This window comes from Triticum urartu, chromosome 6A (genome assembly GCF_056163025.1).
Source record: "Triticum urartu cultivar PI428250 chromosome 6A, HENAU_Tu73, whole genome shotgun sequence".
In the NCBI taxonomy this organism is placed as follows: Eukaryota; Viridiplantae; Streptophyta; class Magnoliopsida; order Poales; family Poaceae; genus Triticum; species Triticum urartu.
In genome coordinates, this window is record NC_141878.1 from 363,166,699 (window position 1) to 363,238,787 (window position 72,089).

The 72,089-nt window shown below is 47.8% G+C and overlaps 1 protein-coding gene and 1 pseudogene across 2 annotated transcripts; one reads left to right on the plus strand and one right to left on the minus strand.

The window, feature by feature from the left end:
• Positions 1-21,360: 21,360 nt before the first annotated feature.
• On the minus strand, positions 21,361-26,311 carry LOC147965266 (protein FAR1-RELATED SEQUENCE 5-like; annotated as a pseudogene). The gene is made up of 3 exons (XR_015608243.1): positions 26,118-26,311; positions 24,065-24,903; positions 21,361-23,535 (listed from the first exon to the last, which is right to left on the minus strand). The product of XR_015608243.1 is annotated as a protein FAR1-RELATED SEQUENCE 5-like (transcript).
• Positions 26,312-26,501: 190 nt separating this feature from the next.
• LOC125515966 (FCS-Like Zinc finger 16) lies at positions 26,502-27,801 on the plus strand. Its single transcript, XM_048681441.2, has 2 exons — positions 26,502-26,889; positions 27,011-27,801. Exons 1-2 carry the CDS (start codon positions 26,681-26,683, stop codon positions 27,168-27,170), a joined length of 369 nt encoding a protein of 122 aa, XP_048537398.1. The 5' UTR covers positions 26,502-26,680; the 3' UTR covers positions 27,171-27,801.
• Positions 27,802-72,089: the final 44,288 nt, after the last annotated feature.

Genomic DNA, 72,089 nt, shown 5'->3' on the forward strand with positions numbered 1-72,089 from the left:
GGTGGGTAAGCGAATTACTGTTGGGCAATTGATAGAACTTCAAATAATCACGACGATATCTAGGCAATGATCATTATATAGGCATCATGTCCAAGATTAGTAGACCGACTCCTGCCTGCATCTTCTACTATTACTCCACACATCAACCGCTATCCAGCATGCATCTAGTGTATTAAGTTCATGGAGAAACATAATGCAATAAGAACGATGACATGATGTAGACAAGATCTATTTATGTAGAAATAGACTCCATCTTTTTATCCTTAATGGCAACGATACATACATGTCGGTTCCCCTTTTGTCACTAGGATGAAGCACCGTAAGAATGAACCCATCACAAAGCACCTCTTCCCATTGCAAGATAAATAGATAAAGTTGGCCAAACAAAAACCAAATATCAGAGAAGAAATACGAGGCTATAAGCAAGCATGCATATAAGAGATCAAAAGACTCAAATAACTTTCATGGATAAAAAGAGATAGATCTGATCATAAACTCAAAGTTCATCGGATCCCAACAAACACACCGCAAAAAGAGTTACATCATATGGATCTTCAAGAGACCATTAAACGAGAGAGAGGAATCCATCTAACTACTAATTAAGGGCCCGAAGGTCTACAATGAACTACTCATGCATCATCGGAGAGGCACCAATGGACATGATGAACCCCTCCGAGATGGTGTCTAGATTGGATCTGGTGTTTCTGGAACTTGCGGCGGCTGGAATTGATTTTCGTCGACTCCCCTAGGGTTTCTGGAATATTGGGGTATTTATAGAGCAAAGAGGCGGTTCGGGAGGCCACTGAGGTGGGCACAACCCACCTGGGTGCACCTGGGGGCCCAGGCATGCCCTGGTGGGTTGTGCCCCCCTCGGGGCACCCCCCAGGTGCTTCTCTGGCCCATTGGGTGTCTTCTGGTCCATCAAAAATCCACAAAAAGCTTCGTTGCGTTTGGACTCTGTTTGGTATTGATTTCTTGCGATGTAAAAACATGCAAAAAACAACAACTGGCACTTGGCACTATGTCAATGGGTTAGTATGAAAAATGATATAAAATGACTATAAAATGATTATAAAACATCCAAGAATGATAGTATAACAACATGGAACAATGAAAAATTATATATACATTGGAGGCGTATCAATTAACTTAAGCCATCGGCTTTCCCTCATGTTTATTTTCTTCTAAGTGAAGATGTACTTTAGGCTCTTATGGTCCGTGTAGATTTCAGAACAATGACCAATAAGGAAATGTCACCATGTCTTAAGGGCATGTACTATGGCTGCTAGTTCCATATCATGAGTAGGGTAGTTCTGCATATGAGGTCACATCTACCTTGCCAAGGAAGTCATGGCCCTTCCTTCCTGCATCAATACCAAACTTAGTCCTTGCTTAGATGCATCGCGATAGACTATGAACTCCTTGTGAATATCCGGGGTGGCTAACACTGGGGTGATGATTAACCTCTCTTCAACTCTGGGAAACTTTTCTTCACTCTTGGATGTGCAATCAAACTTTTCATCCTTCTACAGAAGTTAGATCATTGGCTTTGCGATGCTAGAGAATCCTTCAATGAACTTGTGATAATATCTAGCGAGTTCGAGAAGCTTCTGACTTCAGTGACGTTGGTTGGTGATTCCCATCTCGTTATGGCTTCTATCTTCTTGGGATCGACTGCTAACAGTTAGGGCATGTCCCAAAAATGCAACTTCCTTTAGACAAAATTCATACTTGTTGAACTTGGTTTAAAGGTGACGCGCTCGAAGTTTTCCCAAAACCATCATCAGATGATGCTCAGGCTCTTCTTCTGTCTTGGAGTAGATAAGTATATCATTGATGAAGATCATAACAAACTTATCTAGAGATTCCATGAAAACCTTGTTCATTAGATACATGAAGTAGGTTGGGTGTCGGTGTCAAAACCAGCGGATCTCGGGTAGGGGGTCCCGAATTGTGCGTCTAAGGTCGATGGTAACAGGAGACGGGGGACACAATGTTTTACCCAGGTTTGGGCCCTCTCTATGGAGGTAATACCCTACGTCCTGCTTGATTGATCTTGATGAATATGAGTATTACAAGAGTTGATCTACCACGAGATCGTATTGGCTAAACCCTAAAGGCAGCTTGTATGGCTATGATAATGTATATCCTCCTCTCCAGACTAAGTCCTCCGGTTTATATAGACACCGAGAGGATCTAGGGTTACACAGGGTTGGTTACAAAGAAAGGAATCTACATATTTGATCGCCAAGCTTGCCTTCCACGCCAAGGTGAGTCCTATCCGGACACAGGTGCAGTCTTCGGTCTTCGTATATCCACAGCCCATCAGTCCGGCCCATGGCTAACAGGCCGGACGCTCGAGGACCCCTTAGTCCAGGACTCCCTCAGTAGCCCCTAAACCTGGCTTCAATGACAAGGTATCCGGCGCATAGATCTGTCTTCGGCATTGCAAGGCGGGTTCCTCCTTCCGAACTCCAAGAGAGTATTCGGACGTATTGAATGTGTCCGGACGTGTAACACACGCACCACACACAACCGCAGAGGGAATATAATATTCCACGAGTCCCATCTGCTAACAACTTTCTACAACATGACATCACATCTGCCCGGTCACTATATCAAACTGATTTGTCTGCCGTCCGGTGCTTCGATATGCGGTTTCCATTGGCATGTCTTGTCAAAGTAGAGATTGTGTCCCCTTATTGCGGGATCCTCATCAATACGGGCGTGGGTAACCCAACCGTGCCGTTTACACAGCCCTTGGGAGTAGGCGAATTTCAAGGTGAGTGGGGAGGCCTTCAATATTCACTGCCTTTATAAGGAGATAAGAATTCCCCCTTCTTCTCCCAGGCCTTCTCTCTTCCTCTGCCTTCCCACTCTTGAGCTCCAGCGCCCAAGTTCTCATCTGTTTCCCACTCGAGCAAACACTCAACCATGTCCGGATCCGGCGGTCAAGGCAAGTGGATGACCTCCTCCGTCAAGGAGTAGGATATTGCTGAGCTTCGGGCGGCTGGGTACTTGGCGAAGGGAATCGCCCACCGCCTTCTAGCCCAGGGGCAAATCGTCCCCACACTGAAGCCCAGCGAGAGGGTAGTATTCCTCCCTCATTTCCTCCGCGGGCTAGGGTTTCTACTCACCCTTTCGTCCGCGGGCTGATGTTCTACTACGGGATAGACTTCCACGATCTATCCCCGAACTCCTTCCTCAATATCTCGGCGTTCATCATCATGTGTGAAGCCTTCCTCCGCATCCAAACCCACTTCGGGCTGTGGCTCAAAATATTCAATGTGAAGCCAAAGGTGGTGGATGGCCAGCACGCAGAGTGCGGAGGCGCCATGGTGAGCAAGCTGGCCAATGTCTCCTGGCCAAAAGGCACTTTCATGGAGTCTGTCAAGGAATGGCAGAAATAATGGTTCTATATCACAGAGCCTCGCGATGCCACCTGGACCACAATTGCCGAATTCAACTCCGGAGCTCCCATGCGACTCACCTACTGGGTTGAGAAGAGCCCGAACTAGTGCTCGTCAGACGAGCTGATAGCGCTGCAAACATGCATTCAAAGCACGGTGGAAAAAGATGTCAAACTTGTCGATGTAATTCAGGTGATGCTAGTTCGCTGAATTCTCCCCTGCCAAAGCCGAAGTCACTATCTGTGGGAGTTTAATCCGAAGAAGCACCAAACCATGGAGAGGCTCTTCGAAACAACCCACGAAGATGCCTAGAAGTTGCTCTTCAAGGGCAACGAGACACCGCCGGCCACAACCTCGGATCGCGGGTACATCATCAGTCGCCCCGCCAGCAAGGTAAATCTTTACCACATCCTTTACTTGCTTGTTTCAAGGATGATATCTAAGCCTTTATTATCATGGCTTCTTCAGTAATGGATGGAAAAGGCGAAGCGGGTCCAATGTCCGGCTCTGCTGCCTAAAGAACCAGTCATCCCGCGTTTAGCGAAGATGCTGGTGCCGGTGCCCTATAAGGTGCTGGAGAAGAAGGCCACAGGGAAGGCCAAGGGGGTCCAGAGTGGCCCCCGCCACAAGGGCACTCCTCCGCCACCGAAGACGACGACGATGAGGAGAAGGAGGAGAACAACCCTCCCCCTGATGAGGGGTGGAAGAAAAGGGCGGCTTCCACGAATCTGGAGGCGGAGACGTCCAAGAAAGGGAAGGGCTCTCTTGCGGATAACTCCGCATGGGACGTCGACAGCAGTCCGAAGAGACGCCCCCGCACTAAGCCTCGGGCTGCATCGTAAGTGCTAGAACTCATACATGCCCATAAATCTGGCCTCTCCTCTTTGTTGTATTGATGCGATTGGTTGTACTTATTGCAGTCCGGCCCACAACAGCTCCCAGCGATCCTCTTCGGGAGGTTCGTTGGATTCCAAGGTGATGGCCAGCGAGTCGCTGCCGGCCGCTCACTCTCCCAAGGCCAAGGACGACGCAGAGGTGCTGTCCCGAAGGACCTTCCCAGGCCGGGGAGAGGCTCAGGAGGTGCCAGAAGGCAATGCCTCCATCACGGGACACCAGGGGGAGCCAATCCTCACGGGGACTGGTGGTGAGGAGGGTCGTGTTCAGTTCAGCCCTCAGCCAGACTCGATTCTGGAGACCGATGCGGCTCCGGAATCCGGCACGCAACTTCCTTCAAAAGAAGGGGGTATGCCTATTCCGGCGGTGACCCCTGCCCAACCAGGGGCACCGGATAATCTGCTGGAAGCATTGCGAGGCGCTTCCATTGTGGATGAGCACCGTGTCCTTATGGGCACGGTAATTGAAAGGGTTTAGTCTGCCAAGAGCAGACTAACCGAAGTCTGCAATAGCCTGTTAACAGGTTTTGAGGTAAGCGACGCAAAAAGGAGAAAATCCCAATATAGACAGTAGCCCCTGAGACGCTGTCCGGTGTTCGGAAAGAAAAAGCCGGACAGAGGATCAATCTCCTATTGCAGGAAACTAACTAAATTTGTGTAAAATCAATATGCAGGCGTCGCTGTTGGCCGCAGCCTCGCATACTGCCGAAGTCTCCGGACTAAAGCGGAAACTGGCGGAGGCCGAGCAGGAGCTGGGCCAGTTGAAGAGGCAGCTCCAGGAAAAAAAGGTAAGTAAGAACATGTTATGTATTCGAAAAAAGGTAAAATGATATGCATTGACCGAAATGCCATGATTTGTACAGAAGCGATTACCGAGGTCGAGGCCCTGAGAAAGGCCCTGGCCGAAGGTGAGGGGAAGGCTGTCAAGGAGCAGTCTGCCCGTAAGAAGCTCAAGGCCTGAGCCAACGAGGTCCAACAGGAGCTCGAGGACGCGGTGAAGAAGTGTGAGACCTTGGAGCGCGATGCGTTGATTCAAGAGACCGAACTCGCCAAGGCTCATCAGAGTGCGGAGACAGCCCGGATTGAGGCCCAGGGCACCCTCCAGGAGATCCAGGAGGCCAGGAAGATCGCGGCGGGTAAGGCATTCAGTATGTAAAGCAAAAATGTGAAGAGAAAATATCTTTTACTAACCCAGATTCGGAGTTCTCCAGGGGCTTTTGCTGATCTGCCACGCAGTGTCACCGACGCCGCGGAGTTCTTCCGAGCCGAAGAAGGGAGCTCCACGGAGAAGCTGTTCTGGTCGTAACATCTCGCGCCAGAACATCCGGTGCCCTTTGGCGATCAGCTAAAACAGCTGGTCGAACTTCAAAGGGTGGCCGAACTGGCCATGAAGGATATGATAATACGGATGTGGCCAGCCGAAGCTATACCCAGCAGCTACTTCAGCCTCATGAAGAAGTTGGTGGATGCCTATCCTCGGCTGGACATCATCAAGAGGTCTGTCTGCATCGAGGGCGCGCGTCTGGCCTTCTCCTATTGCACGGTCTGGTGGGCGAAGCTGGACGCTGTCAAGTTAGCGACCGAGGGGCCGTCGGAGGGCAAGGAGCACCGCACACCCGAGCGATACTTCGACGATGTCTTGGAGGGGTCCCGCATTATTGCGGATCATTGTGCGAAAGACACTATCTTTGAATGAATGTATTCGAGTTCCCTCTACCTTGTATGATAAAACAAAGTGATTTTGCAATATAATGCTTGTTATGTTTTTAAATTTTACTTCCTGTGCGGCCGTGTTGTATGAAATCTGAGGGTTAACCAGTCGTCGGCTTCTGGCCCCATGTAGGTAGTACGAGGGTGTTCGGGATGGAATCTAAACAATTTTGATCCAATTAGATGGTCCTTGAAGGAGTTGTTTAGCGCAACGAACCACGCAACCAGACTATGCGGCTGTAACGCCCTCACTTAGCCATAGGAGTTCGACAATAAAAACATAGGCGCAACCCCTAGTATCCGAACTAGAGTGCTATAAGCGTCTGCTCGGGAAGTACCAATCCTTTGCGTAATGCGGAAGAAATCTCCAACGATTTGCAACCTCCGAACAGCTGACCGGCTCTCGCCGCATCATGACAGTCAGTTTTCGGCTTTCTCTTCTGAGGTGCTCCTTTGGATAAACCAAGGCACAATCGCAGTAGTTCTCCCTTTACTACCTTAGACGATATAGCGGAACGTAAGGTAGCAAGCAAAGGGGCCGGGCAACCCAACTATTGACCAAAGACATGATTCAGAGCCAGTGCATATAATGCTAAATTCAGGGTGCCGAACTATGCTATGAAAAGTGTTCGGACTTTTGTTGCCGTAGTGCGGGGTGCTATGAAGCCCCTGGCAAACATCAAGCGTACCAAAGTGTATGGGTGCTACCTGATAGGGTTACCCATAGAAGGGAAAGAAAGAAAAGAGAAAAAAAAGGAGAAGAAGGGATAATAGACAAGGTGCAAAGATAATAAGCGAGGGCCCTAAGGCTCCAACCGCAAACTGTTTTCATTATAATTTAATTAGTATGTCAAGGCGCATTGATACAAGTAGTGCGATGAGTGGCATGCTATTTAACATGCCAAAAACCAAGGGAAAGCCGCATGTGGGTCCTGAAAAACAGGTAGAGTGGCTGTTAGCGAAACCACCTTGAAAATTCCCCATACATCTGCGTTTCTCGCCGTCTTGGTATGTTTATCCTTCGAGAGGACCAAGCACCAGGCGACCAGATGGGGCCTGTGGGATGGAGACCTGAAAAGGAAACAAGTAAAAGTGAAAGTATGTGTGTATCCGGTGTTAGTTGAGTCGTACTGTGGATCGCAAGCTAGCTATGCCTCCGTCGATGCCCATGGAATTTTAAGTGTGTATTTATGTACGCGTGGCACGAATGCCACCATTTGATCGGGACTGAGACGCATGTCGGATTTCTAGTCGAGCTCCTGACGAGCCAAGCCGTCCTGCTGCAGAGTAGTTCGGACCCTCTTAACGGTGTCCGTGGGCTCGGCAGCCGAATTAAGGTTCTACTTGAGAAGGCCGCTCTGTACTTCTGCTGCTAAGGCAGCTGTGTGCTCTTCTATACGGAGGGGGCGTTCCGTATTTCCATTGACCGTTATGACGCCGCATGGACCGGGCATCTTGAGCTTGAGATAAGCATAGTGTGGTACTGCATTGAATCGAGCAAATGCAGTTCGTCCGAGCAGTGCGTGATAGCTGCTGCGGAAGGGGACGATATCGAAGATTAACTCCTCACTTTGAAAGTTGTCCGGAGATCCGAAGACAACCTCTAGCGTGATTGAGCCCATACAGCTGGCTTCTACACCTGGTATGACTCCTTTGAAGGTAGTCCTGGTGGGCTTGATCCGTGATGGGTTAATGCCCATTTTTCATGTTGTATCCTGATAGAGCAGATTGAGGCTGCTACCTCCGTCCATAAGGACGCGAGTCAGGTGGAACCCATCAACTATTGGTTCCAGGACTAGTGCGGCCAAACCACCGTGACAGATACTGGTCGAATGCTCCCGGCGATCAAAAGTGATCGGGCATGACGACCATGGATTAAATTTTGGGGCAACTGGCTCTATCACGTAGACGTCCCTAAGCGCGCACTTGTGCTCCTTCTTGGGGATGTGGGTAGCATATATCATGTTCACCATTTTGACCTGAGGGGGAAACTTCTTCTGTCCCCCTGTGTTCGGTTGCCGGGGCTCCTCGTCATCGTGCTCGCTTTGCGATCCCTTCTCCCTGTTCTCGGTGTGTTAATTTGCCACCCTGTTTAAAAACTCAGCAATCTCTATTTGTATGATTGGGTGGTTTGTCTGGGGTGCCATGAATCTAGCACGGACGATCAAGTATGCAGTCCAAGCTGGATGGGCCTGAATTGTTCTTTTGGAACGGCTTCTTCCGCTGACCAGACTTAGAGCCACTGAATCCGGCATTGAACACCGTATCCTCGGTGTTGTCATTGTTGTTTCGATGCTTGTATCTGTTGCATCGAGACTTGTCTTTGTTATTTTTAACTTCAGGGGTGCCGGCGTCGCTTGCATTGTTTTTGCTACGGGCTAGCCAACTGTCCTCGCCCACACAAAAGCGGATCATGAGTGCCGTGAGGGCCGCCATGGATTTTAGCTTTTCTTGGCCGAGGTGGCGAGCAAGCCATTCGTCACAGATGCTATGTTTGAAGGCCGCTAGGGCTTCGGCATCCGGAGAGTCGACGATCTGGTTCTTTTTGGTTAGGAACCTAGTCCAAAATTTCCTGGCTGACTCTCCAGGTTGTTGAACTATGTGGCTTAAGTCATCGGCGTCTGGTGGATGGACATATGTACCCTGGAAGTTGTCAAGGAAGGCTTCTTCCAAGTCCTCCCAGCTGCCGATAGAACTTTCAGGCAGGCTGTGTAACCAGTGCCGAGCTGGTCCTTTAAGCTTCAGGGGAGGTATTTAATGGCATGAAGGTCGTCGCCGCGGGCCATATGTATATGGAGAATGAAGTCCTCAATCCACACCGCAGGGTCCGTGGTTCCATCCTATGATTCTATATTCACGGGTTTGAACCCTTCTGGGAATTCATGATCCATGACTTCATCGGTGAAGCAATGAGGGTGTGCGGCGCCTCTATATCGGGTCGTATCGCGACGTAGCTCTGATGGAGTCTGTCTGCGGCTTTCAGCCCGCGCATGACTAGGTTTGTCACGTCCGAAGATGTGGCCATTGTCGCGTGTTGAAGCACGTCCGCGCGATCCGTAGATTGATCTGGTATGTCCCGCTTTATTGTTCAGGTCCTGCCGCAGGTCATATGTATGGCCGTGGGCTGATTTACCTCTACCTTTGCGATGAGGTGGGGCGGGCTGGTGTTCAGCTTGAGTTGCCATTTTGTCCCGACCATGTGGTGGCCGGTCAGTAGCATTGTACGATGGTGGTATGTATTCCAGCGCCTCCTCGTCGAACTAAGGTAGCAATTTGCGCTTTGGGTAGCTTTTGGTTGGGCGCTTGAGGCCGTATTCTTCGGCAGCTAGGACATCGGTCCATTTATCATTGAGCATATCTTGGTCAGCTTGAAGCTGGTGCTGCTTCCTTTTCAGGCTCCTTGCGGTGGCTATTAGCTGGCACTTGAAGCACTCCTGCTTGAGAGGTTCCTAAGGCACGGTGAAATCGTCAGTGCCGAGGCTCACCTCATCCTCGGAGAGCGAAAGATAATTATCGTCCTCCGAGTCTTCGTGCGTGGCCTGTTTACCAGGGCTAACCTGCCCATCTTCTCGTTCATCCTGTTCTGTAGCTGCGTCAACAGGGTCTTCGTTGTCTTCGGCACCTTCCGGAGTGTTATCTTCTCCCGTGCCGGTATTGCTGTCTTTACTGCAGCGTGATTTAGAGCGGCGCCGCTGATGCTGGCGCTTTGATTGTATTTCGGAAGGTTTATCCTCAGCTGGGTCTTCCTTGTCATCGCCGCTTTTCTCCCCTGGTGCATCCACCATGTATACATCATGTGAGGAAGTGGCCGTCCAGCACCCGGTGAACGGCGGGTTCGGGGCCTCCTCTTCTCCGGTATCGTCATCCATACCATCGATGTCTTCGGAGTCATAATCAAGCACGTCGGTTAAATCCTCGACTGTGGCTATGAAGTGGGTGGCGGGTGGGAAGCAAAATTCTCCATCGTCAGCCCCTAGTTCAAACTAGATATAGTTTGACTGTGAGTCCTCCGCCAAGGACGGGCTTTTTAATGAGTTTAACATGTCTCCTAAAGGGGAGTGCTGGAAGATGTTTGCGGCGCTGAATTCAAAGATCGATAAACGATCAAGTTCGGCGTCTGCGAGCTCACATGGTTCGGAGCTTATGACCGGCGGCGAGTCCGAAGTTCCGGTGGCACCGGTATCGTGTGAGGTCAAGTCTATGTGCGGCTCCAACGCCGGGGAATCTGTGGCCTCCGTGGCGGGGTCGAGCTTCCTGTCCTTGGATGGCGCAATCCGCTCCGGATCTAACACCAGAGCGGTTACAGGAGTTGTCTCCTGGATGCAGTCCAATGACGGATATAGGTCACGTCCCTCGGGGTGACCAGGAGTGGTAGCCGCGGTCTCGAATCCGGCAAAGACCAAGTCTCCACGGATGTCCGCAACGTAGTTCAAGCTCCCAAATCTGACCAGATGGCCAGTGACGTAGTTTTCGATCAGCTCCAGATGGCCAAGCGAGTTGGCCCGCAGAGCGAAGCCGCCGAACACGAAGATTTGTCCGGGGAGGAAAACTCCCCTTGGGCAGCATCGTTGTAGATGATTGAAGGAGCCATCGAGCCTCCTGACGACAGCACAGTGGAACTCTCAATGAAAGCACCAATGTCGGTGTCAAAACCGGTGGATCTCGGGTAGGGGGTCCCGAACTGTCCGTCTAAGGTCGATGGTAACAGGAGACAGGGGACACGATGTTTTACCCAGGTTCGGGCCCTCTCTATGGAGGTAATACCCTACGTCATGCTTGATTGATCTTGATGAATATGAGTATTACAAGAGTTGATCTACCACGAGATCGTATTGGCTAAACCCTAAAGGCCTAGCTCGTATGGCTATGATAATGTATATCCTCCTCTCCGGACTAAGTCCTCCGGTTTATATAGACACCGAGAGGATCTAGGGTTACACAGGGTTGGTTACAAAGAAAGGAATCTACATATTTGATCGCCAAACTTGCCTTCCACGCCAAGGTGAGTCCTATCCGGACACAGGTGCAATCTTCAGTCTTCGTATCTTCATAGCCCATCAGTCCGGCCCATGGCTAACAGGCCGGACGCCCGAGGACCCCTTAGTCCAGGACTCCCTCATTGGAGGCATTGGTAAATCCAAATGACATGACCGTATAGTCATACATGAAGTAGGCCGAGGTATGGGAGGATCCTGGCCAATGTCGCGTCTGACTTTGTGAACGTCACCCGGCACACCGCATTGCGCCGATCTCTCCATGCTGCCTCTATGGTAATCTTCTCCTCCGCTGAAACGATGCTCTACAATGAGGATTCGCCGCTACCACCCCACCGAGGCAGTGGAGGAGGCGCCCACACACCTTCGAGATTGCGGGGGGGACACCTCCTCCTTGACGGCCTTGTCGTGCCACACCTGGTGCTGCAGCGACGCTGGCTCATCCTTCACGCAATATCCAATTTGGAAGCCACGGTTATGCGAGGGGCACCGGCTTTGCCTGACGCGATAGCGACGCCGATTCTGTCTTGACGCGGTGGTGAGGTGGAGACGCCGAATCCTCCTTGACGCGGCTCGCGGTGGTGAAGGCGGCGCCGGATTGTGGTACTAGAGCGATCACTTGATCATGAACTCCATCTACGGAGGCACGTCTGATGCTGCTCCTCGTCGCCGGACAAGATGACGAACCCCCTCCTTCTCGGAGGAGCCGACCCTTAATCGTGGAGGTCGATGGCCCTGAGAGCGATGGCTATGACACCAAGGTCCAGAGCCGCCACCTGCCGGCGCGAAGAACTACGACTTCGGCATCGTCAACATCTATGAGCGAAGACCGAGAGGAGTAGCCATAATGTGAGCGGAGAGGAGAGGTGGTGTGGTGTAGACGGCATTGGAACCGTGCTTAAATAGACGCGACCGGACAAACGGACGGGAAGCTGGCTTCAATATGGCACACCAGCTGGAGTAGGCTTCTCGATAGCCCCGTCGACATTAAAGCGGCCTCGCCCGCCCGTCCGGTCTTCTCGCTCTGACTGACATCAATGTCGTGCAGGAATCACGTCCGCACTGGAACAGGCTGACCGGCATGAATGCATGACAATTGCTTCGCGCAGAGAGGGTTTTAGGGTGGGACCTGGTGGTCAGGCGTGTACGTGTCGGTGGTCCCAACGCCATCAAAGCTCCCCCTAATTTGTGTCTTGCTTGCAGAATTTCGAAAAACCAAACACGTCCATAGACCGATGTGGTATCCTGTCGGATGACTTGCAGCGTCCGGACATGTTGGTCCGAACGATTCGCGGACATTTTGAGGGTACATGTTATAGAAGGGAGGCCGTTGAAAGATCGCACGGGTAGACACGTCAGGGAAGGTCCCCGTGTAGATTTTCCCAAAAAATCAACCTGAATGCTAAAAAGTGCACATGCACTTTTTTGCTCTCGCTGGCACACCCTCGCTCCACCGTTGGATCTGGATCGATCGCGCAGCCGCGCGACCAGGCTAGTTTGGTGGGGCCCGCGCATTTATGTCTGTCTTCTCTCATCCCGCAACGGCAACTAGCACACATTCGGCGGTTTCCTTCTCCATCTCTCGACGAAATCGCCCCCAAATCCGCCTCGCCTCATTTCGCCTCGCCGGCGCCGCTGAAGAAATCCCGCCTCGCCGCAAATCCAATTGGTGCTCTCGGGAGGGGTTCGGCGTCGCGAGGGGTCTGCGCGTCGAATTGCTCAAGCGCGGCACGGTGGCCGCGGGGAGTGGCTCGCGACGCGAGCTCCTCGCCCGTGTAGAGCAGCAGTTTTAGGGGAGGAGGCGAAGTGCGGTGGGCCTCGTTTGGGGCGGCGGGAAGGAAGTAGGCGGCTCATCATCGCGAACCAAGGTAACCCCCCGTCGAATCTCTTCGTTGCTCGCGGTGTGTAGCTCCTCGCGGTGTTCCCGTGCCGACAAGGGGGTGGGGAGGGGCGCGGATACGCAGCGGGCTAGCGGTGATCCTCCTCCTTGTAGTGATTTTTGACAGGGCGGTGGTGCTTATGTTAGGTAATGGGACGAACAAATGCATGAACAGTATGGCGGGGGTGTCTAGATCTACATGAACAAATGCATGTTTTCGTTCCCGTGTCGGATTTTTTTGCATGATTTCTCATGGTCGAACTAGTGGTGGAGGGGTTTTTCGTGGTCATTTTTTCGCAACATGCAAGCTTATGCTCACCAGCAGGCAAGTTTATGGTCGGTCGTTCAAGTGTTGGGCAAGCGATCTAGATTCAGAAGAGACCCGTGGTGCTGGGGGGCTGTAGTGTCTTTTTTGGAACGAAGGCAAGTGCATGCAAAAGGTCAGGCAAGTTTGTGTTGTATATCGGACAACTTTATGGCGTGTTTTGTTTTTGTGATCAGACCGTCCTACTGGGGGTTAGGCAAGTCTATGCTAATGGTGAGGCAAGTTTTATTTTGTCTGAAACTGACTCTCGTGCGAAACTTTTTGTGTCGTGAATGCCTAATGCTAATGGTCAGGCGAGTTCACGTTAACTGTCAGGCAAGTTCATGCTGTAGATCAGACAACTTTTGGCATGTGTTTCAACAACATCAAGTTGCCTGACCGTTAGCATGACACTGCTAAAAACCGTCCTGCTAGTTTTTAGCAGTGTTTGTTAGGTCACGTGCAAAGGTCATGTTCAGTATAGGCAAGGTCCTGGGCATGATTTGTTGTAGTATAGGCAAGTTAAATTGAATTAACAGACACGAGCATTTTTTTCCATACTTTTTTTGTGTTGTGTGTAACTGTTTTTTCAGGTAAAGGGATGACTGAACCAAGCAAAAAGCATGATCAATTGCAGTCAGCAGTGTCGCAGCTTGACGGGGGCCCCCTGCCACTTCCGAAGCTACACTGGAGGTTTGCTTCACACATCACGTTTTGTTCATGTTTTTTTACTTTTCTTAACACCTGTTTCTTTTCTTTTTTCGTTAAAAACATGGTGACATGAGCCTATATCACATGTTAAAAGCATGTTTTTCGTTGTAGGAACCTATATCACAGCACCAAGGTGTTTCAACAACAGTTGTTTACAAGCGCCAGCGCCGGAAGATGATGGCGAACCGGGGGAAGCGGCCTATGGATATTGATAGTAACGAAGATGGACCGGAAGGAGATGACAATGAAGCAGATGTTACACAAGATGAACAACCAAAGAAAAAGCGCCGAAAAGTGACTGAGAATGAGGTATCCCTCCCCCACCCGTATAAATCACAGTCCAACTAGAGATAACACTGCTATGAAAGCAATTTTTGAGAGGCAACTCATTAATTTTCACACATAAGTTTTTGGTACTAACTAGAGAAGAACAACCTCATGAAAGCAAAAACATGAGAGGCAACTCCTGTAATACTTCCACACATAAATTGCCTCCTTTTCCAATATGAAAGAAAAAAATGTGACATGAACCAGTCAACTCCTGCACACACAACTTGTCTCAGGAGCTTCTTATTAGAAGAATACTTCCAAAGACCATTTTTCTTCAGAAGGCAACTGATGTCATACTTGCAAAGTCTAACTTTTTGTTTCTCTAATTTACAGGGTCCTAGAAATAGGTCATCACCTGCAAGGCTTTTCAAGTTGAACAAGGATCTCATCACAGACCAGAAAAACGTGATCAGAGACATAGAGTTTGGTGGCTTGTTGGATATCACAGCTACAAGCATGCCCGGGGATCTGAGCCAGTGGATCATGAAACACTATGATCCAGAAAAGTCTCAAATCGTTATACCAGAGAGAGGAAAGATACCAGTGGACGCAGACAGTGTGCGGAGGATATGGGGTTTGCCCAATCGAGGCAGGAAAGTATGCTTTGAAATGAATCCAGATGTTATAAGGGAATTCAATAGTATTTTCAAGATCGAGGGTAAAAACGCACCTACTTTGACTTCATGGTGCAAAAGGATTGAAAAGATGAATGGGGCACATGATGACGATTTCCTCCGTGCTTGGTTGGCTGTTGCATTCTCATGCTTCCTTGCTCCAACAACAAGCTTGAGCATCTCACCAAGGTGCTATACTGCCATCATGCACACAAGTGCTATAAAGGACACCAACATATGCGACTTTGTTGTTGACCAACTAAGGTTGGCATTCATGGGATTTGGTGAGAAGAAGAAAGCAGTTTGTTGCTGCGTCTTCCACCTAGTTGTAAGTACACAATTTTTTTCTGAAGAAACTCATGCTTTACCCTGTTATCTTCCCATGATTGTTTTGCAATTCAAAACATTTTATTTTACAGATTTTGTATCTTGACTCGTTGGATGTCGATGAGCCAATACCTGCTACACTTCCAAGGGCACCAATTTGGAATGATGATTTAATAGCAAAAGTCATGAAGAAAGACAAGAAAGGACCAGGAGTGTACGGCAAGCTACGAGTGAGTAATTTTGCAAGTTGCTTTTTTGTTCAAGAATTACTTAATGTAGAAAACTCACATTAATATAAGGGCAACAAGTTATGCTAGAAACAGTAACATGTTATCCTTTTTCCTATCCTTTTTTGTATACTTTTTTTTCACTGTCCTTTTCTCTTAATGCATTCTTTGCCAAACACATTTTTACAAGTCTTTTGGCAAGTTGTATTACAAGGACTAACATAACTTGCCCGTGGGGGGAAGCATCTGACTATGTTGGGGTAGTGGGGTATTTTTTGTGGAGGGCCAAGTGTTTCTTACCACACAAAGAAGAAGGCAGTTATATTACAAGTTCTTTGTCATGGAAATCATGACAACAAAATCCATAGAAAAAACACTAGCAATTTACACTATAAGGACCAGCATAACTTGCCTGTTTTATCAAGTGTTCATATTCATGCAAGATATTCACACTGGCCTTTTAGTTTTAATGATTGGGATCATGCCGAAATCCATAGTAAAATGTTTGCAACCAAATCACGCAGTCCCCTTTGAAATCATACTACTTTACGTTTTTTTTCCATGGACGGTGTTCATTCATGTTGTTTTTCTTTGTCTTTTTTGATGAAAAACAGCTCAAAACTGAATTCTCACGCTGCGCAAACGACAGTTTGTTTGGAAGTTTGGATCATGTATCAAAATTTGTTGCTGCTAGGTTGCCCGAAAGCTACGAAAGCTATGTAAGTGAAAATGGAGAGAAAATCCCTTCTGTTTCTTTTTCCTCTCCTTTTTTCTGTATTTTTTATTCTGATCTCAATGTTTATCTGATGCCCATTTTTCTCCTTTTCTTGTTTTGTCGTTCACAGAAGCAAAACCGGATAACAGGACTGGTCCATGAGATGTGCACTGAAATGTCACATGCTGTTGGGAAGTTTGTTATCGGCTTAGGTAAACTCGACGAGGAGGAACCTGGCACTAGCCGGAACATGGATAATCCACCACGCGCAACTGAACAACACAGCAGTCGGAGGAAGCGAGCAACGCCAAAAGTGACTCACCACAACTCAAGTGAGGACGAGGAGTCATTCAAGTCAGATGAAGAGAGTGAAGATGAGGACGAGAGCGAAGATAAGGAATCAGAATCAAGTAGTGACAACTCAGGGGATGGAAGCGAGGATGGTGGCCCAGGTGACGATGACGATGATGATGATGATAGTCATCAAGGAGGCAATGTCAGTCACAGTTCTGCGGAGGAGGTTGACGAGGATACTGAGGAGACACATAAATCAACAGAAAATAAGGACGACAATGATGACACCATGTATGGAGGGAATGACAGTGGCACCCAATGTGATGAGGGACATAAACACCAGGTTGACGCACAGCGTAACCGCGAAGCCGATGATGATGAAACAGAGGAAGATGATGAAGCTGAGGACGGCCAGGAACATGTTGAGGAGGGAAGTGCCAAGAGAAATGATGATGGAAACAGAGATGACGAGGACCACTATGGAGGTGGCAATGTAGGAGGGTACAATAGGAACAACACTTCTGATGGAGATGAAGGTGGAGGAAGCTCAAGCAGCAACAAGGATGATGACAGTGCATCAAATTTTTGCATCAAGTTGAGTGATGGCAAACAACAAGGAGGTGCTTCAGAAGCATTTTCACTTCGAGATATGGTCAGGATGGAATTCAAGAAGAAGTGGGACCCTTTCCGAAATCAACTTGAGACACCTAAAGTTTGGGATGGGCGAAATATTCAGTCATATACCAAGTTGTTATTCCAGCAGATGTTGTTAAACAATGAAGAAAAAGAAGTAGGCATCAATTTTGATCATGAGGAGATATGCCCTCCCAAAGCACGGAAAGAACTCATGCAAGAAATTTGCGGAATAAAACAGTCAGAACCAAATTCAAGAGATTGTTCACACAAAGTTCTATCCCCAATGCAACCAAGGAAGCAAAAGAGAGTGTCATTCAACCTGGTCTCGAAACCTGCTGTCCCTGTAGAAAACAGGCAAGTCCCCAAGGCACTGATATCAGCACTCAAACCTAAGGGGCAAACTCAAAAAGTTCAAGAGGCAACTGAGGTGACAAAGACAGCAAGTCTAGCAAAAGGTGAGGCAACTTGCATGGTTATGCAGGCAAGTCAAAATTCAAAAAAATCAGGGACTGCACACTTATCTTCTGCGCATCCAGGAACACATGAAGTAAAAAAAGATCATTTCGACAAGATTCCAAAATTATCTGAGCCAATGACATTGGGAGAGAAGAGCAAGCAAGCAAGTCCAATGGAAAACTTGCCCACCACAGCAATTAAGTCGCTTTGTAGTAACCCACAACATGACACCTTACCAGGCTCTGGTGGAAATCAAGCAAGCAAAGTGGAGGTGTTGCCTACAAGGAGTACTCATGTCGTTTTGCAAAGGGTTGATGGAAAACAAACAGTACCAGACGAGAACTTGCCAAGGTCTCCTGCTGATTTGCCTACAATGACAACTGAACTTGCCAGGGAACCTAATATTGGTGCAAACAAGGAGAAGTGCCCATCGGTGCCACACCACGAGCAAAATGTTGATACAGTTAAGATAAATGAAATCTTAGCAAAGTGTGCTATTCCAACAGATGCACACATCCACATTGCAGGACGGAGAATAGTTGAAGAGTCAACCAAGGAGCTTCAGAGCACAAGGGTGTCAGGGACGTGGGATGAGTACTGTCCAGCACCCAGTTTTGGGCTGATTTTGGAGGAGCTGGAACCAGGTCTTGAGGAAAGAAACAAGGAAAGCATACATTTGCAGGGTGTTCTTGATGCGCAAGCAGGGGAAGTCGCAACAACAAGCACAACAGAAACAATAAACCTCGAGGATGATGAATGGGATGCAGAGCAAATAGAGGCAGTGTGTGTTGAAGCAGAGAGAAGGTCGAAAGAATTTGTTGGGCAATGTGCTGATGGTACCTTGTCACCAACTAACTTCAATACGCCAGAAAGAGTCCCCACCAAGACTGATGATGGATCAGGTGGCAATTTTTCAAGCAGCAGTAGTTCAGGGGAGTTAATTACCAATCAATATGAGAGGAGGCTGATAAGGCCATCTGCACCTTTGAGGTCACCTTTCTTGGACCTTGACACCAAAAAGGAATTCTATTGCAAACCCGAAGTCAACCGTTTGTATGCGTCTGTTATTTTGCATGCAAGGATCTGTGTAGAACAATCACCCGACAATGACATCGGGTATGTACTCAAGTTTCATCATTGTTTTTCTCAAGCAACTTCAATGCTCATGTCTCAAGCAACTACAATGCTTTTGTCTTGAATGATGCAGCCCAAATGTCATCGATTTCAATGGGTACTTTGTAACTGTGAGGGAGCTTGCAGAGTCAATGAAGTGTGAGGGTTTTGTCCTTTCGCATGTCTTCGAAGTTGGCTTACAGTCTATGATACATAACTTGCCACCAGACTCAAGGAAAGTTATCATGCCAGTTAGATTCTCGGTACGAGAAGCACACATACTAGTGTTCTATTTTTGTGCATTCCTTTTCACCCTTTTATATGAATTTTTTTCAATCGTTTTACTTTTCGTGTACAGGTGAGGCTACAACAGATGGATTGGAACACACAAGAGATTACTTCCAAGTTCAAGAAGTCAAATCACTTGGACCGAAAAGACATGGTGAGTGCAATAACATAATGGATTTTTGACAAACTTGCCCATCTATTCAAACTAGTTTTTGACTCCCTTTTGCAATTTTTTTGTTGGGCAGAATGCCTCCTTTTTTAACCAATACTTGCCTAAACTAGAGATGCCGAATTGCTTTTCCCTTTTTGGCAGAAACCACAAGTTATGCTGTGGTTTTCACTGTCCTTTTCTGTATACCTTTTTTCACTGTCCTTTTATCTTAATGCATTCTTTGCCAAACACATTTTTACAAGTCTTTTGGCAAGTTGTATTACAAGGACTACCATAACTTGCCCGTGGGGGGAAGCATCTGAGTATGTTGGGGTAGTGGGGTATTTGTGGAGGGCCAAGTGTTTCTTACCACACAAAGAAGAAGGCAGTTATATTACAAGTTCTTTGTCATGGAAAGCATGACAACAAAATCCATAGAAAAAACACTGGCAACTTACACTATAAGGACCAGAGACTGCCAAGTCCCTTTTTGGCAAAAACCACAAGTTACCCCCCTACTAAAATTTCTTGTATCAATTTTTTTACAGAACCACTAACTTGCTTCAAACAAAGCTGACAACTATAGTTAAGGAAAAACCACAAGTTGCTATCTTCTTTTGGTAGTACTTGCATCATCTACAACCATAGATCTTACTAGCTTTTTTAGAGAACCTTTTTTTAGCCCCAACTGAAGTTGCCAAGTTATTTTATAGAAAAAACAGTGTGCCTTCTTTTTTTTCATTTAACATATTGATATAGCATGTCAAGTTGGCTTCCTCTATTTCAGCATCTCACCTTTTTTCTCTCAATTTTTTGAATGTACAGATTATGTTCCCTATATTAGAGAATCTTGATCCAGCAAAACCAAAAACAGGGAATCATTACTGGGTCTTTAATCTGAACATAAGAGACAAGAGGTTTGAAGTCCTTGATTCATGGAGGACACTAGATGACTGTGTTTTGAACAAGAAAGCTAGGGTGATAGCAGCAAGTGTTCGCAGTCTCTGGGATCACCACTATCGCAACTCGCATGTTGTGCTAGATGACTACCCACTGGTCAACATTGATGCTCCAAGGCAAAGCAATCAGTAAGTAGCTTTTTTCAACTCCAACTTCTGAAAACCAGATTTTTCCTACCTTTCTATACATATTTTTTGCTTTCTTTTTACTAGTTCCATTTTTTTGTTCATTGGTTCAACAACAGCATTGACTGCGGCATTTATGGCCTCATGAACACACGCAAATGGGTTGCCAGGGCTGTTCCAAATTATGAACCAAGCGATATACCAAATATCAGGAAGCAGTTGACTAGCATGTGGGTTTCATCTACACACAACAAAGCTCCTTGGAAGGATATTCTGGAGCTCTCGTAGGGTATGTTGACAGCACCCTTTTCCTTTTCATCTTTTCACCCGCATTATTTTTTTGAACATGGTAATTGAAGATATACATGCAAGTCACCATCGAAATGCAAGCAAAGAAACGCCATTTTTTGTCCGGATTGTACCGATTTGATATAAGGGCATCATATTAGCATGAACTCGCCTGACCATCATATAGGTTAGAAGCCAAACATACTGTCATCCGAAGCTTTTTTTATCTGATTTTTTGTGTAATTAGCATGCTTCAACATCATATAGTTGCTTTTGCTTGACCATTTTTTTAGCTTCTAAATAATTTATTAGATACTTTTGTGTCGCGAACGCCTAATGCTAATGGTCAGGTAAGTTCACGCTAACTGTCAGGCAAGTTCATGCTGTAGATCAGACAACTTTTGGCATGTGTTTTTTCTGTCATCTATAATAGAGAACCGTCCTGCTGGGGGTCAGGCAAGTTTATGCTAACGGGTCAGGCAAGTTCATGCTGTAGATCAGACTACTTTTGGCATGTGTTTTTCCTGCGACCTACCAGAGAGACCGCCCCGCTGTGGTTAGGCAAGTTCATACTAACATTCAGGCAAGTTGATACCAACGGGTAGGCAAGTTCATACTTGATGCTGTAGAATTAGACCCGTTTTACTGGTTATGAGTTTTTGGGAGGAGGCAAGACCATGCTGTAGGATTAGATATACTAGCAGCAGTAGGGTCAGAGCAGCATGGAGCAGGCGCTGGGGTTAGGCAAGTTCATACTAACATTCAGGCAAGTTGATACCAACTTGTGGGCAAGTTCATACTTGATGTTGTAGAATTAGACCCGGTTACTGGGTATGAGTTTTTGGGACGAGGCAAGACCATGCTAAAATGGTCAGGCAAGACCATGTTGTAGGATTAGATATACATGCAAGTCACCATCGAAATGCAGGGAAAAAACACCATTTTTCCTGATTTTCGTAGGTACTACTATGTGCAAAACAAAGGCAAAAGATGCATCATGCACAAAAAAATCACCAAACAGAAGCAAATATATAGTCTTAAGTTTTTGCCCATGTTTGGGTAGCGCTAAAATAGGTTGCACAAATGCATTTCATGACTTTTTCTTCACTACATAATGACCAAAAAACATGGTCCATATTTTTTGCCTCTTCACTAGCATTCCACCGCTTGTTTTTGCTTTCTCCCCTTGCCCTTTTCACACCAATCTTGCCTCGCAGTTCGCTGCATTGTGGTCAACAGAACCGCAGAAACTACACTTGTTCTTCCTTTTGGGGTGCAGTTCTAGCGCTGATTCGATTCGTTTAGATTTCGCTCTCCCTTTGGTGCTGGACTTTGGCGGGTCCCTCGGAATAGGTGGAGGAGCTGCAGAACCACCAGGGGTGTCAGGGTACGGTGCAACACCAGCACTTGCCTGCCCAGTGCTTCTTGATGGTGGCGGTGGAGGAGCACCAGCAGTTGTTTGACCATGCCCACTTGGGGCGTCAGGGTACGGTGCAACACCAGCACTTGCCTGCCCAGTGCTTCCTGATGGAGGCTGTGCACGAGCCCCAAACGGCGGCGGTGGAGGAGGGCCACCAGTAGTTGTATGAGGATCCGTGCGTATAGCACGTGTAGGCGCCGAGGTTTTCTTTTTCTTGGATAATTTTAGGTGCGCAAGCTCTGTGCGAGCTGCACGCATATGCTTCTTCAGAACCTCTGCAGCAGCATCGGATACACATGCAACTTTAGCCAAGCTTGTAAAATCCATCTGCATGTTTTTTTGTCGCACTAGCCTTTTTGACAAAGGTGGCATTTCATCCTGTGGCACTTCCGCGGTGGTGGGCACACCAGGAACTGCCAGGGGAGTCCACCTACGAATGATGTAGTGCGCTGGTATTACATCCACTCCAAGGTGGGTAAATACCTTCAGGATATGGCAGCAAAGGATACCATCTCTGTCCATCTTACAGCACTCACAAAAATAGTTGCCTGCATCACTTTCCACTGATACAAAATAGTGCCTGGATCCATATTTTGCAACCCACTCCCGGTTAGGCTCAAGCTCATATAAATGTGGACCACGGGGGTGTACATTGTACCTTCCAATCATCTCAAACTCATCCCGAAACTTCCTGTACAAGTCTCTTGTGTAGGCTTCATATGCTTGCTTTTCGATGGGGAAATGTGACCACAATTCAGTTTCCAAGTGCTCTGTCCTATAATCTTGCGCACCCTCCCGGACAAGCACATAGGTTTGAATCTTCTCATATTGCTTCACAAAGTTTAGGATAGAACCGTGCGGGTTCACATATCGCTTGAGGAAAGCATTGAACCCTTCGCTTCGTTGTGTTGATTGCAAGAATGGGAAGAACCTACGCTTGAAGTAGAACGGCACCCATGTTTGACGGTACTCATAGAGTTTGTCAAAGTGTGTGCCATTTGCAGCCTGATATTTGGTCATTAGAGCAGCCCAACTTGCCTCAAATTCTTCTGGTGTGAAGCTAAAGTCTACACACTCGTTGAAATCCTTTGATAAACCAGGGTTCCTGCCCAACATTGCCCCAAGCTTCTCTTGAGATTTTTTCATTATATGCCAACGACATCGCCGATGCACACTTGTAGGGAAAATGTTCTTAATTGATTCAGCCATAGCAATATCTTGGTCAGTTATGATGTTGTCAGGAGCTCGGCCATTCATTGCTTCAAGGAATGCACCAAACAACCAATCAAAGCTCGTTTCCAATTCTTGCCTAACAAATCCACACCCCAACATGAATGACTGCCCGTGGCGGTTAATGCTAATGAACGGTGCAAACGGCATGTTATACATGTTTGTCATGTATGTCGTGTCGAAGGAGACACAATCATGGTAAGCCTCAGCATACGCTCTGCGAGCTGCTCCATCAACCCAGAAAATATTGATAACCCTATCCTCCTCATCATATTTGACCTTGTAGAAAAAATCAGGGTCCATTCTCTGTTGATCCTTGAAGTAAGCAACTGTCTCAATCATATCTCCTTCCCTCTTGCCATCTTGTTCAAGCCGGATTTCAGATTTGATATTGCTTTAGTTGCATAAGGCACGATTAGCTCTGACCCATAAAATTCAGACATGATGTTCATCATACGCCCTGCAACAATACATGAAAAAAATTAGGCTTTGTTTGCATGAAGAAACACAAAGCAAGCTAGTTATTCAAATTACTAACTACCACAGAAACTCGTGAAGTTGCTTACACTACAAGAATCACAAGTTGCCTACTTTCTTATACAAGAACTTGCCTCGCCTCTAGGATGCCAAGGGTTTTTTTTCCTTTTTCTATAGGTTGTACAATGGGCTAAAATAGACTGTATTCTTACATGGGACGCAAAGGTAAACACAATAAGTATGTGCAAGCAACTTGCTTAAAATAGAACAAGCAACTTGCAGGGAGCAAAAAAGGCAACTCCGTGTAAATTATTTTTTGAGAGGACCCACAAAGTTTGCCTACTTAATTGCAAGCAATTCTGTAGAAACCACAAAAAGTTCCCCATGTGATACCAGATTAGTTGGCAAAAACAGGAACTAAGTACAAGCAACTTGCAAAATAATAACAGGAAACTTTATGAAAAAATTCTCCTAAGAAAACAGAGTTTTTTTGGTTGAATGTATGCACAGACCTGTGGTCAAATTACAGTTATGAAGATTCTTCAGGAATAGTTTTTCTTCCGGAGGAATCCCTTGATGTGATTGGAGGTACTTAGTTAGTGATGGTTTGTCAACCAATGCATGATTGTGTTCACGAACAAAGAAAATCACCTCCCACCGGCTGTCCATTAACTTCACAACCATTCTTGCTCTGCACCCTGTTTGGACTATTGTATCTCGCTTTCTTTTCTTAGGTTTCTTCTTCTTTTTACACTCATCATCAAGGAAGACAATCTCATCATCCTCAACATCATTGCCATTTGCATTCAAATCTTCAATCACATCTAGGACAGGGGCAGTTTCCGCACCTCCGTCATCAACTTTCGGTTTTCGGTATTTGTTGCAAAAAAATTGTTGCTTCTCCAGCAAACCAGATTTTGTTGATTTCCTGGAAGTGTTCATCTTGATTGAAAACCCAAGTCGGAGAGCATAGGCATTATAGTGTTCTTTTGCACCCTCGAGAGTATCAAACCTCATGCCTATGAAAGGCTCTTTTGGTTGTGACCAAGCTTCATCATCATTGTCATTTCCCACAACACCCTGTCCAATAGTTCCACCTGTCTCTCCAATTCTGGTGGTGTCATCAAAAGTATCACCTTCTGTCTGCATAGCTTATTCAGGTGCAGCAGGAGCATGTTGGGTGCTGATGGGATTAGGCGATTCCCCTACAACTTCATTGTAGACACCACCAGGTAGTGGGGCATTAGGCTGCGTGCAGTACATGGGGTCTTCAACTCCAATTCCACCCGTAAAACGCACTTCAGAATGACCATCATCATCAGGCATTTCATTTAAGTCAATCATCTCCACCCTGTTTTGACAAAAAAGGAAATAATGATTGTACAGGCAACTTAATAAGGCAACTCTAGAAGCAAATGTTCAATACAGATTTGATGCAATAACGAATGTTCATTTTCTGTTTTTGCACTAATATCTTTCAATGCCTTTCATTCTGCAACTATGATTTATGATTCTGTTTATCCTTTGTTCTTTCTGTTTATCCTTTGTTCTTTTATCAGGAAATGCGAAAAAGCGAAAGAGATGGTTTATGATTCTCCATTTTCTTCGTGTCTGAATGAAGTTATAGTGGCAGATATATGAACAAGGCAGAAGAATACTATGTAGTCTTTCTTATACTATTATGAAGTTCACTTGCCTAATGTCTCATAACTTTCTGGTTCACTTCTGCCAAAGTTCTATCTGGGGTTGCCACAGGTTTTGTATACATGATTCACAATTACTGAAGCACCATTTCTTATTGGTAGTAAGGTTGTGAAGTTGGCAAGGAAGTCGAAAAGAAGGCAACTTATTAGGTACTTCTCTCCACCCATCTCTCATGCTACATATCTTTTTCTGCATTACTGAATAAAAACTTCTTTGTTTATAGCACTTGCATGCAGTAGAAACAAGACTTGCCTACATTTGTATTACAGTACTTGCCCACATTTTTTATCTCATCAACTTGGCTAGCCCCACTATACATGAAATTTTACATCTGATCTTGAATTTTTTTTCACAATGCCCAAAAGAAGGCATCTTATTAGGTACTACTATCTGTTCTAGAACAAGACTTGCCTACATTGCATTACAGCACTTGCCTGAACTAGGACAAGACTTGCCTACATTACATTACAGTACTTTGCCCAATTTTTTTACACTACAACATTTGCCTGCGAAAAGAACATGATTTGCCTACATTTTTCCCAAAAACTAGTGCAAATGCATACATCCCAACAAAAACTAGGGGGGGGGGGGGGAAACAGAACTTGCCTGCAGATATAACTCAACTTGCCAACCCTGTCGACTCAACTTGCCCACAAGCATGTGTTTTTTTGGAACAACACCTGCTTTTCCAGATCTGAGTCTTTTGCTAACCATGTGGATGCTAATTCTTTACAATTCCTATGCTTTTTTGACCTTTTTTTTGTCCCTCCTATGTCTTATGCTTTTTTTGACTTGCAAATCCTTTTTTTTTTGGTGCAGCAAAGAGGTTGGCCATGGGGGGAAGGATGAACATACACTTACCAGCAGATGTAGGAGAAGGCAGGGCTAACAGGGGAGGAGGTGTGGGGCAAGAGTTTCCTGGTAGGTGCTGTTGGATTTTTGAGGCTGGGTCAAACTTCAGCTGTAGCCATGGAGTTCTGAATCTAGTGTCAATGGCGTTCTTGGGGGGGGGGGGGGGGGGTGGACGAGGGGACGAAGAAGGGAGCCACCGCGTCAGGTTGGGGAGAAAAAGGAGGATGAAGGAGGCGCCCACCAAGGGCTAGCGTAGGACCGACGCGCGATGTGTATCCCCTGTTTTCTTTTCTGTTAGGCATGTGCAGGGAGGAGAATCCCCTGTTTCCTTACGACAACTGGCAGGGGGCTGTCTCCCTTGCCTTTTTTGGGCGTGCGCCCAGACCAACCAACGAGCCAACGGATGCTGGCGAGCAGCGTCCCTTCCTCTACATGTTCAATACCGCAGCACACACACTCCTCACTCTTTATAAGCACCAACCCCCTCCCTTGAAAGAAAAGATCTCGCACTCGAAGTAGAGAGGAGCTAGGAGAGAGTTTGATTAGCTAGCGAGAAGATAGGCATCCCCTTCATGGCTGGCCTGAGCGTTCTCCTAGAGACCCACGAGAGCAACTCCATCAAGGCCAAGATCATCAGCAAGGCCACTCTCCATAGCCCCAAGATCTCCTCGTCCCCTTGGTCGCCGGCAGCGAGGCCCACCGCAAGCACGGGTTCCTTCTTGCAGCGCTGCTTGCTGTGCCACAAGGATCTAGCCGAGAACAATGACATCTACATGTACAGGTTAGCTAGCTAGATTGCACGTGCAGCTGCATCAAGAAGCTACCTCCTATATAATCGATGCACAACCGATCTAGCTAGTTTGTTCGTTCATGTCTGATGTAGATCCATGGTACTACTGCAGAGGTGACAAGGCGTTCTGCAGCGTGGAGTGCCGGTGCAGGCAGATCTTCATGGACGAGGACGCCGGCAGCAGCTTCTGCGCCAAGGGCGCCTCCACCGCCGCCGTGCGGTCCGACCGCCGCGCCAGTGCCACCGGCGGCGGCGTGAGCTTCGCGTTCTGATGTGCTGCCTCCAACACCAAGCAACCGGATGCACTTAGTGCTAGCACGTAACGTACGTGTGCAAAAGCAAGAAGAAAAGAAAAGAGAGCGGTTTAAAGAATGGAGTTAAGTACTACCGCCGTTATGTGACAGCTCGTCGGCAGGGGCCCACAGGCGACGGGGAGCGTACGTGTCTCATGGCCGTACCTAACGGATAAGATGGCCGGACAGCTGGCCCCACCTGACGCGGATCAGGATCCAGTAAACTGACGACACTTTTTTTTATTCTTTTATTATCATATCACGTCTCTCCTCTCTTCGGTGGGGATTAGCTTCTGCGCGAAGATCAACTAGAACTTACTGTTAATCATGGTGAGAGGATGAGCTGACTGAGGCAGCTTGCAATCTTTTTGTTGGTAGCTTACCACGTCAGCCGCTTGGTGGCTGACTGAGGCGGCTGTGGATGTGGTTGTGTGATACGTACAAGGATGGAGTGATTGGGATAGAGAGTTTGACATGCCTGGCGCCTTGCGATTTTGTATTCTATTTCTGGGTGTAACAGTGCTAGCCGGCATTAATTGGTGTATGTGGTTTGAAGCTTTGGATAAGAATTTTGCGTTAATAATGGCAACTCCCTCTTTTTCATGCTTTCTATAGTTTGTTGGACCGTAAGCTTTTCTAATTGGAACGTTTTCCATTGGGCCTTCCCTCTTTCTATTGGGCAACAAAAATAGTATGTCTATTACTCCCTTCGTTCCTAAATATAAGTTTTTTAGAGATTTCAATATGGACTACATACGAAGTAAAATGACTGAATCTACATTTTAAACTATGTCTATATGCATCCGTATCTAGTCCATATTGAAATATCTAAAAAGACTTATATTTAGGAACGAAGAAAGTACAAGATAAAGGTTATGTGAAAGAGAAACAACAAGTTCGAAACACTATCAGGAAAATACGTTCTAAAGTGCTTGCACTCGGACATATACATCCGTATCTAGTCCATATTGGAATATCTAAAAAGACTTATATTTAGGAACGGAGGAAGTACAAGATAAAGGTTATGTGAAAGAGAAACAACAAGTTTGAAACACTATCAGGAAACACGTTCTAAAGTGCTCGCACTCGAAACACTTGCTACGCGACAAAACCCCGCTACCACTGCCATCATTACAGGCGGTATGGAAAGATAATAGGGACAAGCAAAATAGAAGTAGCAACCAAGCTCCATCAACATTATCACAAGCACCGCACCCAAGTGCACACGAGCCAGCTCTAAGACCTTCTATGACAACCACTTCAATGTGTCACAGTCCACTTTCTTGTGCAAATATGTCCAATACGAGGGCAACGAACAAGCATAGAACACCACTTTCAAAGGATGAGCACATGTCAGGGTGATAAAAAGTAACCTTGTTTGGCAAAATCCATAAAATCCAACAAACAACCAACAATGACAATGCCACGTCCACGGGGCATAGCAACAGAGGGAAGACTCGGCCGAGAGGCCACAGGGTGGCCCACGACTATCCTAGAACGCATCATCGGTGTGGAGTACAAGACAAGGAGTTTGTGCATATTGGGCGCAACCGCCTTAGATTAATTATATCATAATTGAAACGCAAAACGCCCCGTAGCCATTTTACAACAAAAAAACCCATGGGCTCCCACGATCGTGAAGGCGATCTGGCGGCGGTGGCAAGGGAGCGCGTGTGATGGCGGCGACAGCGCCGGCGAAGCCGGGAGGAGGGGCCGATCCTCCTACAGTGGGCCTCATCGGGGGCCTCTTCAGCGCGAGTGATTGGGAGGAGATTCGAGCAAGATCGTGGCGGATTCTACGCGGGGCGGCGGATCGAAGAAACTGCCTGAAGATTTCGAGGAGAAGAGCGTCGGAGTTGTTTGGTAATTTGGAAGGTGAGATCCTCTCTAATCCTTTCGGGGGAGGATCGAAACGATCTTCTGGATCTTTTGTTGATCCGGTTTCCGCGGATTTGGCTGGCTCTGGTTCCGGAATTTGTGTTGAATGTAATGGGGATTTGGATACTGAGCTTGTTAATTTGGAAGGGCAATCAAGTGCAGTAGGAATCAGCGAGAAATTTCAGCATGGAGTAGCCATGCCTTCGATTATTTCTTTGGAATCTGATGGTGTTTTCCTTATAATAGGGGGGAATAGAGTAATATACTTTCATGATTCTAAGGCAGTATTTGTAGAAATGAACGTTTTTTCATCCTGCCAGATGACAGTAGGAGTCATCAGCGTGAGCTGATTGATGCACCGATTGTAGTTTTTTGCTGTTGGCGTTTACGATCCATATGAGGGAAAGGGAGCTATTTTCGCTGTAGTTATTAGGAAACTGAACATTTATGGCTTATTACTCATGGTTATTAGCATCGATTCTGTTTTTGATATGGGAGAGGTCGTTTGGAAGGGAACCTTGGCCTACTATATCTATGGGCACGGGAAAGATCGGGCCTCTTCACCTATCCTACCACTACACACTCATCCGTTCTCTGATCCTTCCATCCCTTGCGGCGGCTTAGAGAGGTGGTCCATGGTGGGTCAGGGAGGGTTTGTGAGTAGTGCTTTGGGGAAGAAAGTTGTGAGTGGTGTGAGCTCCAGGGGGGTGACGGATGCAGCGACGGGAATGCGCTCTTCACCGGCCATCGACCAAGCTGGCTCCTCTCTTCGCCGACCTCTTGTCATTGACATGGAGGCTGCCCGCAAGGCTATCAGCGGGCTCCTGGTGGTAGGGCGCCTTCTATCCCCTTTCCAGGTCAACCCGAGGGTCATAGTCGATGACCTCCGGAGCACGGCTTGGAAGAACCAGGGTGTGGTCACCATCCAGGAGGTGGCCAGCGACGACGGGAGGTTCATCCTCAATTTTGCCGCTGAGAGTGACTGTCGGTTTGTGCTTAAGGCGTAGCCATGGCATTTCAAGCGGTACAGCCTCATTTTCACCGAGTTCGACAGCAAGGGCGACCAGGCGGAGGTCGACCTTGGCGTCATGACCATTTGGGTCCAGGTACGCGATCTCCCGTTCGAGTTTAAGACGGAGAGTGTAGGGTGGTCTCTCGAGGATCAACTGGGAGAGGTGCTAGAGGTTTCGCACTGAAACCATGTAATTGTTGAGAAATATCTGCGTGTGCGTGTGAAGATATTATTGCATGAGCCTCTGAAATGCTCTGTAGAGATTACCCCTTTAGGTAGTTGAAAGATCTTTAAATATGATGTAAAGTATGAGAAACTACCTTTGTACTGTGATTGTTGTGGGATAGTGGGTCATACATCAGAGAGGTTTTGTAAAATTCCAAGAGAGGAGAGAGTAGTTTGTTTTCCCAGAAACCTTAGTGTTGAGTCCTACCGGAAGAGCCAAGGTGCTAGCAGGAGAGGTCTCCTCTTCGGGAACTACGTTCGCGGCGGCAACAACTCGACTACAGGCATCGTCAACAACAACATCGCCAAGGCCACTGATGTCGTCAAGGTGGCCACTACCATGAGCGGGCTCACGGTCTCTGATAAGGGGGCCGCTACTTCCGTCAAGATGAACACTAGCCAGGAGGGCCGGACGCAGGGGATCATGGCGCCTACCCCGGCGGGTGCGCCGCTTGGTCAGGAGGACTAGGCGGGCGCGCTAGCTGATTCAGCCAGGCGGGGCCTGGAGGTCCAGGGCCGCGTGACCATGCTGGAGTCACGCCAGAATGCAGAGGTTGACCAAAGTCAACTTTGTTATGACGCTGTACATGCCCAAAGTACACATGCAGGTCACTCGGCTGTGATTTCTCATGCACAGGTGAAGCCGAGGAAAACTCCACCGCATGGAGATGGTGCTGGCGAGCTTCTTTTTCAGCCGGGGATGCTGGAGGCGCTCTCTAGCGCTGTTGCAGCAAGAATCGCTACGGCCGGGGGTGATACAGAGAAGAATGCTCTACCATTTAAATTCAGTGCAGCAAAAAATCCTATGCGGGGCAATTCAAAAAGAAAGATAAAAAGAAAGGGGGGGTCAAACAGAGCTGAAGATGCGCGCAAGCAAGTGCTAGGGAAAAAAGGGGGCATTCTTTTGGGGCTCATCCAACGGGCAGTGACTTAGAGTTTTCTTTTGAGAAAGAGATGGATAGTTATGAGCGCATCTTATATGGTGATGTAAACGCCACATCCAAACGGGTGTGCGCGGGTAGAGTTTTAGCAGTCCAGGATGAGGAGGGCGGGGTTACACATGTTGCAAAGGAGACTGATGAGAAGGAGGAAGAGTACGTGCCGCGAGGTGGGGAATCAGTAAGCGAAGACAAAGATGAGATTGGCACATCGGCGGTCTCTTAGGAGGAGGACCGCCGGGCCAAATGAAAATCCTAGGCTGGAACTGCCGTGGTATGCTCTCCAACACGACAGTTCGTGAGCTTCTGGATCTACAGAAGCATACAAGGGCAGATTTAATTTTCCTTTCTGAATCCCATTTGAATAATTGTAAAGCCGATGAGCTTCGTTGCGTATTAGGTTTTGATTCTATGTTTGTAGTGGAAAGTGATGGTAAGGCCGGTGGCCTCGCTTTGTTTTATCATGAGTCCAATAAAATTGAGTTGACTATGTCTCGCCCCATTTTATTGATATTGTTTTTATGTATGAGAATGTGGTTCAGTGGCAGTTCACGGGCTTCTATGGTCATCCGAAATGGAGTGAACACAATCTATCTTGGGATGACATTCACAATTTACATAGTAAGAACAACCATCCTTGGGTGGTTTTGGGGGGATTTTAATGAAATTTTATATCCCTCGGAAAAAGAGGGTGGTGTAGCTAGACCACTTGGTATGATGAGAGAGTTCCGGTAATGCCTAATGGATTGTGGGCTAGAAGATCTAGGCTATAAGGGGGACATGTTCACTTGGAGGAGAGGCGAAATACGTGAGCGCCTTGATCGGGCAGTCTGTAACTTAGCATGGGCAAACAAATTTCCATGAGCGGAAGTTATCAATGAAGAACATGTCCATTCTGACCATCGCCCAATTGTACTGGATATGGAGTACTGGGATGAAAAAAATCTTTAAATGCCCAGAGGGGCGTGTTAAACAATTTGAGGCAAGATGGTTGAAGGAAGAGACGGTCACTGAAATCGTTAAGGCATCTTGGGAGAAAGCAAAGCTAGCAGGTATTGGACCCTCACTTGCTAACCGTACGAGAGCAGTGCACGCCGATCTACATACTTGGGACCAGGAAACGCTAAAGGGACCAAAGGTGAGAATTAGAAAATTAAAAAAATAGTTGGAGAGACTAAGGCGTGGCCCATTGAATACAGAATCTCGATGTTGTCCGAAGGATATTATTGTGGTAATTGAAAATATTTTGGAGAAAGAAGAAATATTCTGGTTACAAAGAGGATGGGCAAATTGGTTGATGCACGGGGATCGTAATACGTCATTCTTTCATAATGCTGCCACAGCCAGGAAAAAAGAAATAATATAAAGAAACTATTAGACAAGTCTGGAAACTGGTTAACGGATAAGGATTTGACGAATCATATTACTGGATATTTTACAAAGCTTTTTACATCGGAAGTTCAACACCTGAATCAAGATGTTTTATCACTTGTTCGAAGGAGAGTGTCAAACGAAATGAATGTTGCTCTACTCGCCCCTTATACAACGGAAGATGTTCGCAAGGCTTTATTCGATATTGGGGACTTGAAAGCTCCAGGGCCGGATGGACTCCATGCTATCTTCTATAAAAGGTTTTGGCCCATGCTGGGGGAAGACTTAATTGAGGAGGTTCTGACAGCAATCAACACATGCACTATACCGAAGGGTTGGAATGATATGGCGATCGTGATGATTCCTAAAATTAATACACCAGAGAAGGTAACCCAATTTAGGTCGATCAGCTTATGTAATGTGCTATATAAAATAATTGCAAAAATGGTGGCTTCTCGATTGAAGGCTTTTTTACCAGAAATTATTAGCCCAACACAGAGTGCATTTGTACCGGGTAGATTGATAACGGATAATATTTTAGTGGCCTACAAATGTTTTCACACAATCAAGAACAAAAGAGAGGGTAGAGAGGGCTTGTGTGCTATAAAACTTGATATGCACAAAGCCTATGATAGAGTTGAGTGGACTTTTTTTTGAAGGAGATTATGTTGAAATTGGGTTTTCGTCGTGAGTGGATTAACTTGATTATGCAATGCGTCTCAACCGTAGAATACAAAGTAAGGATCAATGAAGAGGAAAGTGAGAGATTTAAGCCCACGAGAGGGTTGAGACAGGGGGACCCGCTATCACCATACCTTTTTTTGCTGTGCACAGAAGGATTGAATGCCTTGCTTGCGCATGCTGAGGAGAATGGAAACATATCAGGAGTTAAAGTTTGTAGAGACGCCCCGCCAGTCACAAATCTTCTCTTTGCGGATGACTCATTGATATTAATGAAAGCCAACCAACATAATGCGGAAAACCTGAAATCAACACTAGATTTATATTGTGCGGCGTCGGGATAGCTGGTAAGCGTTGAAAAATCCAGTATTTTCTTCAGCCCTAATACAAAGGTAGAGATCAGAGAACAATTGTGTACAACGCTAAATATAATGACGGAGGCTCTCACTGATAAATATTTGGGCTTACCAGCAAATGTGGGTGTTGATAAAACAGACTGCTTTAGTTTTCTGATTGAACGTATTGTTAAGAGAATTAGTGGTTGGAAGGAAAAATTACTATCTGTCGGGGGGAAGGAGATCCTATTAAAGGCGGTGATCCAAGCCATACCTACCTATGAAATGTCGGTCTTTAAAATTCCTAAAAAAATTGTAAAGGAATCATTGACGCGATGTCGCATTACTGGTGGGGAGACAAGGAGAACCAGAAGAGGATGCATTGAATGGCTTGGTGGAAAATGTGTGTACCAAAAAACCAAGGTGGAATGGGATTCCGTGACATCCACTGTTTCAACCTGGATCTTGCAAAACAGGCATGGCGTCTCCTTGATAATCCTGAATCCTTGTGTGCTACTATTCTAAGGGCCAAGTACTATCCTAATGGTGATTTGTTGAACTCCAAGCCAAAGCATGGTGCTTCCTTCACATGGCAAAGTATTATGGCAGGCATCACTACTCTCAAGCGAGGTTATATTTGGTGAGTGGGGGTGGACATAACATCAACATTTGGGAAGATGCTTGGATCCCAAATTGTGCCACTAGGAATATTGTGACCCCTAGAGGGGGGCACTTGTTACCAAAAGTCGTAGATTTGATTGACCCGATCTCCAATAATTGGGATGAGGACCTGATTAGACAAACTATGTGGACCATTGACGCACAATGGATTCTTTCAATCCCAATTTCGCAACATAATATGGTAGATTTTATTGCCTGGAGTTATATGAAAAATGGTATGTTTTTGGTACGGTCTGCTTACTCTGTGGAGTGGAACTATTAGTATGGGAGCAAACTAAAATATTCCAATGGGATGGGACGGAGCACATCTAACCCTATATGGTGTCAGATATGGAAGTTATCTTGTCCGGCTAAGGTCAATTTTTTTATGGCGGACACTACATGGCACTATCCCATGTCAGGCAACACTCACTAATAGACACATGAAGGTCTCGCCCTCTTGCCCTACCTGCTCTCAGGGTGTAGAAGATACGAAACACTTGCTTTTCCTCTGTAGAAAAGCGAAGGAGGTTTGGAAAAGGCTAGGGTTGGATATGATTATTGAGAGAGCTTGTGAGATTGATCGTGCTGGAGAGGTAACATTGGAATACCTATTACTCCTTCCAGATCAACATCCGTGCATTATGGGGTATGAAAATGTTCGAGAAATGATACCTATCTCAGTTTGGTATCTATGGTGGGAAAGACGGAGATTAGTGCACAAGGAATTAACTCAAAATGCGACTCAGATCTCAATGGGGATCATAGCTCTTACATATAATTTTGTAAATGCATCATCTTCAAAGGCGTCCTTGAAAAATGGGGGTTGGCAATGTCCTTCTAGGGGCTTTGTGAAACTCAATGTTGACGCCTCTTTTGACTATGACTTGTTGGAGGGTACGATGGGGCAGTACTGAGAGACGACAAAGGTAGGTTTATTGCAGGAGGGAATGGAGAGATAGACTACTGCGCGGATGTTCTCATGGCAGAGGCCTTAGCTCTCAAATTTTTCCTAAATTTAGCGCAAAGGGCGGGATGTGATCGCCTAATCATCAACTCTGACAATCTGGAGGTGATTGAGTCCATGCAGGACGGAGGACAGTCAGTGGGAGTGGCGGCGACAATCTTGGTTGACTGCTATCACTATGCTTGTGATTTTATCATGACTAAATTCGAACATTGTAATAGAGAGGCAAATAAAGTAGCACATGAACTTGCTAGATTAGCTAGATTTTTTTCAACTTCGGATTGGTTTGAGGAGCCTATTAGTGAAATTGTAACGTTTCTCACAAACGATGTATTGGTTATTGCTAATGAATAAAATTTTGTTTTAATTCAAAAAAAAATCATATCATAATCGATTCAGACTAATGTAACCCAACCTCGTGCCCCAACATAAGGAGAGGCAACTCCCCCCTCCCCGTCTCCTATTGGTACGACATCATTGCTATTCCAATTTGTCCCATTGAAATTTTGTAGGTGGTTATTGAAGGATACATCCAAGGAATTGCGATGGGCTTCCGCATAACCAGTTGGAAGTATAGATTTATGCATAAATTATCTCCTTTCTCCAAATGGCTCAACTCAACAAGAGATGGCAACTTTCGCTCAACAGCCCGGATAATGCTTATCTAAAGTTGAGAGGAGATTTACTAAACCTATCAATCTTTTCCCAAATCATGTAATACTTCATATATTTATAATGGATTGAACGACGAATTTAAATCTGTTACTGATATTAGCGCATGAAGGAAAGATGCCCTAGAGGCAATAATAAAGTTGTTATTTATATTTCCTTATATCATGATAAATGCTTATTATTCAAGCTAGAATTGTATTAACAGGAAACTTGATACATGTGTGGATACATAGACAAAACACAGTGTCCCTAGTATGCCTCTACTAGACTAGCTCGTTAATCAAAGATGGTTAAGTTCCCTAACCATAGACACGTGTTGTCATTTGATGAACGAGATCACTTCATTAGGAGAATGATGTGATGGACAAGACCCATCCGTTAGCTTACATAATGATCGTTAAGTTTTATTGATATTGCTTTCTTCATGACTTATACATATTCCTTTGACTATGAGATTATGCAACTCCCGGATACCAGAGGAATGCCTTGTGTGCTATCAACCGTCACAACGTAACTGGGTGTAAAGATGCTCTACAGGTATCTCCAAAGGTGTTTGTTGGGTCGGCATAGATCGAGATTAGGATTTGTCACTCCAAGTATCAGAGAGCTATCTCTCGGCCCTCTCGGCAATGCACATCATGATAAACCTTGCAAGCAATGTGACTAATGAGTTAGTTGCGGGATGATGAGTTACAGAACGAGTAAAGAGACTTGCCGGTTGTTGGATTTCGGGTTCCGGAAAAACCCTCGAGGTTCAAACACTGGGGTGCACACAAAGATCTCTCCTCCCCAAGCACACACCCTCACCGCGATCTCAAGGCTCAGCGCGTCGAACTCGCAGAACAAAGGGACACAAGATTTATATTGGTTCGGGCCACCGATGTGGTGTAATACCCTACTCCAGTGTGGTGTGGTGGATTGCCTCTTGGGCTGAGGATGGACAGTTACGAGGGAAGAACAGCCTCCTAAGGAGAGGTGTTCTTGTGCTTGGTGAGCTTGTGTGGTTCTAGAATCCCCCCTCCTACTGTGGTGGCTAGTCCTATATCTAGAGGCCCGGGTCCTCTTCCCAAGTGTTTAGGTGGGAAGGGATGCCACAATAGCCAAATTTGAAGGGGGACAACGAGTACACGTTGTCCTGACTAAAGGTGGTCTTCGCCTACCAAAGGCTCTGGTGGTGACGCCGTCTTGGGATCCACGGTGACCTCTGTCCTGTTGTCCTGCTGGTCTTGGTCTTGTTGCACCGATATGGAAACCTCTGCTTGATGCCTCGGGACTCCGCGCCTGTGCCTGCCTCTTTAGTACCAAAGAGGAAATAAGGACACTGTGCGCGCTGGCGCCCGCCTAGCCTTGGTCGTCATGGCTTTTGTCACAGGAACCTCATGAGGTTCCCCTTGCGTTGATCTCTCCACCCCTCGCGAGCCAGCCTAGTAAGGCCGCCCCCGAGGAGGTCTTGCGTCATCCGCCTCACGAGGCTTGGCCCCTCGCGAGGGTCTTGAGTGCTTGCTGGTGAAGATGTGCCGTACTGGGGCGCTGGTGGGGCCATGCCGTGGGCTGCAGGCAGGCGAGTCTGGGGACCCCGGTTCCTAGGATGTCGATAGTAGCCCCCGGGCCCAAGGTGCGCTCGGACTTGGCTTCTAGGTGAAGCCGAGGGGAAAGTGCGGAGCGCCGTGGGCCCCAACAACCTGCGGCTCGTTTGATGCGTGGCGATTGATTGGACGTGGGCGTCTCCGCTTCCCCATGCTGCCTCGGTAACCGCCTGACTTGAGAAGTCCCTGATACATGCAGAGAAAGATCATCATTACCAGTGATCGTGGGGGTCGCCGGTTGGCCCTTCTCCTGCTATAAATGGGGGCGTGGGCGGAGCCCCCGTTGCCATCTCTTCCTTCTTCGCTCGCTTCTTCTCCCTTGCTTCATCGCTAGCGGCGGCACTCATGGCACTTGCAAAGAGGTTTTCGGCCGCAGAAAAGGGGAAGGCCCGTCAGGAGGGACCCGGCTCACCGCCACCCAAGAGGGGGCGCGGGCGGCCGTGTAAGCACGCCGCAACCCCCGGCGTGGCCCCTTGTGGCCGCGGCGGAGCCTCCTCGCGCGGTGGGGGTCGCCCAGGTCGCGGCAGCCCTGTTGATGAAGTGAGGCGCACCATGGTTGTACAGCCTCCCCGTTCATGCTTCCATTCGGTGGAGGTGCTGCCGGAGTTCGTTGTGTGGTCGGAGAACCCGACTGGCACCTGGCTTCAGCTCCCGCGCTTCTTCGCTGGCGAACTGCCAGCCGCGGGTCCAGGCGGTCTCTGGCTGCAGGCAGATGGCTGCTGCAGCAAGGCTTCGTGGGTCGCGGTGAAGGTCTCCATAGCGGGCAACGCTGCCCTAGCCCCCGGCTGGCAGACGTTTGCCCGCGCGCGCGGCCTGGGCAGACGGTGTACCCTCCACTTCAAGTATGACGGCGATGCGACCCTCTACGTGAGGGTGTTCGGGGAAGATGGTCGTTGCGTAGGGTGCTGCCCTGAGGACAACGACGGCGACGAGGTGCTCGGCCTTGGCGATGGTCGTGACGAGGGTGAAGGTGGACTTGTCTCCGGCGCCGGCCACGGCTTATCCAGCTAGAGCGACTCTTCCTTCGGTGACAGCTCCAGCAGTGGCGGTTATGACCGGCCACCACGCCGCCGCGCCCACTTCGAGGGTGGCAGCGGGTCGTCTCGTCGCCGCGCCCTAGTGAAGCGCGAGGAGAGGTCTGGCTGAACCCCATGAGCCTATCCTCGCGAACGGCTACGGGGGCACGCGCCACTTTTGTTTCGTTCTTCCTTTTCTTCCTGCATTAAGAGAGAGACAAGTATGGGGCCCCATGGGGGCGTGCAATGAACCATGATTTCCAAGTTGCTATGCTATGTTTATCATTCCCGCGTCATGTTGCAGTATCAGCGTTTTATGTTGGCGTGTAGAGATAACTTAGCTTGATGTGTCTGAAGTAGTTTCCACCTCGTGAGGCGCGCTTCTCCCTATACCTGGTGAGATCTACTGGCCGTTGGCTTGGGAGGCGTTGGGGAACTGCACAAATTCACTAGGAAACTCTTATTCTTCTGAGCCCTGGTCGCAAGTGCAGCCGACCATGACCCAGCGTCCGCATCGCGGTACCCGAGGGGCACGGATTGAGAGAGGTGCGCCAGCTTGCGAGCTCGAGCGAAGGTACCTTGCGAAGAACATGAAAAACGCTCACGAGTGCACCAGTCCAGCCCCCTCGCAAGGCATGTGAGGGAGAGGATGAGCCAAAACAAAGAAACGAGGGAAGAACAGAGGAAGAGGCGATCAAACCAAGGCGACAAGAAACACTAGAATGCAAAATTTCATTAAGAAAAGGGGCAAACCAACTGCGGAAAGCAAATGAAAAGCCGCGTCCGGCACCTAGTCCAGTCTTCTTGTCTGCGAGTCTTCTCACTAGCGTGGAGCTAAGTGCTGCCACTAGGACGTGGGAGGAAGCCCTCGAGGCCCGAGGGCGGCACTCCTGAGACTCTGGGGCGTGTACAACCCCATACATTATTATGTGAGAGTGTCACGAGCGGAGACCTTCACAGGCACGGGGCCTTGCTTCACAGGCGCTGGGCCTTGCTTCATGGGTAGAACCTCCGGAGGTGCTGGATGTTCCAGGCGTTCTGGATGGGGACCCCGTCCTACGTCTCCAGGCGCACGACGCCAGGCCTAGAGATGCGGGCGACCCTAAACGGACCCTCCCACATGGGCAAAAGCTTATGCAACCCTTCCCTGGAGAGCACCCGCCTTAGGACGAGGTCGCCCACCTCGACCGTCCTGGAGCGGACGCTGCGGCAGTGGTACCGCCACAGCGCCTGCTGGTATCTTGCCTTTCGGAGCGTGGCTTCGCAGCGGCGTTCCTCCCCTAGCACAAGGTCCATCCCCCGCATGGTGTTCCGCTGCGTCTCATCGAACGCCAGGACCCACGTGGAGCGATGCTTGACCTCGTGAGGGAGAACCGCTTCTTCTCCGTAGACGAGGAAGAACGGGGTCTCACCTGTTGGCTTGGTGGTGGTGGTGCGGATGGACCACAGCACCGACTGGAGCTCATCGTGCCAACCCCTGCCGCAGGCTTCAAGCTTCTTCTTGAAGGTCCTGGTCTTGAGGCCCCTGAGGACCTCCGCGTTGGTGCGTTCGGCTTGACCATTGCTCCTAGGACGTTCCACCGAGGCATAGCAGATCTGCGTTCCAGGGTTAGCACAATATGTCTTGAAGAGATTTCTAGTGAACTACGAGCCGTTGTTGGCGATGATGCGATCAGGGACCCCGAACCGGCTCACGAGACCCTTGATGAACTTGACCGCGGATCCAGCCAGGATGGTGTGGACAACTTCCACCTCCGCCCATTTGGTGAACTTGTCGATGGCGACATAGAGGTAGCGATATCCCCCAGGCGCTCGAGGGAATGGGCCTAAGATATCCAGCCCCCAGACTGCGAATGGCCACGAGAGCGGGATAGTCTGGAGGCCCTGAGCTGGATGATGGATTTGCTTGGTGTGGAATTGGCAGGCCTTGCAGGACTTCACCAGCTCAGTTGCATCGTTGAGCGCCATGGGCCAGTAGAACCCGCTGCGGAACGCCTTGCTGACGAGGGTTCGTGACGGCGAGTGGTGCCCACAGTCTCCACCGTGTATGTCAGCTAACAACTCGTTCCCCTGTTCCCTAGAGATGCATCGCAAGGAAACATCATTTGGTCGCTTCCTGTATAACTCACGGTCCTGGATGCAGTATGCCGTAGCCTGTCGGGCCACGCACTCCGCGTCCTCCTCTTTCTCCGGCAGCATCCCTTGCGTAAGGTATTCCTTGAACTCCTTGGTCCAACATCCCTCCTGAGGCTCGAGCGCCAGGAGTACGCGCGCTCCTGAGGTTGGGCTGCAGGCCAAGGCTCCCGAGGCAGGTGGCTGGGGGAGCTCCTCCCAAGGCGGCGTCGGCCCCGAAAGCGGAGGTACTGCCGACGGCTTGAAGAGCTGCTCCTCAAAGACGCCAAGCTCTTGAGGTTGTTGCTTGGGCGCCCTTTTGGCAATGTCGTCAGCCTCCTTGTTGGTGCCATGGGGCACGTGCTGCAACTCTAGACCCAGGAAATGCCTTTTCATTTTGCGTACCTCCGCGAGGCATGCCTCCATGTGCTCGTCCTTCGGCTTGTATACCTTGTTGGAGAAGTTGACGAGGAGCTGCGAGTCACCCCTGATGGTAAGACGCTTCACCCCCAGGGCCACCGCGGCCTTGAGGCCAGCGATGAGGCCCTCATACTCCGCGATGTTGTTGGAGACCTTCCCGCCTTGCTAGAAGTAGAGCTGTACGGCGTAATAGAGCTTGTCCTGAGTGGGCGAGATGAGCATTGCTCCAGCCCCCGCGCCCTGCCGTGCGAACGCGCCATCAAAATACTTGACCCAGCCATCCGGTGCTTCACTTCCTGGCGAGAGGGATCGGTCCTCGCCTGCTTCAAACCCTGGGGCGTCAGTCCATTCTGCCACGAAGTCGGCGAGGGCGGCTACCTTGATGACACTAGTTGTGCTGAACTCCAGTTGGAATGCTTGCAGCTCGATGTTCCATTAGGCGACTCTTCCAGCAGCATTGGGGCTTCTGAGTACCCTCTCCAGCGGGTAGGCCGAGACGACCTTGATTGGGTGACCTTGGAAGTAGTGGCGCAGTTTACGCGAGGCCACCAAAAGCGCGAGCAAGAGCTTCTGAGGCATGGGGTACCGTGCCCTTGCATCCCGCAGTACCGCACTGACGAAATACACTGGGTGCTCGACGAGGGTGGGAATGTCGGCAGAGCCTGCACCTGCCAGAAGTTGGGGCATCTCCTGAGGCGACGGGACCCCAAAAGCTTGGTCGCCCACTGGGCCCTCTGCCAGCCCGTGAATGCCGCCTTGTTGGGCCTGATCACTCACTGGTGTCACTACAACTTTTGCGGTGCCCTCTAGGTCCTGTATCGCATCGGCTGGGGGCACGACACGATGCAGCAGCCCCTTGGCCTGGCGCTCCTCCCGAACCGCCACAAGAGCTGTGCTAGCGGAGTAGGGAGTGGCGGCAAGGTAAAGCACCAAGGGCTCAAGAGGGCGAGGCGCCACCATCACCGGGGGCTGGTCAGGTATCTCTTGAGGTCTTGAAACGCTTGGTCAGCCTCCGAGGTCCACTCGAACGGGCCCTTCTTCTTCATCAGCTTGAAGAATTGTAGGGCTCGCTCTCACAGCTTGGAGATGAAGCGCCCTAGTGAAGTCACGCAGCCGGCAAGCTTCTGCATCTCCTTGAGGGTTTGCGGGGGACTCATGTCTTCGATCGCCTTGACTTTCTCCGGGTTGGCCTCGATCCCCCAGTGGGACACGAGGAAGCTGAGGGAGTCCTGGACTAAGGGGTCCTCGGGCGTCTGGCCTGTTAGCCATGGGCCGGACTGATGGGCTGTGAAGATACGAAGACCGAAGACTGCACCCGTGTCTGGATGGGGACTCTCCTTGGCGTGGAAGGCAAGCTTGGCGTTGAATATGTAGATTGCTTTCTTTGTAACCGACCTGTGTAACTCTAGATCCTCCCGGTGTCTATATGAACCGGAGGACTTAGTCCGGATAGGAGACTCATTATCATAGCCATACAAGCTAGGCCTCTAGGGTTTAGCCATTATGATCTCGAGGTAGATCAACTCTTGTAATACTCATATTCATCAATATCAATCAAGCAGGACGTAGGGTATTACCTCCATAGAGAGGGCCCGAACCTGGGTAAACATCGTGTCCCTTGTCTCGTGTTACCATCGACCTTAGACGCACAGTTCGGGAACCCCTACCCGAGATCCGCCGGTTTTGACACCGACAGAAGCCCAGCAGCCTGTCGGAAGGGACAACAAACACGCACTTCTCCGGGTTGAGCCGCAGGTCCACCTGGTGCAGGCTCACGAAGGTCTCCTCCAAGTCCTGAATCAAAGTTCTTGCCTCCCGAGACTTTACCACAATGTCGTCAACGTAGGCTTCGGCGTTCCTCCCGAGCTGGTGACCCAGGGAGATGTGCATCAACCGTTGGAAGGTCGTGCCTGCATTGCGCAACCCGAACGACATGCAAGTGTATAAGTACACCCCGCACGGATTAGGAAGGCCGTCTTCTCCACATCCTCTACCGCCATCTTGATCTGATGATAGCCCGAGAACGCATCCACGAAGCATAGCAGGTAGCACTCGGTGGTGGAGTCAACGGTCTGGTCGATGCGTGGAAGTGGGAACGGATCTTGGGGTCATGCCTTGTTGAGGTTGGTGAAGTCGACACACATGCGCTCCTTCCCACCTTTCTTTGGCACGACGACGTGGTTCGCCAGCCACTCGGGGTACCGAACCTCCCGAATGACACCTGCCGCCTCCAGCTTGCGGGTTTCCTAGACGATGAAGGACTGCTTCTCCATGGATTGTCGCCGCGCTTTCCGCCTCACAGGGCGCACATTGGGGCACACCCTCAAGTGATGCTCGATCACTCCTCTTGGGACCCCTACCAGCTGTTTGGGTTCCCGTGCGAATACTTCCTTGTTTGCGTGCAAGAACTTCACCAATGCCTCCTCTTGGTCTGGGTCGAGGCTGGCACCTCAGGTGAAGGTGGCTCCGGAGGACCCATCTTCCTCGACCGGCACCTGCTTGGTTTCTGCCCGATCTTGAGTGAACAACTGCTTCTTCTTAGCTGGCACATCCTCCTTGACCCCGGAGATGACCTCGTCGGCCGGTCGTGTTGGCGCGGCGGTCTTGAGGGAAAGCCTGAGCGCTACCAGAGCTTCCTTGGTATTACCAACTATGGTGAGGACATCCTTGCTCCTGGGCATCTTCATGAGGTTGTAGGCCGGATGGGTCGCCGCCATGAACTGAGCCAGAGCCGGGTACCTGAGGGTGGCGTTGTACGGGAGGCCAATGCGGGCGATGTCGAAGTCGATCAGCTCGGTGCGGTAGTTGTCGCGGGTGCCGAACGTCACAGGGAGGCGGATTTGCCCCAGGGGGTTAGTGGAGCCGCCGCCGACCCCGGACAAGGGCTTGCTGGGGCGGAGCCATTCGGGCGGTACGTGAAGGAGGCTAAAAGCCTCCATGGAGAGCACATTGAGGTCGGCGCCGCCGTCGATGAGGGTCTTGGTGATGGCTACGTTGCAAATGGTGGGCGTGCAAAGCATTGGGAGCACCCCCGAGCCGACGGTGGTGATGGGGTGATCTCCTGATTCGAAGGTGAGGTCGGCCTTGGGCGCCGCCCAACCCGGGGGGGAGGGGGGTGGGGGCTGCTGATAGGAGTGGTGCCGACCCGGCGAAAGAACTGCTTGGTGTGACGGTCCGAGGGGGGCGCTCGCGAGCCGCCTAGGAGGGCCGCGACAGCGAGGGTCGCCGGTGCCGCGAAGCGCGCGACGAAGAGCCCTCACAGCTCCTCCCAAGACTCCAGCGAGGATTCCGGGAGGGTGAGTAGCCAGGCGCGCGGTGCACCAGCGTGTGCCATGGGAAGCCAGTCGGCCATGACCCTGTCGTCGCCCCGGCCTTCATGATGGCCTCTTCGTACGCCAGCATGAAGGCTGACGGGTCCGCCGCGCCATCGTAACACGGTGGCATCTCCGGCTTGAACTTGAGCGGCCACCGTACTCGTCGCAGGGCGGGGGCAAAGGCTCGAAGCCCCCTGGCTCCACCTTGGGCGCTCACCATCCTAGCATGGGGAGCAACACCGGCCATGGGGACAAGGTGTGGAGGTGGCGAAGCGCGGATCGACGAAAGGAGGGCTTCGGCGCACCCCTACCTGGCACGCCAAATGTCGGATTTCGGGTTCCGGCAAAACCCTTGAGGTTCGAACACTGGGGTGCACATGAAGATCTCTCCTCCCCCAAGCACTCACCCTCACCGCGATCTCAAGGCTCAGCGCCTCGAACTCGCAGAATAAAGGGACACAAGATTTATACTGGTTCGGGCCACCGATGTGGTGTAATACCCTACTCCAGTGTGGTGTGGTGGATTGCCTCTTGGGCTGAGGATGGACAGTTACAACGGAAGAACAGCCTCCTGAGAAGAGGTGTTCTTGTGCTTGGTGAGCTTGTGTGGTTCTTGAATCCCCCCTCCTACTTTGGTGGCTAGTCCTATATCTAGAGGCTCGGGTCCTCTTCCCAAGTGTTTAGGCGGGAAGGGATGCGACAACGGCAAAATTCGAAGGGGGACAACGAGTACAAGTTATCCTGACTAAAGGTGGTCTTTGTCTGCCAAAGGCTCTGGTGGTGACGCCGTCTTGGGCTCCACGGTGACCTCCTTCATGTCTACCTGCTGGTCTTGGTCATGTTGCACCGATATGGAAACCTTTGCTTGACATCTCGGGACTCCGCGCCTGCGCCTGCCTCTTTAGCGCCAAAGAGGAAACAAGGACACTATGCGCGCTGGCGCCCACCTGGTGCTCGCCTGGCCTTGGTCGTCATGGCTTGCGTCACAGGAACCTCGCGATGTGCCCCTTGCGTTAATCTCTCCACCCCTCGTGAGCCAGTCTGGTGAGGCCGCCCCCGAGGAGGTCTTGCGTCGTCGCAAGGCTTGGCCCCTCGCGAAGGTCTTGAGTGCTTACTGGTGAAGATGGGCCGTACAAGGCCACAGGTGGGCCATGTCGTGGGCTGCAGGCAGGCAAGTCTGGGGACTCCCATTCCCAGGACGCCGACACCAGTAACGATATTAAACTAGGTATAAAGATACTGATGATCGAATCGCGGGCAAGTAACATACTGATGACAAAGGGAATGACGTATGTTATCATTACGGTTTGACCGATAAACATCTTCGTAGAATATGTAGGAACCAATATGAGCAGCCAGGTTCCGCTATTGGTTATTGGCCGGAGAGGTGTCTCGGTCATGTCTACATAGTTCTCGAACCCGTAGGGTCCGCACGCTTAACGTTCGATGATGATTTGTATTATATGAGTTATGTGATTTGGTGACCGAATGTTGTTCGGAGCCCCGGATGAGATCGTGGACATGACGAGGAGTCTCGAAATGGTCAAGAGGTAAAGATTTATATATTGGATGATAGTACTCGGACACCGGAAGTGTTTCGGAATGTTTTGGGTACATATCGGAGTACCAGGGGGTTTACCGGTACCCCCCCCGGGGGGAATATATGGGCCATAGGAGGGAAGCACACCAGCCCACATAGGGTTGGAGCGCCCCTCATAGGGAAGGAGGCCGAGTAGGACTATGAGAGGGGGTGGCGCCCCCTTTCCTTCTTCCCCTCTCTCTCCTTCCCCCTTCCCCCCCTCCGGTAAAAGGAAAGGGGGGGGGGGGAATCCTACTAGGAGCCCAAGTAGGACTCCTTCTACTTGGGGCTCGCCTAGGGCCGGTCTCCTCCCCCTCCCTCCTTTATATACGTGGGGCGGGGGCGCCTAGTACACACATCAATTGTTCCAAGCCATGTGCGGCGCCCCCTCCACAGTTTATGCCTCCGGTTATATTCACGTAGCTTAGGTGAAGCCCTACGCGGATCACTTCACCATCACCGTCACTACAAAAAGAGACACATCCGTGACATTTTGGGCCAAACGAAATTTTTTTGTATCATACTTATGACACTTCTGTGACGATAATTGTGAAAAAACCTGGTATCATCATAGATGTGGTGGGCTCCTACTTCTATGACAAAAAAACATGACAGAAAATGGGCTTTTCGTCCTGGGCTGCCCGGAGACGCAGCTGCATGACATTCTTAGGGCCGTCCATGGCGGAAAAAATCATGGTAGAAGCGTGGGCGAGGAAAATATCGGGGTGTTCCCAGTTACGGTGGGTGGTCAGGGCCGAGCGATGCAAGGAGGTTTGCGCATTTCTCTCGTACACGCACGAGCGAGGCGTTCGCCTACTAAACCCGAGTAATTGCACTGCAGACTACGCGTTACTGAACCCTTCGATGGCTGTTAACTGAACCCGACCGAGCGATTCCTTCGCTACTGCTGCTAACTGAAGCCGATCGATGCTGCCTCTTGTAACGCCCCAGTTATAACTTTCCCAATTTGTACCCAACTCTTGCCGTTTCCGGCATTAAGTTATATTTATTTCTCGGGTTCGGGTCTTTGTCTCCGTGTGTTGTTTTCGTTTTCATGCATCTCATATCATGTCATCATGTGCATTGCATTCGCATACGTGTTCATCTCATGCATTCGAGCATTTTCCCCGTTGTCCGTTTTGCATTCCGGCGCTTCGTTCTCCTCCGGTGGTCATTTCTAGCTTTCTTTCGTGTGTGGGGATTAAACGTTTCCGGATTGGACCGAGACTTGCCAAGCGTCCTTGGTTTACTACCGGTAGACTGCCTGTCAAGTTTCGTATCATTTGGACTTCGTTTGATACTCCAACGGTTAACCGAGGGACCGAAAAGGCCTCGTGTGTGTTGCAGCCCAACACCCCTCCAATTTGGCCCAAAACCCACCAAACTCTGCTCCATCATCTCGAGCGTTCGATCACGATCGCGTGGCCGAAAACCGCACCTCATTTGGACTCTCCTAGCTCCACTTATGCCTATAAATAGAACCCCTTCGTTTTCGGATCTCTCTTCGCCACGAAACCCTAGCTTAAAAAAAACAGAGATCCCGCCGCCGACGGACATGTCCGGAGCCTAGCCGGACACGTCCGCCGCACCCCCTCGCCCACTCCCCAAGCGCCACGTGGCACCGGCCACACCCGCCGCCGCCGGGCCCGAAGGCCCGTAGCCGGCCCCCGACGCCGCCTCCGCGGGCCAGAGGAGCCCCGCGCCTCCCGGCCTCCTCCCGCCGCCATCTCCCTCGGCTCAGGCGGCCGGAGCCGCCACCGCCACCGCGCCGGACCCCGCCACCGTGCTCCATCGCCGGCCGCGCCGCTCCACTCCGTCCACCGCGCCACCGCGGGCCACGCCGCCGCCCGAGCCTGACCTCGCCGCCGGTGCCTCCGCCCTCGCCGCCCCGGATCCGGCCGGCCTCGCCCCGGCCCTCTCCTTCCTCTCCGGCGACGATCTCCGACGACGAACCTCGAAGTCCGCGCCAGTGAACAGTGTCGTGAACAGTAACCGCGCCAGATCCAGATCCAAAATACCCTAGGGTTGACTTTTTCCCTCTCCCCCCTAATTTTTGTGCATACTTTGACCTGTTATATCTCCGCATTCGTAGCTCCGATTTGGGCATATAGCATATCAAAATGTTCGCCTAGATGAGTACATCATTTCATTCCATTTCATCATTTTCATTTGAGTTCATCTTGATGCCCGAAATGCTGTTAGAAGAGGGCTTCGTGAGTTAATTGTCAGATCTGCTAGTTCATCTTAGACTTTTGTCATTTTTGCCATGATTATTGTGTGCATGATATGCCTGTGAGTCCTTCATATGTTTTGTTAAGGATTTTGTTATCTTTCCAGAGGTGCAACCCATGCATTTTTAGGATGTGTGTGGTGACTTGTGCAAGCTTGCAAAGTGAGGCACCCGGTAAATCTGTTTTCAGGGACTTGGTAGTTTTCAATAAGTCTGGGTTTATTTAGTTCATGATACCATATGTTCATCTTGTTTCCTAGTGATACGTGCCTGTTTTGAGGATGATCAGTAAAGGAGTTTTGTTAATCATGTTATGCTCTATCCATCCATGTCTTTACTTGCAATTATGGAGCACCCTAGCTTGAGTAAATCGAGCTCTACTTTTGCTTCGTGGTGAATCTGGGCAGATCGTCAACTCGTTTGCGATTTTGCCGATGCTATTGCAGTTGATCCGTGCATGCTATGCCTTTGTTCTTGCCATGTCTAGCTAGCATTTTGTGCCTTCTTAATGGATGTATGATTGCCTTGCCATGACTTGCACCGTAGTTAGTGCATCGAGCTCGTTTACATGCCTTCGTGAGTTAGATTTCAGCTGAAAACTGATTGTGTTTGAGCTATGTTCGTGTGCTTGTTAGTATATTTTGTGACCCCTTTTGGCCCCAGGTCACTTTGGGTCTTTTGTTAAGCTTGTTGAGTATCTCCATGCCATGTTCTTATTTATCATAATCAGGTCATGTATCATGTTGTTTTGATGCTCCGAAGAGGGCTTCATGATCTGAAATTTCAGACAAGTGTTAATTTCACAAAGTCTGAAATCTGTTTTGCATTTGCGTTTTTGCCATGCTTGTTTGAACCTCATAATGGATGAATTGGCCGTAGCTCAGTGCTAGGATTTTGTTAAGCATCTTGTGTGCCTCCCTTCCATGTATTTTGTTGTCATGTTTGGTGGCTGTGGCATGTTCATTTCGTTGCATTTAGATGCCTACTTGCTGTAAATCGCAGACCGGTGTCATATCTTAAAACGCTTGCCATTTCCAAACCGTAACTCCGATTCCAATGATCTTTATATAGTTTTCAAGAGATTTCATCCCATCTTTCCAGTGGCACACTTGGTTTTCCAAGTTGAGGCCAGGTTCATGCATTTCCTGTCACATCTTGCATTTTGCATCCCGCATCGCACCCTGCATAGCATCCCATCTTTGCATATTATTGTTTGAGTTTGCACGTGGTTGATGGTATCCTTGTTGCTTGTTTGTCTTGTTTGGGTAGAGCAGGGAGATGAGTTCGCTAACGAGGATCCCGTTGAGTTTGCTTTTGAGGATCCAGTCAACTTTGACAGCTTTGCAGGCAAGATGATCATACCCCCGAAATCACTAGTATCTTTGCTATGCTAGTTTGCTCGCTCTTGCTATGCCAATGCTACGATGCCTAACTTTTTCTTGTCAGCCTCCCAAATTTCCATGTCAACCTCTAACCCACCTTTGTCCTAGCAAACCATTGATTGGCTATGTTACCGCTTTGCTCAGCCCCTCTTATAGCGTTGCTAGTTGTAGGTGAAGTTTGGAGCCGTTCCTTGTTGGAACATTTATTTACTTGTTGGGATATCATTATATTGCTATGTTATCTTAATGCATCTATATACTTGGTAAAGGGTGGAAGGCTCGGCCTCTCGCCTAGTGTTTTATTCCACTCTTGCCGCCCTAGTTTCCGTCATATCGGTGTTATGTTCCCGGATTTTGCGTTCCTTACGCGGTTGGGTTATAATGGGAACCCCTTGATAGTTCGCCTTGATTAAAGCTTTTCCAGCAATGCCCAACATTGGTTTTACCATTTGCCACCTAGCCTTTTCTTTCCCTTGGGTTCTGCAGACTCAAGGGTCATCTTATTTAACCCCCCCGAGCCAGTGCTCCTCTGAGTGTTGGTCCAAACCGTCAGCCGCCGGTGGCTACCAGGGGCAACTCTGGGCTGGCCTACCGGAAGTTTAGACAATCTGAGTGTGCCCTGAGAAAGAGATATGTGCAGCTCCTATCGGGATTTGTCGGCACATTCGGGCGGTGTTGCTGGTCTTGTTTTAACCTGTCGAAATGTCTTGTTGTACCGGGATGCCGAGTCTGATCGGTGTGTCTCGGGTGGAGGTCTATTCCTTCGTTGACCGTGAGAGCTTGTCATGGGCTAAGTTGGGACTCCCCTGCAGGGATTGAACTTTCGAAAGCCGTGCCCGCGGTTATGGGCAGATGGGAATTTGTTAATGTCCGGTTGTAGATGACTTGAACCTTAATTAATTAAAATGAATCAACTGAGTGTGTTACCGTGATGGCCTCTTCTCGGCGGAGTCCGGGAAGTGGACACGGTGTTGGAGTAATGCTTGCGCAGGTTGTTCCTCTAGTTTTTCACGCTCGCGCTTTGCCTCCTCTTCTCGCTCTCTTTTGCAAATAAACTAGCCACCATATATGCTAGTCGCTTGCTGCAGCTCCACATATATTTGCCTTACCCTTCCTATAAGCTTAAATAGTCTTGATCGCGAGGGTGCGAGATTGCTGAGTCCCTGTGGCTCATAGATTACTATAACTCCAGATGCAGGTCCAGGTGATTCCGCTCCAGGTGACGAGTACGAGCTCAAGTGGGAGTTCGACGAAGACTCTCAGCATTACTACGTGTCTTTTCCTGATGATCAGTAGTGGTGCCTAGTTGGGGTTTGATTCGGGGCCTTGTCACATGTTGGGTTCTTTTCTATTTTGGCGCCGTAGTCAGGCCATGAGTGTTTGAATGGTGGATGTTATTTATGTATTTTGATGTGACGTGGCGAGTGTAAGCCAACTATGTATCTCCCCCTTTTATTATATATTACATGGGATGTTGTGATGATTGCCTAACTTGAGACATTGCTTTCAATGCGGTTATGTCTCTAAGTCGTGCCTTGACACGTGGGAGCTATAGCCGCATCGAGGGCGTTACACCTCTGGATGAACAGTGAGCATTTCTAGGGGGGTTTGGATGAAAAGTTCCCGGTGGGGGTGGATGAACAGGATCCCGTGGTGTTGCCTCTGGATGAACAGGACCCCGATCGATCGAGCCGGTTGGGGCTGGATGAAAAGGACCCCGTGGAGGGCTGGATGAACGGGACCACCCCGTGGAGGGCTGGATGAACAGTAGTCGGTGGAGGGCTGGATGAACAGTAGCCCGTGGAGGGGTGGTTGGACAGGAGCCCGTAGAGAGGGCTGGTTGAACAGTAGTCGGTGGAGAAGCGCGCGGTGGAGGCTGGATGAACAGGAGCCCGTGGATGAATAGTCGCATGTGGAGGCTGGAGGAGGTCGGCGGTGGATGAGTAGTAGCCCGTGGAGGCTGGAGGGGGTCGACGGTGGAGATGAACAATATCCCATGGAGTCCCGTTTTGCGGTACGCCACACCCCTCCTGATGAACAGGACCCCCGTTTCGACCGTAGCGCTCCAACACAAGTCCGTTCCCTCCATTTTGCGGTACGCCACACCCCTCCCGATCAACAGGACCCCATTTCGACTGTAGGAGGTCCGTTTCCTTTGTTTTGCGGTACGCCAGACCCCTCCCAATGAACATGATCCCATTTCGAACGTGGCCGGTCAAACACAAGGCCGTTTCCTATGTTCTGCGGTACGCCAGGCCTCGTTTCCATTGGCTATTCCGTCCAAGCCCTCCCGATGAACACGACGATGCATTCCGTACCGACCCAGCCGGTTGGCTCCCCATGAACACGACGATTACACAGTTTCTCCGTTCCGACCCAGCCATGTACACGAGCCCTGGCCGTACGTATGCGTGAGTAGGCGTTCGAGACCCCACCCATATGTACGTACGTGGCCGTATTTTCTTTCTTGCACACTGGCCGTTGTACGTACGTGTACATGCTACGTGCACGCCTCTACTACGACACATGTGCGCCAGTACATCGACCAGTATGTACGTACACGTTCGTGACCAGAATGACAACGCTACGTACGCTTCGACCAGGTGGGTCCCAACTGTCAGGCACTTCCTTGCGTGCGAAGATGTAGCTGGTGGGTCCCAGCAGTCAGGGGGGCGAATCGTTTTTTTGCCCGGACGCACTTCCTTGCGTGCGAAGATGTTGCTAGTGGGTCCCAGCAGTCAGGGGAAACGTTTTTTTCACGAAAAACGGTGGTCCGTCCGGTGGGTCCCCACTGTCAGGTAGAGGAATAATTATTTTGCACGTAATAAGGAGGCACTTCCTTGCTGCGGTCGTGGACCCAGCTGTCAGCCTCTCCATGTACAGTCCACTTCTGATGGAAGCCGTTCCTTGACCATGTTGACCACACTGCGCCGAGAGCACCGGGGCAGTGGAAGACGGCGAGGCCTAGGAAGGGGACGATGCGGAGCCGGGGGAGACGCGGTAGTGGATGCCCACGCGTAGAGGACTATGAGATTTCACTGGTTCACTGCGGTGTGAGGCTGCCGTCGCCGCAGAGTAACAGGGGGTGTGGGTGAGTAGAGGGAGGGCCTGACCAGTAGTGGGAGTAGTAGGGGGCGGTGAGGCCTCTGCCGCATCGCAGCCGGCCATGGGAGGCAGGAGCACGAGGCACGACCGGCGCTGGTTTGGGCGGCTGGAGCAAGAAGACCAGAGGTTGAAGAAGCACTACGACTGTTGGATGGACATCGTATGGTCACTGGAGCTAGAATCGTGCATATTTACTAAGTTGACAAAGCCCTCCGTCCCTATCAACTTAGTAGGCCCACAAGTTAGCCTGCCACTATACTGGGTCCCAGCTAGCAGGGGGAGTATTCATTTTTTGTGCGTAATAAGGAGGCACTTCCTTGCGTGCGAAGATATAGCTGGTGGGTCCGAGCTGTCAGCGGCGGTAACATTTTTTCGTGAAATACAGAGGCCCTTTCGGTGGGTCCCAGATGTCAGGTGAAGGAATCATTATTTTGCGGGTAATAAGCAGACATTTCCTTGCGTGCAGTCGTGGACCCAGCTGACAGCCTCTCCACGCACAGTCCACTTCAGATGCATGTCGGTAGTTGACCACATTGACCAGGCCGCGCCGAGAGCACCAGGGCAGTGGACGACGGCGAGGCCTAGGAAGGGAACGACACGGAGCCAGGGAAGATTCGGCAGTTGTTTCCCACGCGGAGGGGAGTACGACTGTACGAGGGTTTACTGGTTCGTCTGCCCTCGCCGGAGAATAACAGAAGGTGTGGGTGAGTAGTGGGATGGCTAGGCCACCGATGGGAGTACGGTGGGGCGGTGAGGCCTGCGTGGCAGCACAGCTGGCCGTGGGGAGGAGGGAGCAGGCAGTCCCGCTGGCGCTTGTTAATTTGAGTGGCTGGAGCAGGAAGAGCAGAGATTGAAGAAGCATGACGGCCGTTGGATGGACATCCAACAGTCACTGCTTGTGCGTCAACCTTTTTTTAGGAAAGCCTTAAATTTTGGAAAATAGCATACAACCCATCTTCCATTATTTCTAATAATTTACAACCCATTTGCTAATTCTTAAGGTTTTTTTGAGCCCATATTCTTTTTGTTAGCATTACAGCCCATATTGTGGCTACGGTTAAAAAATTATATGAAATTTTGCATATTTCGGTGCGGAGCGAACTGTTTTTAATCCCGAAATTTCGAGTCACATTAAAACTGATTTTAAAATAAATGTATATCAATATAAAATCCAACAAATTGTCCACACATAAAAATCAATGCAATTTAAAATCTCGAAATGAAAAAAAGAAATTTTAAACTAATTAAAATGTACAACCCATTTCTCATTACTGATAGGCCATTTTGTCGGCCAGCCGAATGAAGCTCTCCTCGTCTTGAAAGATTTGCAACCCAACATGCTTGACAAGGCGACTTACTTGGCAAATAAAAAAAACTGGGCTATGGCCGTGGACCCAGCTCTCAGCCTCTCCACGTACAGTACTCTTTCAATGGAAGTCGGTCGTTGACCACATTGACCACACCGCGCCGAGAGCACCAAGGCGGTGGACGGCGGTGAGGCCTAGGAAGGGGACGACGTGGAGCAAGGGAAGACGCGACAGTGGGTGCCCATGTGGAGAGGAGTACGAGGGTTCACTGGTTCGGCTGCCGCCGCTGCAGAATAATAGGGGGTGTGGGTGAGTGGAGGGATGGCCTGGCCAGTGGTGGGAGTAGTATGGGGGCGGCGAGGCCTCCGCGGTAGCACAGCCGGCCACGGGAGGGAGGAGCAGGCGGCACGACCGGCGCTGCTTTGGGCGGCTAGAGCAAGAAGACCAGAGGTTAAAGAAGCACTATGGCCGTTGGATGGACAATGTATGGTCACTGGGGCTAGAATCATTCATATTGACTAAGTTGATAAAGCCCTCCGTCCCCTTCAACTTAGTAGGCCCACAAGTTCGCCACCCACTATGGTGGGTCGTAGCTAGCAGGGGGTATTCATTTTTTGTGCGTAATAAGGAGGCACTTCCTTGCGTGCGAAGATATAGCTGGTGGGTCCGACCTGTCAGTGGGGGAAACGTTTTTTTCGTGAAATACAGAAGCCCTTCTCGTGGGTCCTAGCTGTTAGGTGGAGGAATCATTATTTTGCACGCAATAAGGAGACATTTCCTTGCGTGCAGCCATGGACCCAGCTGTCAGCCTCTCCACGTACAGTCCACTTCCGATGGATGTCATTCATTGACCACGTTGACCAGGCCGCGGTGAGAGCACCAGGGCGGTGGATGACGGCGAGGCCTAGGAAGGGAACGACACAGAGCTAGGGAAGACTCGGCAGTTGTTTCCCACGCGGAGGAGTACGAGGGTTTACTGGTTCGTCTGCTGTCCCCGGAGAATAACAACATGTGTGGGTGAGTAGAGGGATGGCTAGGCCAGCGATGGGAGTAGGATGGGGTGGTGAGGCCTACGCGGCAGCATAGCCGACCGCGGGAGGAGGGAGCAGGCAGTCCCGCCGGCGCTTGTGTGAGCAGCTGGAGCAGGAAGAGCAGAGATTGAAGAAGCGCGACAGCCGTTGGATGGACATCCAATAGTCACTGCTCTCGTGTGCATTATTTCTAATAATGTACAACCCATTTGCTAATTCTTAAGATTTTTTTGGAGCCCATCTTCTTTTTTTAGCATTACACCCCATATTGTGGCCACGGTTAAAAAGTATACGAAACTTTGCATATTTCGGTGCGGTTAACTGTTTTTAATCCTGAAATATCGATTCACATTCAAACTATTTTGAAAAATAATTTATATGAATATAAAATACAAATAATTGTCCACGCATAAAAATCAATGGAATTTAAAATCTTGTAATGAGAAAAAATTGAAACTAATTCCCGGTTTGATGTGTTTTAAAAATGTACAACCCATTTCTGGGCAAACCGAATGAAACTCTCCTCATCTTGAAAGATTTGCAGCCCAGTAGGGCTGATGAAGCAAGTAGGCCTCATTTGGGTATTTCTTTTAAAAAATAGAACTGGGCTAGCCATTTTCAGCAAGAAAAAAACACAACTGGGCTCATGATGTGGTAAACATAAATAAAACCCTGGCTAGACGGGCCATAGCCCCCGCACAACCCCGTTGTTACCCTGATCCGTCGCTAAAACTAGTATAAATAACAACTGCTTGTTCCTCAAAAAAAACTGCGCGACTTGCTGGGTCCCTGGTGTCAGCCGCTCGTAGTGTAATTCTCTCGTTTATTGACTATGTTGACAATGGCGTGAGCCCCAGATGTCCAACCATTAGGAGGAACCATATTTTTGGGCTTGTAATATAGAGGCACTTGCTTGCGTACTGCCATGACGCTGGTGGGTCCCTACTGTCATCCTCTCGATGTACAGTCATCTCCTTGTTCCTCTTGGTTGTTGACAACGTTGACAGCGCAAGAGGGCGGTGCACTGCGCATGGCGAGCGAACCAAGGCCGCAAGGCGGAGGACGACGACGAGGCCTCGACGGAACGAACAGGAGCCGTGGAAGATGCGCCGGTCCAGTCACAGGCGAAGGGGAGTACGAGGGTTGACTGGTTCGGGTGCGGGTGCGTGTTGGGGCTGACGTCGCCAAAGAATAATAGTTCGTGTGGGGGAATAGAGGGAGCGGCTGGCCAACGTTGGAGGGTATGTACGATGGGGCGGCAGAGGTGCAGCTAGCCATGGGAGGCGGGTGCAGGCGGAGCCAACAGAGTGGTTTGGTTTGGGTGGCTGGAGGAAGAAGAAGACAAGAGATAAAAGATACACGACAGATGTTGGATGTCAATCCAACGGCTGGTAGGCAGAATCGTTTGTTGACTGGCTAGTAAGTCGACACCGCCTTGGATAGGCTATTTCCTTGCGGGTCCCAAATGTCAGAATCCAAATCTGTCACGGTCATGTAGCCTTTCCTATGAAAATTTACAGCCCATTTGATGTCGAAATAAGTTTGTGGGTGCTGGTGGGGGCTAGTCACTTGGCTTCTGTAATGCACAATGAGCTCAAGCAGCCGGCGAGAGTGATGTTATTTCCCTTGGTTGGGATTTGTTAGTTGTTACAATATTTCACTCTAAAATAAACGACTGGCAAGCCATTTGCCTAGCTTCAAAGAAAATATGATAGTCACAGCTGAGTTGAAAAGGGAAAGAACATCTAACTCCAACTTACAAACTATACAAAAGCACGAGGGTTAATTTTTCATCAGGTTTACAAAAAAAACCCAGGTTGAAAAGGGCAACAACATCTAACTCCAGCACTATTTTTGGCAGTCACAGTCAAATGGATCGGTCAGGTCCATAGAATGAACATCCTGGGTCATAAAATTTACTGGATTATGACCACAATATGTTGTAAATAGAAGCCTGGCACGTTCAGAAGCTCTTTTGCCCACCTGAAAATCCTTTTTTTGCTCTTCCACATACCCATCTGTCAAAACCATGCTACTGATAAACTTAAGCCTGATGGACAATAGTAACCTCGCATTCAGCAGGAAGAATGTGACAAATCTAGTGTTTGCATGATTGGCTACATATCGTTTTAACGTTATTGTCTTCAATCGAATCTCATGAGAAGTGAGAAAATCCCGATGCTTACGAATCCACCGATTGGTTATAACTTTCTTACCCTGTCCTGTTGCCTAAGTAGACATGAAGATTGAAAATAGTTAAGGTCTAAAAAAAGAGTGTCGAAAGAGCAACAGCTGAACAGTTAATTCTATTACACTATATGCGGGCTTCCAATGTGCGTGAAATTATCATCTTTATATACAACTTCTCCAGACATGGAAAGCATTACAACAAGCCAATAATCTGAAGGAAATATGCCCTAGAGGCAATAATAAAGTTATTATTTATTTCCTTATATCATGATAAAAGTTTATTATTCATGCTAGAATTGTATTAACCGGAAACATGATACATGTGTGAATACATAGACAAACAGAGTTTCACTAGTATGCCTCTACCTGACTAGCTCCTTGATCAAAGATGGTTATGTTTCCTAGCCATAGACAAAGAGTTGTCATTTGATTAACAGGATCACATCATTAGCAGAATGATGTGATTGACTTGACCCATTCCGTTAGCTTAGCACTTGATCGTTTATTATGTTGCTATTGCTTTCTTCATGACTTATACATGTTCCTATGACTATGACATTACGCAACTCCCGTTTACTGGAGGAACACTTTATGTGCTACCAAATGTCACAACGTAACTGGGTGATTATAAAGGTGCTCTACAGGTGTCTCCGAAGGTACTTGTCGGGTTGGTGTATTTCGATATTAGGATTTGTCACTCCAATTGTCGGAGAGGTATCTCTGGGCCCACTCGGTAATACACATCACTTAAGCCTTGCAAGCACTGCAACTAATGAGTTAGTTGCGGGATGATGTATTACGGAACGAGTAAAGAGACTTGCCGGTAACGAGATTGAACTAGGTATTGAGATACCGACGATCGAATCTCGGGCAAGTAACATATTGATGACAAAGGGAACAACGTATGTTGTTATGCTGTTTGACCTATAAAGATCTTCGTAGAAAATGTAGGAGCCAATATGAGCATCCAGGTTCCGCTATTGGTTATTGACCAGAGACGTGTCTCGGTCATGTCTACATAGTTCTCGAACCCGTAGGGTCCGCACGCTTAAAGTTCGATGACGGTTATATTATGAGTTTATGTGTTTTGATGTACCGAAGGTAGTTCGGAGTCCCGGATGTGATCACGGACATGACGAGGAGTCTCGAAATGGTCGAGATGTAAATATCGATATATAGGTGTAGCGACCATACCTCAAACAGTTTGATCTCTGTGCATCAGTGTCATCCCTGGATCGGTAATGCTGACACGCACAGTACTTGAGGATTTATAACATAGTAGCAATCACACACTTATTACATCGAATGTCTCAAAAGAGAACTTATTACAATAAATATGGCTTAAGGCCATCTAATACGATAACAACGGAAGGCTTGGAAGATAAAGTTAGTCCATCAACTCCAACGGCATCACTGAGTGAAAGACCACGACCTAAGGCTCCTTACTCGTCGTCTGAAAAGTCTGCAACATGATACCTTGCAGCCCGAAAACGGGCCAGCACATGGAATATGCTGGCAATGTAACACAAGAGAGTAATGAACAGAATAGTGCTATCACTACATGCATATTTTGCTGGTGGAGGCTGTAGGGTTAACATGTTTTTACAAAAAGCGAAATTTTCCCTACAACAAAGGAATAAACTTTATTTAACTATCATGGTGGTTGTTAAACATTGAGAATTGTAAATCGCATCTCAATCCAAATTAAAAGTAATTAATAACCCAATCAAATTTTATAATTAAGAGTGATGAGATCCACATGATAATCCAAACACCAGATACTGATGTCCATAACCGGGGACACAGCTAACCATGATTAGTTTGTACAGTCTGCAGAGGTTTGCGCACTTTTCCGCACAAGACTTGATCTCCTCCGTTGGATTTCTCATACTACATGATGTCTGAGAAACGGACGACCGAGACACAGTCTTTCAGAAGCGTTAGCACCTTACGATGGGTAGACAGTACCACCTACACCCCCTACATCTGCTAGTCTACCACTATAAGAGTTCACACTACTTAATCAACTATGCTAGAGCCCATAATAGCTTGTGGCTGCACACTAAAGTTTCTAGCATGAATAATCTCATGATCCGTTTGAGCCTGGGTGGCAGTCCATAGGAGAATCACACGGTACCCCGGGATTTCCAAAAAAATACAGGCAATCACTGGATTCCCCAGGTGCCTCAATCCACCCAGATGTGTATTTAAGTTGCCACCTTAAGTTAACCATTAATTAAGAATACTCACATATGTCATGAATACACTCAAACCCAATCCATGTCTACGTGCATAACATAGCAAAATAAGCAACATAGAAGTAACTCCTAGGGTTTGATTATAAACAGGTGAATAGGTACTACCTAATCTACTTCCCAAACCCACAATTTAAATCAGATCCTAACCATGCAATTGTGTGAGGATTGATCTAATGCAATAAAACAGGGTAGTAAAGAGGTATGATCAAAGTGTCACTTGCCTTGCTGATGATCCGCGAAAGCTAGAGACTCGTAGTAACACGCTTCACACTCCGGGTACTCTATCACAAACAAACAAGCATACAATAAGCAATCAAGCAAGGGCACGGGTAAAACTCGAATAAGAGATCTAACTAGAAAGTTCAACTTAAGAACTCCGGTTTGCAAAAATAATCAAATCAAACGAAGCAACAAAACTCAAACGATGAAAGAAACAAGCTTCGTTTACTAACTTGGACTAAAGTCAAATTTTACAGTAGCAAAAACTTGTTTAAGTTGGTTAAGCAGAAAGAGGGCTTCGAGACGAAACTCTAGGCACTTGAATCGCCTGATTCCGATAAACGAGCGAAAAGATAAACTAAAATGAAAATCGGATCAGAAATCGCGATCAAAAATAATCGCGGAAAAATCCGAGAAAAAGAAAATCTGACGAACATGCTAACGAACGAACGTTCGCTGTCTGCGACTAAATGGTGAAAACCGTTTGTCAAAACGAACGTACGGACGAACGTTCGCTAAATAACTAAATCGGAAAAATAAAACCGATCTAAAGAAATAAACCAGAAAATAAGAAAAAACCGGGGTTTACCGAAGAAAACCAACTGGTCAAACGACGGTGAATGGCGACTAGATCCGGCGGTGCGGCGGCGGCGGGTCCGGCGACGGCGGGCGGCGGTCGCCGGCGGCGGCTGCAGGCGTCGGGTAGGGTTTGGCGCGGGGTGGGCTGGGGCGGCGGTGGGCTGCGGGGCTGGGGGCGTCGACTTATAAAGGGGGGGGGCTGGGAGGAGTCTGGGCCGGATACGGCCCGTAGGTCGGTCCCCTTTTAGAAAAATAATAATTCCGCTTCGGCAAAATGAATAAAAGAAATACTAAACGGACTCCAAAAATCCCGAAATATATTTTCCCCATCCTCTAAAAATAGGCTGGACAAGGTGAACATTTATTTGGGCCTAATTCAAATAAAATAGCGATAAACTCCGAATAAAAATCTTATTTGATTTTAACATTAAATCTCCGATATTTCCTTATTTTGAGGATGTCATTTTATCCTCTCTCTTTTATTTTTATAAAAGAAATATTCAAATAGAAAAATAATTAAAATCAAACGATACTCTTTTCAAAATTCGAGACAAACTCGAATATGAAAATAATGAAATCCCCAACTCTCTCCGTGGGTCCTTGAGTTGCGTAGAATTTCTAGGATCAAACCAAAATGCAAATAAAATATGATATGCAATGATGATCTAATGTATAACATTCCAAATTGAAAATTTGGGATGTTACAAACCTACCCCCCTTAAGATGAATCTCGCCCTCGAGATTCGGGTTGGCTAGAAAATAGGTGAGAGTGATCCTTCCGTAGGTCTTCCTCTCGTTCCCAGGTGGCTTCCTCTTCAGTATGGTGACTCCACGGAACTTTGCAGAACTTGATTACTTTGCTGCGTGTGACTCGGCTAGCAAACTCGAGAATTCTGACTGGCTTCTCCTCGTAGGTCAAATCGCTATCCAACTGTATAGCTTCCAGCAGCACTGTGTCTCTCAGAGGAATATCGGCCATCTCTGCGTGGCACTTCTTCAACTGAGAAACGTGGAACACATCGTGAACTCCTGACAATCCTTCGGGTAATTCCAACTTGTAAGCAACTTCTCCCATACGTTCCAAAACTTTGTATGGTCCCACAAAACGTGGTGCTAATTTTCCCTTAACTCCAAAGCGCTTCACTCCTCGAAGTGGGCATACACGAAGAAACACTCTGTCTCTGACTTCGTAAACTGTCTCCTTGCGTTTAGAATCCGCATAGCTCTTCTGCCTAGACTGGGCTACCTTGATTTTATCGTGAATCAGCTTAACCTTCTCCTCAGACTCTTTAATAAGATCTGGTCCAAACAACTGTCGGTCTCCAACCTCGTCCCACAACAACGGTGTTCTGCACCTCCTTCCGTACAGTGCTTCGAAAGGGGCCATCTTCAAACTGGCTTGATAGCTGTTGTTGTATGAGAACTCTGTGTAAGGCAAAATTTCGTCCCAACTAGATCCATAGTCTAGTGCACAAGCTCTCAACACGTCCTCCAGAATCTGATTGACTCTCTCAGTCTGTCCATCTGTCTACGGGTGAAAAGCTGTACTAAACTCTAGCCTGGTTCCCAAAGTTTCATGCAACTGATTCTAAAACTTTGAGGTAAACTGGGTTCCTCTATCTGATACAATGGTCCTCGGAACTCCATGCAGACATACGATCCTGGTCATGTATATCTTTGCCAACTTAGCACTGGTGTAAGTGGTCTTCACTGGGATGAAATGAGCTACTTTCGTCAAACGATCGACTACAACCCATATCAAGTCATAGCCTGAACGAGTCCTAGGTAATCCCGTGATAAAGTCCATGCCTAGTTTATCCCACTTCCATTCGGGTATCGGCAATGGTTGTAGCAATACTGCTGGCTTCTGATGCTTTGCCTTCACTCTCTGACATACATCACAAACTGCTACATACTCTGCAATATCCTTCTTCATTCCAGTCCACCAGAAACTATCCTTCAAATCCAGATACATCTTGGTATTTCCTGGGTGAATCGAATATGGCGAATCATGGGCCTCTTGTAGAATCAACTTCCTGATCTCCTGATCATTTGGCACATATACACGGTCCTCAAACCATAAGGTATCGTGCTCATCCTCACGAAATCCTTTAGTTTTTACTTTGCTCATTCTTTCCTTTATCTCGGCAATCTCCTTGTCCGTCTTATGAGCTTCTCTGATCTTATCCATCAAAGTAGACTGAATCTCCAAAGCTGCTACATAACCTCTCGGAACTATCTCCAAACATAGCTCGCGAAGGTCATTTGCCAACTCCCTGGGTAATTCTCCGGTCATGATTGTATTGACATGACTTTTGCGGCTTAACGCATCGGCTACTACGTTAGCCTTTCCGGGATGATAATGCAATCTCATATCATAATCCTTAATGAGCTCCAACCATCTCCTCTGCCTGAGATTCAACTCCTTCGGTGTGAAGATATACTTCAAATTCTTGTGATCCGTGTATACCTCATAATGGTTTCCTATGAGAAAATGTCTCCAAGTCTTCAATGCATGCACTACGGCTGCTAACTCCAAATCATGTGTGGCATAATTTAACTCATGGGGTTTAAGCTGTCGTGAGGCATATGAAACAACTCTTCCCTCCTACATAAGTACAACTCCAAGTCCTCGACGAGAAGCGTCGCAATACACTTCGTAATCCTTGCGTTGATCTGGCAGAATCAACACTGGTGATGTAACCAAGAGTCTCTTCAACTCCTGAAAACTGGCCTCACATTCCTCAGTCCGTTTGAACTTAGTGTCCTTCTTTAACAACTCCGTCATAGGCTTTGAAATCTTTGAGAAATTCTCAATGAACCTCCGGTAGTATCCTGGGAGTCCAAGAAAACTCCGGATCTCTCCAACTGTCGTGGGTGACTCCCAATTTGTCACAATGACAACTTTGGTGGGGTATACCACTATTCCTTTTCCGGATATAACATGTCCAAGAAATCCAACTTCCTTCAACCAAAACTCACACTTGTTGAACTTGGCGTATAGCTGATGTTCTCTGAGTTTCCCAAGTACCAAACGCAAATGCTCTTTATGTTCTTCTTCATTCTTCGAGTAGACCAGAATATCATCAATGAACACCACGACAAACTTATCCAAAAACTCCATAAACACCTTGTTCATCATGTTCATAAAATAGGCAGGTGCATTAGTCAGGCCAAATGACATAATGGTATACTCATATAGTCCTTACCTCGTGGTAAAAGCTGTCTTGGGTATATCCTGCTCTCGAATCTTCAGCTGGTAATACCCTGATCGCAGATCGATCTTGGAAAACACCTTAGCTCCTTGCAGCAGGTCAAACAAATCATTGATCATCGGCAGTGGGTACTTGTTCTTGATCGTCACTTCATTCAATCCTCGATAATCAACAACCATCCTTAACGATCCATCCTTCTTCTCCACTAGAAGTACTGGGGATCCCCAAGGTGACGAACTTGGGTGGATATAACCTTTATCCAGTAACTCCTTAATCTGCTTCTTAATTTCCTCCAAATCCTTTGCGGGCATTCTGTACGGTCTCTTAGATATGGGCCCTGTGCCTGGCAAAAGCTCAATTTAAAAACTCAATGTCTCTATCTGGTGGCATGCCTGGCAACTCTTTTAGAAATACATCTGGAAAATCCTTCACCACTGGTACTTCCTCCTGTACAACTCCTGATAAGGAATTTACTTGAGTCCTATTCGGCACATGCCAAGATACATACTTGATCCTTCTTCCTTCTAGGGTGGTGAGCAAAATCGACTTACTGGCGCAGTCAATGTTCCCTCCATACTTCGATAACCAATCCATGCCTAATATCACATCCAATCCTTGTTACTCCAATACTATTAGGTCTGAGGGGAACAGGTAGTTACCAATCCTTAATGGTAACCGATCACACCATAGGCTAGCCATATACTCTACTCCTGGCGAGGTTACTAACATGGGTGACCTAAGGGCTTGGGTTGGTAGTTTAAACTTATCCACAAATCCCCTTGATATGTATGAATGCGATGCACCAGTATCAAAAAGTACGACTGCAGTAAATGACTTAACCAAAAACTTACCTATTACTGCATCTGGCTGGGCTTCAACCTCCGCCATGTTAACGTGGTTCACTTGTCCCCTGGTGAAAGGGTTGGGCTTCTTCCCAGAGCTTCCATTGCCGTTTCCATTCTTAGCTTCAGGACACTCATTGGCGTAATGTCTGGTCTTCTGGCACTTGTAGCAAGTAACGTGGCTTAGATCTTTCTTTGCGGGTGTTGCCGGGTTGGAACAGTTTTGTCCGCTGCTTCCTCCATTACCATTCCCGTTCTTGGAGCCACTATGGTTGTGCGAACTTCCTCCATTATGAGTGTGGCCTCCATGGTTATGGACAAGTCCTCCCGAGTTCGGGGTAAAACGAGGTCTCTGCTGAGCTCCAGAATTATACTTCCCTTGTCCATACTTCCTCTTGCGGCTGTCAATCTATTGCTGCTTCCCTTCAAGCATGAGAGCTCTATCCACCAATTCCTGGTAGTTATTGAAATTTTCCACCATCAACTGCATGCTCAGCTCATCATTCAGTCCTTCCAGAAACTTCTCCTTCTTAGCTGCATTTGTAGCGACATCATCTGGGACATAATGTGCTAGCTTACTAAAGTCAACCACATACTGGCCAACGGTGCGCCCTCCTTGGAGTAAGTTGTGAAACTCACGCTTCTTCATGGCCATAGCTCCTGCTGATACATGGGCAGTGCGAAAAGCTTGCTGGAACTGTTCCCATGTCAAAGTGTCAATGGGGTAAGTGACTATGAAATTCTCCCACCATGATGCTGCGGGTCCATCAAGCTGATGTGCGGCAAAACACACTCTCTCCGCATCTGTGCATCCTACAGTAGTCAACTCCCTTTCAGTCTTGCGGAGCCAATCATCTGCAACAAACGGCGCGGTGCTACTGGAGAACACCGGCGGATTCAGCCTAAGAAAACGGGCTAAGTGATCAACTAGTGGTGGTGGTGGTGGGTTGTTGTTGTTGTTGTTGTTCCCCTGGTTCTGATTCTAGACTAGTATCTGCATCAATGCATTCTGATGTTGGATCAACTGAGTGAGCTCTGGTGGGAAAGCAAATCCATTGTCGCGTCTTGGAGGCATCTACTGGGTTTAGAAAAGATGAGAAAACATAGTAGAATGAGGTCTAGGGGGGAAACACTACCCATATGCACATGAGACAAACACAAAGATATCACTCAATCAAATCAAACAAAGGCATACAATCAGTCTAGAACTATCGTTACAAAAGTGCTCGGACTATACTATATACATGGTGGAATACTACTATTGATATGGTGATCGACTAGAAAAATTGATCGGTCGAAGACTCCATGATATCTTCTCCAGCTTCATCAACATAGTCATCATCATTATCGTCAGGGTCCGAGTCAGTGTCGTCGATGATGATGTAGTTCTCTGGGCAAGTGGAACCGTCATCTTCTCCTCCTGGCGCGGGGTCTCCCATGAATACTCCAAGCTTCCTTATCAGATCATCATTCATATCCACTAGTATCGTCATTTCCTCCTCGTATCCATCGCGTGTAGACTTGATTTCTTCCTCCATCTCCGTGATCCTGGTCATCGCCTTCTTCAGATCTATCATGCCTGCGCACATCTGGTTCTCCTGGCGACGAATGTGCTGGTTTAACTCCTAGATGAAAGCTGCAATCGATCTATCCTTCCTGGTACTGATCATCTCCCATTGCTCATCTCGGCGCCCATAAATATGGTAGATAGTATCCTTGAGATCCTTGTGGTAAACTTCTCCAATGCATCCCATGGTGATGTGGGCTGCCATACTCTTTCCTAGACTCCAAGTTGGTGCATCAAAGGAAAACTCTATGGGCTCAGTGACTGGCGTGAATGTCCTTCCTGGAACTTGAACTTGAATCATCCAGCACTCCTCTTCTGGTAAAGTGGCATTGTAAGTCCCTGTGAAGCTTGGTATTCCAATGTTCAGGTACCTAGTAACTTCCTTCAAGTGGTGTCCAGAAGGGGTGTCTTCATCCGGTTGCGTGAACTTGATCCTTGCATCCGCCATCCTAAAGAGTAGAAGAATGGAGAGGAGTTAGAAAGGAGAAGAGAGTAGTGATATAGGGCTTTAGCTTTGTGGTCGTGTCCAACAGTCAGTGTGTGCTCTGATACCATCTTGTAGCGACCAGACCTCAGACAGTCTGATCTCTGTGCATCAGTGTCATCCCTGGATCGGCAATGCTGACATGCACAGTACTTGAGGATTTATAACATAGTAGCAATCACACACTTATTACATCGAATGTCTCAAAAGAGAAATTATTACAATAAATATGGCTTAAGGCCATCTAATACGATAACAGCGGAAGGCTTGGAAGATAAAGTGAGTCCATCAACTCCAACGGCATCACTGAGTGAAAGACCACGACCTAAGGCTCCTTACTCGTCATCTGAAAAGTCTGCAACATGATACCTTGCAGCCTGAAAACAGGCCAGCACATGGAATATGCTGGCAATGTAACACAAGAGAGTAATGAACAGAATAATGCTATCACTACATATATATTTGGCTGGTGGAGGCTGCAGGGTTAATATGTTTTTGCGAAAAGCCAACTTTTCCCTACAACAAAGGAATAAACTTTATTTAACTATCATGGTGGTTGTTAAACATTGAGAATGGTAAACCCCATCTCAATCCCAATTAAAAGTAATTAATAACCCAATCAAATTTCATAATTAAGAGTGATGAGATCCACATGATAATCCAAACACCAGATACTCAAGATGTCCATAACCGGGGACACGGCAAACCATGATTAGTTTGTACACTCTGCAGAGGTTTGCACACTTTTCCCCACAAGACTCGATCTCCTCCGTTGGATTTCTCACACTACATGGTGTTTGAGAAACGAACGACCGAGACACAGTCTTTCAGAAGCGTTAGCACCTTACGATGGGTAGACAGTACCACCTACACCCCCTACATCTGCTAGTCTACCATTGTAAGAGTTCACACTACTTAATCAACTATGCTAGAGCCCATAATAGCTTGTGGCTGCACACTAAAGGTTCTAGCATGAATAATCTCATGATCCCTTTGAGCCTGGGTGGCAGTCCATAGGAGAATCACATGGTACCCCGGGATTTCCAAAAAAATATAGGCAATCACTGGATTCCCCAGGCGCCTCAATCCACCCAGATGTGTATTTAAGTTGCCACCTTAAGTTAACCATTAATTAAGAATACTCACATATGTCATGAATACACTCAAACCCAATCCACGTCTACGTGCATAACATAGCAAAATAAGCAACGTAGAAGTAACTCCTAGGGTTTGATTATAAACAGGTGAATAGGTACTACCTAATCTACTTCCCAAACCCACAATTTAAATCAGATCCTAACCATGCAATTGTGTGAGGATTGATCTAATGCAATAAAACAGGGTAGTAAAGAGGTATGATCAAAGTGTCACTTGCCTTGCTGATGATCCGCGAAAGCTAGAGACTCGTAGTAACACGCTTCGCACTCCGGGTACTCTATCACAAACAAACAAGCATACAATAAGCAATCAAGCAAGGGCACGGGTAAAACTCAAATAAGAGATCTAACCAGAAAGTTCAACTTAAGAACTCCGGTTTGCAAAAATAATCAAATCAAACGATGAAAGAAACAAGCTTCGTTTACTAACTTGGACTAAAGTCAAATTTTACAGTAGCAAAAACTTGTTTAAGTTGGTTAAACAGAAAGAGGGCTTCGAGACGAAACTCTCATGTGATGTTTATCTTTTATGCATCTTATTCTACTTTGATTGATGGTATCATTATAAGATGATCTCTCACTAAATTTCAAGATAAAAGTGTTCTCCCTGAGTATGCACCGTTGCCAAAGTTCGTCGTGCCCAGACACCACATGATGATCGGGTGTGATAAGCTCTACGTCCATCTACAACGGGTGCAAGCCAGTTTTGCACACGTAGAATACTCAGGTTAAACTTGACGAGCCTAGCGTATGCAGATATGGCCTCGGAACACTGAGACCGAAATGTCGAGCGTGAATCATATAGTAGATATGATCAACATAGTGATGTTCACCATTGAAAACTACTCCATTTCACGTGATGATCGGTTATGGTTTAGTTGATTTGGATCACGTGATCACTTAGATGATTAGAGGGATGTCTATCTAAGTGGGAGTTCTTAAATAATATGATTAATTGAACTTAAATTTATCATGAACTTAGTACCTGATAGTATTTTGCTTGTCCATGTTTGTTGCAGATAGATGGCTCGTGTTGTTGTTCCATTGAATTTAATTGCGTTCCTTGAGAAAGCAAAGTTGAAAGATGATGGTAGCACTTACACGGACATGGTCCGTAACTTGAGGATTATCCTCATTGCTGCACAGAAGAATTACGTCCTAGAAGCACCGCTAGGTGCCAAACCAACTGTAGGAGCAACACCAGATGTTATGAACGTTTGGCAGAGCAAAGCTGATGACTACTTGATAGTTCAGTGTGCCATGCTTTACGGCTTAGAACCGGGACTTCAACGACGTTTTGAACGTCATGGAGCATATGAGATGTTCCAGGAGTTGAAGTTAATATTTCAAGCAAATGCCTGGATTGAGAGGATGAAGTCTCTAATAGGTTCTACATCTGCAAGATGGAGGAGAATAGTTTTGTCAGTGAGCATATACTCAGAATGTCTGGGTATAACAATCACTTGATTCAACTAGGAGTTAATCTTCCAGATGATAGCTTCATTGACAGAATTCTTCAATCACTGCCACCAAGCTACAAGAGCTTCGTCATGAACTATAACATGCAAGGGATGGATAAGACGATTCCCGAGCTCTTCGCAATGCTAAAGGCTGCGGAGGTAGAAATCAAGAAGGAGCATCTAGTGTTGGTGGTCAATAAGACCATCAGTTTAAAGAAAAAGGGCAAAGGGAAGAAGAAGGGGAACTTGAACTTCAAGAAGAATAGAAAACAAGTTGCTGCTCAAGAGAAGAAACCCAAGTCTAGACCTAAGCCTGAGACTGAGTGCTTCTACTGCAAGCAGACTGGTCACTTGAAGCGGAACTGCCCCAAGTATTTGGCGGATAAGAAGGATGGCAAGGTGAACAAAGGTATATGTGATATACATGTTATTGATGTGTACCTTACCAGAGCTCGCAGTAGGACCTGGGAATTTGATACTGGTTCTGTTGCTAATATTTGCAACTCAAAACAGGGACTATGGATTAAGCAAGCACTGGCTAAGGACGAGGTGACGATGCGCGTGGGAAATGGTTCCAAAGTCGATGTGATCGCCGTCGGCACGCTACCTCTACATCTACCTTCGGGATCCGTTTTAGACCTAAATAATTGTTATTTGGTGCCAGCGTTGAGCATGAACATTATATCTGGATCTTGTTTGATGCGAGACGGTTATTCATTTAAATCTGAGAATAATGGTTGTTCTATTTATATGTAATATCTTTTATGGTCATGCACCCTTGAAGAGTGGTCTATTTTTGATGAATCTCGATAGTACTGATGCACATATTCATAATGTTGAAGCCAAAAGATGCAGAATTGATAATGATAGTGCAACTTATTTGTGGCACTGCCGTTTGGGTCATATTGGTGTAAAGCGCATGAAGAAACTCCATACTGATGGACTTTCGGAATCACTTGATTATGAATCACTTGGTACTTGTGAACCATGCCTCATGGGCAAGATGACTAAAACGCCGTTCTCCGGAACTATGGAGCGAGCAACTGATTTGTTGGAGATCGTACATACTGATGTAAGTGGTCCAATGAATGTTGAGGCTCGCGGCGGGTATCGTTATTTTCTCACCTTCACAGATGATTTAAGCAGATATGGGTATATCTACTTAATGAAACATAAGTCTGAAACATTTGAAAAGTTCAAAGAATTTCAGAGTGAAGTTGAAAATCATCGTAACAAGAAAATAAAGTTTCTATGATCTGATCGTGGAGGAGAATATTTGAGTTCCAAGTTCGGTCTACATTTGAAACAATGCGGAATAATTTCGCAACTCACGCCACCAGGAACACCACAGCATAATGGTGTGTCCGAACGTCGTAATTGTACTTTACTAGATATGGTGTGATCTATGATGTCTCTTACTTATTTACCGATATCGTTTGGGGTTATGCTTTAGAGACGGCCGCATTCATGTTAAATAGGGCACCATCAAAATCCATTGAGACGACACCTTATGAACTGTGGTTTGGCAAGAAACCAAAGTTGTCGTTTCTTAAAGTTTGGGGCTGCGATGCTTATGTGAAAAGCTTCAACCTGATAAGCTCAAACCCAAATCGGAGAAATGTGTCTTCATAGGATACGCAAAGGAAAATGTTGGGTACACCTTCTATCACAGATCCGAAGGCAAGACATTCGTTGCTAAGAATGGATCCTTTCTAGAGAAGGAGTTTCTCTCAAAAGAAGTGTGTGGGAGGAAAGTAGAACTTGATGAGGTAACAGTACCTGCTCCCTTATTAGAAAGTAGTTCATCACATAAACCAGTTCCTATGACGTCTACACCAATTAGTGAGAAATTTAATGATGATGATCATGAAACTTCAGATCAAGTTGTTTCTGAACCTCGTAGGTCAACCAGAGTAAGATCCGCACCAGAGTGGTACGGTAATCCTGTTCTGGATGTTATGTTACTAGACCATGACGAATCTACGAACTATGAAGAAGCGATGGTGAGCCTAGATTCCGCAAAATGGCTTGAGGCCATGAAATCTTAAATGGGATCCATGTATGAGAACAAAGTGTGGACTTTGGTTGACTTGCCCAATGATCGGCAAGCCATCGAGAATAAATGGATCTTCAAGAAGAAGACTGACACTGACGGTAATGTTACTGTCTATAAAGCTCGACTTGTTGCAAAAGGTTTTCGACAAGTTCAAGGGATTGACTACGATGATACCTTCTCACCCGTAGCGATGCATAAGTCTATTCAAATCATTTTAGCAATTGCCGCATTTTATGATTATGAAATTTGGCAAATGGATGTCAAAACTGCATTCCTGAATGGATTTCTGGAAGAAGAGTTGTATATGATGCAACCGGAAGGTTTTGTCGATCCAAAGGGAGCTAACAAAGTGTGCAAGCTCCAGCGACCCATTTTTGGACTGGTGCAAGCCTCTCAGAGTTGGAATAAACATTTTGATAGTGTGATCAAAGAATATGGTTTTATACAGACTTTTGGAGAAGCCTGTATTTACAAGAAAGGGAGTGGGAGCTCTGTAGCATTTCTGATATTATATGTGGATGACATATTGTTGATCGGAAATGATATAGAATTTCTGGATAGCATAAAGGGATATTTGAATAAGAGTTTTTCAATGTAGGACCTCGGTGAAGCTGCTAATATATTGGGCATCAAGATCTATAGAGATAGATTGAGACACTTAATTGGACTTTCACAAAGCACATACCTTGACAAAGTTTTGAAGAAGTTTAAAATGGATCAAGCAAAGAAAGGGTTCTTGCTTGTGTTACAAGGTGTGAAGTTGAGTCAGACTCAATGCCCGACCACTTCAGAAGATAGAGAGAAAATGAAAGATGTTCCCTATGCTTGAGCCATAGGCTCTATCATGTATGCAATGTTGTGTACCAGACCTGATGTGTTCCTTGCTATTAGTTTAGCAGGGAGGTACCAAAGTAATCCAGGAGTGGATCACTAGACAGCGGTCAAGAACATCCTGAAATACCTGAAAAGGACGAAGGATATGTTTCTCTTTTATGGAGGTGACAAAGAGCTCGTCGTAAATGGTTACGTCGATGCAAGCTTGGACACTGA

What these genes read in the sequence shown, in the direction of transcription:
- LOC125515966 (XM_048681441.2), top strand. Translation starts at nt 26,681, where the DNA reads ATGGCTGGCCTGAGCGTTCTCCTAGAGACCCACGAGAGCAACTCCATC. An exon ending in AATGACATCTACATGTACAG is followed by an intron (nt 26,890 to 27,010) that starts GTTAGCTAGCTA and finishes GTACTACTGCAG; the next exon opens with AGGTGACAAGGCGTTCTGCA.